The sequence below is a fragment of the Rhea americana genome, unplaced genomic scaffold (genome assembly GCF_003343005.1).
Source record: "Rhea americana isolate MKP2758 unplaced genomic scaffold, rheAme1 scaffold_38, whole genome shotgun sequence".
Classification (NCBI taxonomy): Eukaryota; Metazoa; Chordata; class Aves; order Rheiformes; family Rheidae; genus Rhea; species Rhea americana.
The window spans coordinates 1,868,833-1,940,921 of record NW_028186512.1 but is presented as its reverse complement, the minus strand read 5'-3'; the positions used below and the strand labels follow the sequence as shown (position 1 = coordinate 1,940,921).

General features: G+C 36.6%; 1 protein-coding gene across 1 annotated transcript; it reads left to right on the top strand.

Moving 5' to 3' along the window:
* Window positions 1-20,950: 20,950 nt before the first annotated feature.
* EDNRA (endothelin receptor type A) lies at window positions 20,951-59,114 on the top strand. The gene is made up of 8 exons (XM_085313175.1): window positions 20,951-21,243; window positions 23,919-24,399; window positions 36,300-36,427; window positions 43,496-43,694; window positions 49,946-50,098; window positions 52,266-52,399; window positions 52,809-52,917; window positions 54,852-59,114. The coding sequence occupies exons 2-8, from the start codon at window positions 23,998-24,000 to the stop codon at window positions 54,987-54,989; spliced, it is 1,263 nt and encodes a 420-aa protein (XP_085169301.1). The 5' UTR covers window positions 20,951-21,243; window positions 23,919-23,997; the 3' UTR covers window positions 54,990-59,114.
* The last annotated feature ends 12,975 nt before the right edge of the window (window positions 59,115-72,089 follow it).

The window sequence follows — 72,089 nt, the reverse complement described above, 5'->3', positions numbered from 1 at the left end:
GCATTGGATTATTGAGTAATATCATACTTTCAAACGTTAAGGAAACTGAGAAAATAAGGAACATTTTTGGGTAGCACACAAGCTGCCTTATAAAAACAGCGGAAGTCCAAAGACTGCTGAAGGTACAAAAAAATATGTTTTCATCCAAAGTTTGTTTATGGCAGTGACTAGAATCCATCTAATTAATTTCAGAAGGATTTGGATTAGGCTGTTTGTCTAACTGTCAACTAACTTCTTATATACATGAAAAGTTATAATCACACAATCAGCATGAGTGGAGTTTGCGCACATGCTCACTTTGGTATGCATCAACTGAAGACTCTGGAGTTTTAGCTGCTTAAAGTTACTGTGGGTGAGCTAGAATAACAGAGACTATGCTGGAGAGATATATCTGAAGTGCAGCTGTTTTTAAAACCCACTTAACGGTAGGTAAACCATGAACAAGAATACATGGAGCACGGAGAAAATCGATTCTTTTAATGTGCAACTTCTAGGACAAGCATGCACCGTTTTCTCCTCTGGCTTACACACCAGCTGCATTGTTAAATACATTTAGGTTGCAGAATTTGAACAGTACTGCACAAGTGAGAAAGAATACAACCTTGAGGACAAATGACAATTTGAGTTCATGAAACTGTTTTTTTAATTGCCATTTTTTACTCATATATTTCTCCAGACAGAGAAGCCGCAGTGAGAATCAATACAGAAGTTCACAAAGTCCCCTTTTAACTTTAACATTACTGCTATGCAGAGCATAGCTACACTTTGACTTCTTTGGTGTGTCTCCTTGTCAGAGAATATGCTAAGCATTTCTTAACGGCACTGTGAGTGCCAAAGGATGCCTTGCACTGGAACGTTTCCAAGTGGGAGCCCTGGCAAACTGCAGACTGAATCCTGAAGAAAGTAACTGCAGATGTTTAAACATGAGCTGAGTGCATCCTACAGAAGCTATTACTAATGCTGATAGAAAGATAGAACTGATTATTTAATAAATATTCCTGGTTGCTTTTCTTCCAGTTCTATCAGCTTATACATTCAAAAGCTGACTGTTTACAAAACATATGCTCTAGGCTCAATAAATTAAGATCTAGTGAATAAGTGAGACTGAGATATTGTTAACACTCCCAAGAGTGGTTATATGGTTCTTTCACAGACATTTACAGATTCAAAACAGAGGTTTCGCAATGAGTGCCAGCTATTTAAATCTCCAAGCACTATCCCCAATAAATATACTTTCAAATAGAAATGCTATTTAGTTGCGACTGTATGCACAGAAGTGGATATACAAGCACCTCTTCTGTTTGAGTATTTAATATTTTTTTCGCCAAGTTTCTCCTTGGTGATCCAAATATTAAAGACACAAAGGGATTTGCCAATAAGTTAAGAATACTAAGATGATGGGAAGAATATCAAAGTCATACATTATTCAAATATTGCAAGAGGAACGGGAAAGTAGAAATTACAGGTTTTGTGTAGAGAGACGCAAATTATTGCTAATAAAACTTCTAACATAGTAAATACGTAAGTCTGTTTCTCCAGAAAATGATGACAAAAGACAGGATTATCAGCAGTGTCAGTTGTCATTTCCAATTTCTCGGTGTTCAGACTTCTCTCCCTTCAGAACTCTCTCAGCCTCTGATCAGGATGCAACTTTATCATGACACCTATGCAAAAAGTATGCTTATAAGTTAAGGCCAGCAAACATTCATCTACACACATAATTTTATTAATAGATGCATGTACTTAAATTCATCTACACAATCACAGGAACTTAAAATGTCAGCTCCCTAACCATAGCAAGGCTGAGGCACCCACTTTTAAAACAGCATCAGGCATGTATCACTTTGCATCCCGCCTTCCAACTTCTTAAAGGCTGTAAGTCTTTTGGAGCTAAGATCAGGACTTTTTATGAATTGGTAGACACACCTAGCAAAATGCCTCTTCACTCCAAGCTGGACACTGAACAAATAAATTCCTATACAAAGCAGGAACATGTTAATAAAGATGGCTGAAGGCAGAAAGAAGGGTATTCCAATCATCACATTTAGGTGCCTACGTTAGGAGGCTGATCTGCACAGTTTTGTTCTACAGTAGATAAAAAGACAATTTTTTAGATACAAGACAATTCAGATTTCTCTCCGTAGAGACCACAGAAGATTGCAGATGGATGGCACTTCTGACCAGTTAGGTGAGGTGAATACTCACACCTCTTCTGTGCCTACACCCAAAAGCTGCAAAAACTTTTTCCTCATCCACACAAAACAGGATCTTAGCAATGCCATTATAGAGAACATCACACAAGTAGAACCAATATCCTTTTGATACAGATATTTAAATGTAATATACCCAGCAGGAACATGCATTTTGAAATGGAAGATAGGAGACTTCACTAGTGTTTTGTACAGTGCATTGGAACTTCCCTGTATCTATGGGAAATACCTTACCTGGGGCATATTAACACTGCGTTTGTCTCAAGTTGATGAGTTGTAGTTGGATGTTGACTACCTTTTTTGCAAGGGGAGGGGTCATGTCTGATTGTCCTGGTTTACAGCAGAAACTCCTTTGCACAGTTTCCATTACTCGTATTCAGGAAAGATCCAGTCAGGCAGAAACAGGTAAAGAAGAATGAGAGGTTCACAATCAATCTACTGCAAAAGAAATGTAAGAGAACCTAGTTTGCTGGCCAAACAAAATAAAGTCTGCAAGGAAAATTATTTCTCTTTCTAAACACCACTGAGGAAGAAAAATGACCCAGGTTAAATAAAATGTTGGCATAAGAGCAAATTTGTTCAATGAAGCCCTAAATAAGTTTAGGCCAAAAACTAGAAGAGAATATTTTGGAACATCCTTTCAATAGGAACTAGTAGGGAAAAAAATAATTGGTTTTGAGAAGGACCATTGCTGAATTCTTTTAACTGTGATTAATAATTAAGTGAATTCTTACACTAAATGATATAGTTGTCAGAGATGGCAGAGTCTCCCCAGTGATCTAGGGATCTCCCTGTTTCAAACTGGTATGTGAGACTGCTGTCCTAAGATAAGTAAAAGTTATGTTAATATAAAAATTGTAACTCATATTGAAAAGGATAATAAAGTCAACACAAAATTTAAGATCAGAAATTCTACCTACACCCTAGAATAGCAGAATTGAAGTTAATGCCCAACTAATCCACTGAAAGCGAATGTATTACTCATTCCAGAAGCACAAGAAGAAGTTTTGTTTTTTTAATGATGTTTTGGCAATAAAGAAATAAAAAGCAAAGATTATAGAAAACCATTGTTTTAAGAAGATTTAAAGGACACAATGAGAAAAAAAGAATAAGGAAAATGATGTGTTCAGCTGCATACATCCAAGGAAAGGAGGTGGCACCTCTCCAGAGGAAGGCGGGATTAGTGGGTTTTATGCAGCAACACTCATAAATCTGAATGCAAAAATAATTTGTAACTCAGTACAAGTTGCTTAAATCTACCTGTTCCTTTCTACCCCATCAATTTATTGATGGCATAGGAATGCCATCATTTTTGCATGAGGCTTTCAAGTTCTAGAGAAGGYAAACAGTCCAAAAGACGGGACATGATTACTTTTTGAAATCAATTTAATAGCAATTTATAGTCACTCACTGCTTTTTCATCTTTCCCAGTAACAACCTAGACATGCTCCTGGATACAGGTTGGTGGTAGCTGAAAAAAAAAATTGGATTTTTGCATTCCTTTGCTATGTTATTTGTGGACTTCCCTCAGTCTGTCCAGGTGATTTAGACTTCTCTTTAACCTTAGTTACAACTATTTCTATGTCCAAGTAATCACCTCTGGAAAAAAACTTTAAGGAAAGTATTGTCACTCAAACTGAATTGCATTTGTTATTTATTTTCCATATGACATGCAGTCATGCAATGAGCTATAAAAATAAGTATTAATTTTCACTTTTGTGACCTGAGGTCATCATTACCAATTTTTAATACAAGTTACACGGTACCAGCCTACCTCTGCCTGTAGGGCAATATCATCACATACTGTACTCCTGAGATATGAATCTAGACCATTGAAAACCTTTTATCTATGGGCTCAAACAGACTTTACGTGGTACCATTTTTATGGCATATGGAAAAATGAAGGTAATTTTCCTTTTTAGAAAAAATCCAGTCAGGGAAACTGTGTGCGCAAGGGACATCTGCAGTGGTATGATCATTATACACACTATCAGTAATTCTTTAAAATAATATGTCAAAACACATTGTAGAAAAGTAATCCCCTTCTCAGTTGTAAGATAATAGCAGCAGCCAGGGTATAGAGAAGTTAGACCAAACAGTTTAGGTCAGTCTTAAAACAGGCATCAAAATCAACAATGAAAACGAAACATGTGCCCAGAACATACAGTATACAACATKTTGCACATAATATCTTTCCCAAAGCCAATGGACTAAAATCCAGAAGTGGGCTGAAAACATCCTACAAGTCAAACTCAACTCTAAGCACACTATGCAGAACTGAACTTCRTATGTTTTGTACCAACTGTAGGCTTTGGCTGTGAGCCTACATTGAACATTTTAAGTATTACTATTGAGTTGTAAACAACATGAGGCAAATTCAGTTCTTCCCAGGAGAGAAAGAAAAGCTTGGCTGTCTATGAACTATAGAACTGTTTTATTCAACATCTGCATGATGCTTGCCCATGGCATGCCATCTCACCATTTATTTACATAAAACAACTGTAATACAGCCCATCAAAAATTCCACAATAGCAGCATGAGCCAGTGTAATGGCATATCAGCTGGGAATGGGAATACATGTTCCTAGCTATAGGTTTCTTCATACTCCTTTTCTTAGCTTGTTTCGTTTCCACATATAAAATCACAGTCCAGAACAGATTAATTCATCTTCTACTTTGACTGACTCATCTTTACAAAGACAAGTGGGAGCTGGATCACTTAGTAGTAGTTTGAAGATTATCATTTGTACATTTATCAGAGTTTAGGAAAACTCTGAACAGACCAAAAGTCAAAGTTTCTACTACAGTCTGAAACCATTCTAATCAGAATCAGCCTTTCAGAAAAGTTAGAGCAAGGCTCAGGTACAATCTGTGCATTCTGAGTGCAGAGGTGAAGCACGTATCAGCTGCCATCTCCTTAAGACTCGTATTCTAGGTGTAATGGGAACATGAAAGAGTGAGTAGCAGCAAGAAACAGGCAAGAAACAAGTATGATTTAATTCCTTACTATAGGTTAGCCAGAAAAGCTGTAGAGATATCACAGGAACTAAGGGGGACAGAGAACATGCTAATGAAAATCAGATGACATAGTATCAGCAGAGTTTCACAGCATCATAAAGATGACTCCTTTACAACACACCAAAAGGAACAGATAAATTATGATATATAAAATTCTGAATCACAGTTCCTTTCTAACACCACTTCCAAGATGTTAGAGTTGCACTCTACTTTTTAAAAAAGTCTGAACATGACCTCTCAATGACAATGCTAACACACATGATGCTAGTTACACATGCAAGCACTGCTACAAGCTTTGCCATTCTCCTGTCATCCCTCTGTACATGTTGGGTCATCTTTGTATATATGTTTACAAAGCAGACATCTGCTTTAGGACTGACTGATCATCTTAGTAAAATGAAAATTACATTTTAATACCTACCAGCAATGGAAGAACAAGAACCCCAAACAGCACTATGTAAAACAGAATAGCTATGCAACTGCCTGAAGTTTGGGTTTCATCCTTGTTTGCCAAATTTAATCTGTGGTTACATTTCTTACCCAACTGGATGTTAATAATGACTCAATAACAATCCATTTTTGAAAGAACAAAAATAAAAGGAAACAGCTGAAAATGGTATGATGAGAACTGTAGGATTTTGATACACCTCTGATTAGCAGAGACTCTGGAAAATTTTATATGAAAAACAGTTGCAGTCTCCCTTGTGTGTTGCCTGTTTTAGCCTTTTCTCACTAGCTAAGTGTCTTTAGCACCTGTACCTAGGATGTTTGCTAGTTACCTTTCTGTAAGAACAGGTAAGAACAAAAATACAAAATTTAGAAGAGGCAAGCTACTGATACAAGGGCACTATATAGATCAGACCAGTGACCATTAGTTAATATAAAACGGAAGTGCTTTACTGGAGCCATCTGAACTTACACAGGCATGATGGCACAGCAGTTTGCCAGTGATGATACAGGTTTTTAATAGTAGGGTAGGGTAGGGAGAATTTCAGACAACAGAACTAAGCTATACACCAATACTACTGTTTGTCCATAATGTCAGAGACTGAAAGATTCAGTCTTCACGCTGAGACAAAATGTGAGATCATCAACCATAAAGGGTCAATTTGCCTCCTATGATATATGCGTGTCAGCAACTTATCCTTTTGGAGTTTTTCACTATATATCATACAATATGCATTTGCAATTAAATTACTCACCTGCTTCCTTCCTATAAACAAAAGGCAATATATTCTAATCTGGCTTTTAAATTCTCTTCAAAACATCACCGATAGCCACTAAAATTAAAATTTTGCATGGAAATAATTTTGTAATAGTATTGTCAAAAGTTGTGATTATATATGGTCCCACAGTTTTCCTTTGAACCACATACAAATATCCTTTCCGTCCATAAACAGCAAGGAGAAGTTTTCAAAACTGAAACATTAGGACTGAATGAACTTGAAGTTATCACCTGACATAGGAAATATGCAGAATCTATTGAAGTCTCATAACATGTGCAGATATTATACTACCCTTAGCAGGGTACCTTCTAGATTCTCCTATACCAGGTAGCAAAAGAAAATGTCTATTAGCTGTGAGGCTGGCATCTTTTACTGAAGAAAAGTACCTCATACAATAACCCAGGCACAGGGATAAACAATGCTCACCTCCACAGAGGGCAGCATTTTTATGATGCCAGATAAACATTCAAATATAAACTTGTTCTATTTATTGCAAACCATTACTTATTATCTAACAGTTTTACTTATTTTAGACATACTTATTTAGGCACGATATTATTTGATATGCTCTATAATATGTTCCTTTGTTGAAAGGAATTTGGACTGGATTTAAAATAAAGAACATATTATCCTTCTTGTATATCTGGAAATACAAACTATTTTTCTTGGCAAGATAGGTCTTGTGTTTTCTGCCCTATTTCTGAGGGTGGCTAGTATGTTTTGTCTTATATCTGTATTCAGTCTAGTATTTTATCCTGTGCACTTTCAGAAATCCAGTAATTTACTTCTATAGTAAAAGTCTTCTTGTTGTACCAGTTCTGTACCTGCAGGATATTCTGTGCTGGACAGAGGAAAGGGAAAAGGTAATCTAAAACACACCAAAAAGCTCTATAAAAAAATGCTGATATTTTTGAGTCTTAATGTCAGCAGGTCTCTGAAGTCATCAGTTTGATGGCCCTGACTCAGATCTGCAGGTGATCATCAGCAGAAAGCAAGCACAGGTATTCTCTATATTAAAAGTGGAGTAATTGGTAGTAAACAAAAGTGGAGACAAACTAACCATCACTGAGGAAGTACACCAAGAAGTGCTCTTCTTAACATGCCCCATCCCTGTTCCATAATACGGCAGTAATCAGCAATGAGAAAGCCTCATGCTATCCAATTCAATGTCAGCGAAATAGCCACTGTGACTCTCCAGAAATTTTGCTGTTGGGCTTGCTGTTTCTTGGCTGATGCTGTCAATAATCTTAGTGTTTTTTAACCACAGAAGTCTTTCTGCATATAGTCTTCACTGCAAAGTCACAGGAGCATGGACCCTTATGTGGCCTCCTGTTTTTCACTGTGGAATGCTGCATCTTCTTATCAGTTTTCAGACTGGGCTGAAGGGAATCATCTGTTCTTCAACAAGTTTGAACAAGACGAAGGTTTGAATTTATTTTAAAGCTTATAAGAGGATAATGATGTAAAATGGGAATTTGACTTCCTCACAGAAAAGATTGCTCTCTAAAATGCAATTTAGAATAGTGTGAGATTTCAGTCACTTGGGGTGAAATCCTGGCTCCACTGAGACAAAGGGAATTTTCCGAGCGACTTCAAAGTGGTCAGGATTTCATTCCTTTTATGCTTCAGATATTTTATTCAGAAGAGGAATAAGCTGTTGAAATTTAAAAACATGCTTGATTTAGTTAATTTTCAGATGGACTAAGATGCTGGAAGTATACCAGTTCCTAACTTGTAAATGGGAAAAAAAGTCACTTTAAAGAGAACAAGCAGACTTCTTATTAAAGGGTCTTATTTGGCAACATCAAATTGTAGCATGCCTTCCCATTCCTCATTCTCCTCTTATTATTTATTGCCATTACTGGGATGTGTTCTATAATTGGATTCTGGCACAGATCGATGGAAAGAGACAAATCTTTCCAATCTGATTCAAAYTAGATTTTACTGTGTAAAACACACATGCAAAGAGTAGAAGATGACCTCTTTCCTCTCCAGTAGCTTTTGAACCACTTAGACATTTTAATCAATGCAGACTTTAAACCTGCAATTTTGGAAGCTGTTTTTATAAACTATCACTGTGATACGGGGGTTGGGGTGAATTTTTTCCTATTTGTTGGATTGTTTTCTACTAATGGACTTTGGCCAAGCAAATGGCATGTTTCTATTTGAGAAATACATCTTGAACTGAACTTGCTTCTCAACAAAGAGTAACATATTCTGCAGTCAGAAATAAAATAAATGTATTTAAAAATGCAATAAAAATCAAAGTTAACAGCTGAAAATCAGTTCAAGGTTAATTAGGCATTAATCAGTGATTCTCCCTCAGTGTCTATTCACAAAATACATGAAAACAACTAAGAAAAAGATAAGCAAAAGCATAAGAAAAAAGCATAATAGTATAGCATAATAATGAATATAGACAGCAATACATAAGAAATATCGTAAGAAAAGGCTAAACCTGCCCCCTGTGTTTGGAATATTGGCTTCCCTAGTGGAGGAAYCTTTTCAAGCAATTGATCCCAGTGTAAATGGTTGAACTGAGATCTGTCAGTGCATTCACACGTTCTTCAGCGAAGTACACACTGCTTGGATTTCAAGCTAATCAGAATGTTAGTCAGACAAGGGAATAAGAAAGAAAAATAAGACAAAGAGTCAACCTATGAAGAGCAGGAAGCTGGAAATGGTTAAAGTATCAGTTTCTATTTTGTTTTCTTTCCTTTCTTTATAACTTAAGTTATAGCAGCTGCCAGCACAAGCTAGTTAGTGATATCAACCGTTTAATGAATCAGCACTACTCTATAGTCACTCAGTCACTGAAAACTTTTCAGAGCTTATACTTCTCTTTGAGTTAGATCTTAGGCCACCAACTGACATTTATTTTGCAATAAACTGTGCCTTTGAAGACTACTCTGACCTCAGCTGTTTGTCACTACCAGCTCTTCTCTACAGKAAGGGCCTGCTAAGCATCCCTCTTACTTGCTCCAGGCCAACTCAATTGCCCTAGCTTAAAACATCAGTGCAGGCGGGGGTTAGTATCACGTGGACTTGGACTGAGCTGAATTATAAGCACATACAATATTCCTTCTGCTAACAGAGCTACGGAGCAGGAGGATAGGATATGGGATACAGGCCAGGCCAGGCCAGGCCAGGCCTAGCCTATCTCTTGATGGCTGACAAGCAATGGATGGGTAACACCACCTTAAATTTGGACAACTTAGGTTCAGAAGATGTCTATGGCCTATTCTGAAATAAGAAAGAAGAGATATTTTACTTCAAAGCCATCAGAGAACAAATTCTGTAGGCCAGTCTCTCCTACTGAAAAACCTCAAAAATACAGCAAACTTGCAGAAATGTTCCAGTTTCTGTGTACTGATATTTTTTCTAGTGCCAACAATTTTGAGTCTTATTTTAAAAGCTTCATACCAGCTTGTTTTTATTAAATAGTTGAAAACATTTTTGTGTCAACCATTTTAAAAGCAAAAAATCCTAAATTCTTTTCTTTCTTGAAAAAGCCACAGTATTTCCACTGAAGATTTATACACATCTGCAGTTACAAACAAAAGAGTATATTTTTAAAAAATATACTAGTAGTTTTAATTCCTGTGCATGTTTGTGATCATGTAGARGAGGGAAAGAGATATCAGATATAACAGAAAATGTAAATGTTCACCAAAAGCCCTCTATTTAAACTGACAATACACTCTTTTGAAGTCTTTCTAGGGTAAACACAGCATATGAGTATTTCTCCGAGTATAGTTAATCTAGTACTCAATATACCATGCTGACAGAGTTCTTAATCAGAACCCAAATTATCCACTGAAAAATGGAGACACTGAAAGCTTATCCATATGGTATTAGCAACAAAGCTCAATCATCACTTGGAGGAACCATATCTAGAAGTGAAATGGATATTTAAGTTTTATGCCCATTCAGTATTTTGACAACCTGCTGAATTTGCCATGATGGTTACATTCATTACAACCGTTCAGATTTAAGTCAGTTTGAGCCATCAAAGAGACTATGTTTACATCTGTCGTATGGCAAATTAGCTTTGCATTTTTTTTTATTCTGACTGAAGATGGCCATTTATACTATGTTCCACCTTGAAAAAAGCTTTAGGATTTTACCACCTTTAAAATATTTAAATTAGAATTTTCTGTGAAGYCCTTTATGAAGTTTAATTGACAATCTTCTCATTGTAAGTTTGTACCTCTCTCATCCTTTCCCTTCCATTTACGGCCTCTATACTACTACTGCCCTCTACCCCTACTACTGCCATTTTGTGTACAGTTCTTTCACATGTCAGTGCAGTTGAAGTAATTGATAACTAGCTTGTGGTTTAACCATTTGGTAGATACCACATCTGTTTCCCTCCAGAGAAATGTCAAAGTGGTATAGATCTATTCTTCCTCATTCTCAGGAGTTCTTTCATGAAAAATAACTAATTTGATGTTTTCTCTTATTCATCGTCTGCATGTAGCTAAGCACAATGAATTTGGAAACTGTAATGTTTCAAGCAGTGCAGTAAAAAAAGAAAGATCAAGAATCCTTAGTATAACTACATTGTAGACAAATGGATACCACTTCAGTAAATAAGTGCTTGGAAAAACTAGCTGAAAGATGATCTCTGCCACTACAGATGGCACGCGATCACAGGGATCCAAGGTGTGCTCAGTTCCRCACTGTTCCTACAAGCTTACATGGCTGTAATAACGAAGACATTTTATTTATTACTCCCCTCAGAATGAGTAGGATATGCCCCCTTTAATTCAATAGGCAAGATCTCATCTATGTAATAGAGGTATCAGAAGTTCTCTACCTCTAGGTCTGTAGAGTACTGTTCAGAAGTTACTGTATGAATACATAAGTCAATGCAGCCCAGTTGTGAATTGGTCCATATAACTCCTTCTTCTTCCACTGAATTTTTGAGCTGAATTACGCATGCAAAGGAGTGCTGTGGTGATCACAGTGATTTCAGTGGAGCTAGAGTAGAGTCAAACTAATTTGCTGTGCAACAGCTAGGGAGAACTGTTAGCACAGTTGAAGAGTGGAAGAAGACAAAGAGAGGAAAATGACTAAGAACCCTCAAACCTTCAGATAAATGCGTGCATATCATGATATGTGTTGTCTTCTACACAGTGTTAATCAGAACAGTGTCTGTCATTGAATTTTGGATCTATTTCAGTTCTTCAATATTCAAAATTAATCTTAAGAATTTACTTTTCTGAAATTCTAGCAGGGAACAATGAAACTTAAAACCTAAAGAATCCTCTAAAAACAGATGACCTAAATCAGATACTACAGACAACTAAGTCACAAGGACTGTGTGTAATGTAAGGGATTTTTAAAGAAGTACATAACTGCTAAGAAGTATAGACTTAATCGAAGTAAACAATAGCACACTACAGTATTATGTACTGCAGTAATACCTTAGCACACAGTTAGGGTACAGTGGTAAACACCTAATAGGTAATAGCAAGGTAATAGTGTCTAGCTTGTGGAATACTGTAGCTCATGATGGGGTACACAACCAAGTGAAGCAGGGAAAATACTATAAATGTAAACATGCATAAGCAAATTAGAGTAAAGAAAGCACAAGAGTTGCTTTCTTTGAAGATCTTTCTAAAATGGTGACTGAGTGATATGACAGCCTGTTTAGTAACCAAATGGTGTTACCCTTGTTACAAGCTTGTGTAAATATTAAAACAGATTAATGTTCTATGTCACTCTATTTAACTATGCTTGTAACTGTCCCAAACACGTTTTCCATACAGGAGTGTTGTGATTTCTGTAAGTAGTTTAAGTCTCCCACACTAAGCCCATGGGTCTAGCCTACCTAGTGATTTCATAGAGGTTAAACAAGGCCAAAATTTACTGTATCCTATCAGCAGCAATCAAAAATTGATTAGTTAATATCTTTTCATATCCAAATTCCTAAAAAAAACAAGAGTGTTGCCTGGGGAAGCATTATTTGTTCCCTTCCCTGAGCACTTGTTACGCGCAGTCAAGTGTAGCCAGAGTTGACAGAACCACTAGGTGACACTGGAAGCTGGGGCGCACAATTATAGAACAACCTCATACAAGGAAATAGCCTGAATCTCAAGTCTCATCATTTTGATGTAAGTTGCCAAACATACCTGTTCAAACAAGCATTTCTTAATATACCAAGTCATACCAACMCCTCCAGGGCAGAAGGAATTAAAGTCTCTTTTCCTATTCACCATTAAAAACAAAACGCCCCCTTTGTTTCATGTTGAAACACCTCGTTAGGGGTGGTGTATTTAAATCTGCAAACAATGATACAATAAAGGCAACGATTAATTAAAAATTTTAAAAAACAGAATTGAAAATGTGAAACCTTTAGAAAATTGCAGAGACTAGGCATGACTATCTGGAGACAATAATTATTGTTACTATCTCTAGAGAGTACTTGGCCCAGACATGTCTATTAATACCAGACTTATTAGGTCTTGACAGCTTATAGGACATCTGTTTGTATCATTTCCTTTTAGTCTTGCCAAATGCTAGCAGCTAAAATCATAGAGACTTTTTTCTTACTTATGCATAACTTGAAAGACTTTACATATATGAATTTTGACAGTAAATAAAATCTTCTAGTGTTCTACATCTGATATATACTTACAGACATGTATATTTAAGAAACTGCAAAGGTGGGTACATTTCTTTGATCTGAGGACATTTATCTAGGAATAAAGGTACAGCTGGAGCTAATAAACACTTCTCAGAGGAAGGAGAGTTTTAATAATTTCTTTTTCAATTTGAGCTTATAAAAGGTTGCAGAATAAAACCCAAATATCTCAAATAAAGTTCTTCACAATCAAAACCCCCAGGTATTTCACTGTATTTCAAAATTACAAAAATTGAGAAAAAATAATTGAGTTTTTTGGTRTTGTTTTTCCCATTTTTCCATTTTTTTTAACACAGATTGAAAAGAAAAAGTCATCATACAGATCCTGACCCAGATAAAGTTCAGGCTAAGGTATAAAGCACAGATTCCAAGCTAAACTGGAAGCAGTTCTTTAGTCCATCTTGCCTTAGAATCACAGAATCAGTAAGGTTGGAAGGGACCTCTGGAGATCATCTAGTCCAACCTCCCCACTCAGCAGAGTCACCTAGAGCATGTTAGACAGGGTTGCATCCAGGCAGGCCTTGAAGATCTCCAGAGAAGGAGACTCCACCACCTCTCTGGGCAACCTGGTCCAGTGCTCCGTCACTCTCACAGGGAAGAAATTCCCCCTCACGGTCAGGCAGAACTTCCTGTGCTTCAATTTCTGCCCATTGCCTCTTGTCCTGTCCCATGGGACAACTGAAAAGAGTTTGTCCCCATCCCCTTGACACCCTCCCTTCAGGTACTTGTACACATTGATCAGATCCCCCCTCAGTCTTCTCTTCCCCAGGCTGAAGAGGCCCAGTTCTCGCAGCCGTTCCTCATGGGGCAGGTGCTCCAGCCCTGTCATCATCTTTGTAGCCCTACACTGGACTCCCTCCAGTAGCTCCATGTCTCATACTGGGGAGCCCAGAACTGGAAGCAGTACTTGAGATGAGGCCTCCCCAGGGCTGAGTAGAGGGGCAGGATCACCTCCCTTGACCTGCTGGCAACACTCTTCCCAGTGCACCCCAGGATACCGTTGGCCTTCCTGGCCACAAGGGCACATTGCTGGCTCGTGGTCAACTTGTCATACACCAGCACTCCCAGGTCCTTCTTTGAAGAGATGCTCTCCAGCAGGTCAGCCCCCAGCTTGTACTGGTGCCTAGGGTTATTTCTCCCTAGGTGCAGGACTCTGCACTTGCCCTTGTTGGACCTCAGGAGGTTCCTCTCTGCCCAACTCTCCAGCCTGTCCAGGTCTCTCTGAATGGCAGCACAGACCTCAGGTGTATCAGCCGCTCYTCCCGGCTTGGTCTCATCAGCAAACTTGCTGAGGAGGCACTCTGCCCCCTCATCCAGGTCATTGATGAAGAAGTTGAACAGGACGGGACCCAGTACTGAGCCCTGGGGGACGCCACTAGCCACAGGCTTCCAACTGGACTCCATGCCACTGATGACRACCCTCTGAGCTCTGCCTTTCAGCCAGTTCTCAATCCACCTCACTGTCCACTTGTCTAACCCACACTTCCTGAGCTTATCTAGGAGGATGTTAGACTTTGAGGATGTTTGACTTTTGCCAAACTTGGAGGATGTTAGAGGATGTTTGCCTTTTGCCAAACTGTTACAGGAGATTCTAAATTTAAGTGAAAGGCATCTCTTTCTCATATTGCTCATAATTCCTGTAAGGCTTCTATTAAGGATATTCTATACTTACAATGAATCACTATTTCAAAAGTAATGATACAAACAATATTTGAACAGCACCAGCAGAAAAAAAAGGAGATATCTATGTGGGTATTATAAATCAATCAAAGGAAGTTGGTGAAGCATTGGATCCACATATTTTGATGTGAATATAGGCCAAACAGGGAAACTATTTAATTTATTTTTGTCCACTTATTTGCTTTTCATATGGCTGTACAAATAATTTGTTTAAATTATTTAAATAGTATCATCTTTGTTTATAAAGTTCACATGAAAATTGTATTATGCAAATATTTATATTATTTGTAATTATTAAACATTAAAAAATTGTAAGGAGGCTTTGATTCCTGCTCATTCACAAGGAAGTCTCCACACRTTTATTAATTCAGTATAAAGCTTGTTTGGACACATATTTCCTACCATATTTCAGTTCCCCAGAAACCTAATTTCCAACGAGAATATTTCAGATTACTAAATCAAAATTTGATTTTCAACCATTTCTGTCAATTTGGATTCTATTGAATATACAGTATTTTTATGGTAAATAACCAAAGTATAACTCTGCATGATGTCTCTGAACAATATGCAGGATTTCAAAATAGTTTCTTCACTTCAAATTGCTCTTATTCATCATAGATGTGTATATGACTATTAAGAAGTCCCCAAATAATGGAGTTATACTAGGCACCCATGAAATGCCTGATTTGATGTAATAAAAAAGTCTAGTAGGAAGTTACCCAAGATTGTTTTTCATGAGATTATTGATATTTCCTTATTGAATCAAGTACATAAAAAATCCATATATATAGGTGCCTGCCATGAGGAACTAACCTGAAGTCTTAGCATAAGGACTTTCATTTGACTCTTGACATAAGAGCATTCCTGCTTCATGCTTATTGTTTTCCTATCTACCCAAAAGAGRATTGCATTACAATGGAAGTCCATGTCACAGCAAGGTAACAAATGGAACACGCTTAACAAAAACTATTGCTTTCTCCTTTAATCAGTTATAATTTAGGTTCCCATTTGCCTCATACAAAGGCCATGGTAATGTATGACAGCATCTTATACCAATCATATTACTATGACTGCAATCATCTTAGCCCAACTCCTCTGAGCGCAGGATAAAGCTGGCTGTAATGTTAAAACAAACAGAATACGCCATATGCATGAACATAAAAATAGAAAGGATCTGCTTGAAATGTTGGACAAGTTTTATCACCAAACCTAAAGACCTTCCAATCCAATCCTTCTTTCTCAAATATTACAAGTGTAGATTTTTCTACTTTCACTCTCCTAATTGTGTGCTACCTAAATGTGAGCTTTGATTTCCAATACAGAATAATTTTTTAGCAGAAAGGCATGCTACAACCTTCATTCCAGAAACTTTAGTTCTTTGAAAGGTCTTCACCACAAAATTGAGTTGCAGAGCATTCCTCACATCTATCAATACTTGTAAAAGTTTTTAGAGCTATCATTTAAATATAAGTCTGTAAATAGGCTGGAGTGTAACACTTAGCATATGTGGAATAGTATATGCTAACCATTAGACATTGAATAATGTAAGAGTAGTAGTTTACTGAACCAAAGTAACTGTAAAAGCAGCTATTTCAACTTAGCTTTAGTGAGGATAATAAAAAATTAGATAACTTGGAAACATTCGAAGTATGTGAGATGAGTCAGGGTTTTCCATGAAAACCAGCTTCATTRCAGAGTAGCCAATAGAAATAATTTTAACCTTATTTAGATTAAGATAAATTGGCATTCTAATATCTCACTATCTTATCTAGATAATTTTATTAGTGATTAAGATAATAAAGGAAGGCACTGGCAGCAGAATAGGATTCCTTTATTGCTGAACATGTGTTCTGCACATGCTCCCATCTACAGTGGCTTCCAAACTCTCTTTGAAACTTACTTTTGTGAACTGAAGTAAGTTATGAAAGATTTTGTGATCTTATACATTCCCTTCCTATTCTAAGTCCTTTAAAATAAACTTTAATTTGTCTTTAAATATCTATTTCTTCTTCTTCAATTTATTTTCTTTAGTATGGGTATAATCACTCATTGCATAATTTCATTTTATTACGTAACAGTTATTTTCTGTCATACTTCTATTTTATTGTTCTTTATTCTTTGCATTGCATGTTTAGGTTTTAAGTAAAATTCTTTTGTTATCTATTACCATTAAAGCCTAGTCTCTTCGAAGCAGGTTCCTTGAATTCTCTTAGTTCCTAGCTAATTTCAGGGTCTTGACATGGTGACATCCCTCTCAGTGCTTTTATATTCCTATCACAGGTCCTTTTACTGCAGGATACTACTGCCTATATTTGATAGCATTAACAAAATTTTATCTTTAGTGAACAGTCTCTAAGTGTAAGATAAAAGTGGAGGTATTTAGACCAGTGATCTTTATGTGATTACTATGAAGTATTAGTCTGAAGAGAAATGGATCTGGATGATCAGTGAATTGGATTTTGGTCCAAATAGACAGGATCTAGTAATCCAAAAAGGCACAAATAGACTGCACATGGCTGTGGATCAGTCACTGGGAGGTGAGAGAATAGTACAGGAAAACATCAGTATTCTGCTACACTTCTCCACTTGGTCATCTGACTTGGGTGTCCACTGTCAGAGACTAGATTAGATGAACTTTTTGGTGTGACCTGGTGTGGCCATTTTAATATTTTATGTTTCACAAAAAGGAAGAAAGAGAGCAAAAAAATCAAAGGGGTCTTCCTAAAACTCTTCCGCCCCTGTAGCTGGACCATGGACAAACTCTATTCAGCCAGCATAACTTTCAGTTGAGCAAGTAGGTTTATTAATTTCAAATAATATTTTTTCATATTTAAAATTTGAGTTTCCCACTTATGCATGAAAAATTAAACATGGATTACGGCTAACCAAGGAAAAGATGGAGGAGTAAGATTTAAGGGGTATTGATGTGAGTTAACAGCAGTGAGAAATTATGCCCTTGTCTGAAACAATGGGGATAAATTAAGAGAGCAGCTGAAGACCGACAACTGTTCTCTGCAGTCAATATCTTTGCCGCCTTGGCTTTAGAAGAAAAGGTGAAAAAGAATTTCTTTCTAGAACTATCTTTAAAAAAATATACTATTTGCTTAACATTCCAGTAAAAATCACATTATTCTTTTGGACACTACCCCATTTTCCACAAAATTTTAATTTACAGGTATTCTTATTAGAGTATTTCATGCTTAATTCAATACCATATTATTCACCAACAAAGTGTAATTCAAAGTATTTTGAACACTATTGTAAAACTCAGATCAAAATACTTTTGACACAATGGAAGTTCTATCTAAATCAGAATCACAGAACAATTGAGGTTGGAAGGGACCTTTAAAGATCATCTATTCCAAACCCCCTGCTCAAAGCAGGGTCAGCTAGAGCTGGCAGCACAGCCCTCTGGTGTACTAGCAACACTTCTCAATTTTGTATCATCAGCAAACTTGCTGAGGAGGCACTCTGTCCCATCATCCAGGCCATTAATGAGTTAGTCAAACAGTATCGATCCCTGGGGTACACCGCTAGCTACTGGCCTCCAACTAGACTTTGTGCCACTGATCATAACCCTCTGTGCTCTGCCTTTCAGCCACAAAGTGAAACACAGAGTATTACATTTAAACACAAGGAAAGGTTTTTTACTGCAACGGTGATCAAATACTGGAGCAGGTTGCCCAGAGAGGTTGTGGAGGTAAGTGGCTTACAAGTAATACATTTACTAAATAATACTCATTTTAATCAAATAAAATTAGCTCCTCTAAACATAACTAAAGGTCCTCTTTTATTGCCTCTGAGGTAGCTGTATAAAAGCCACTGCCGTTTTAGTACCATTAGGCTTGTAACTCTTGAAATAAAGAATTTCTTTCTGATAGCTGAATTCTTCAGGAAAACTAACAGCTTCAAAAATATTGAGAGTCTTCCTAAGGCATTAGTCTAATGCCAAAACCCAAGTATATTCCTAGCAGCCTTGAAACTTTAATGTGCTGTTATCTGAAAGAACAGTAACATGTTATCTTATGCTTAATCTTTGAAGCTTAAACCAAAAGCTAAGCGGTTTATTGAAGAGACAAAATGGAAGAGGTTGGAGGAAATACTTTCACTAAACTGACTCTGAGAGTCCTCAATCAAGAACTCTCTACTAAAAGAATGCATGCAAAGGACAGCAGTCCTACAATTACGGTGAAAGCTTCTCTAGTACCTAAAAATAYAGTGGTGTAAAGAACTGTATTTGATCAATTTTCCTAGCAGCCGCGGTCAACTGCACTTGCTTAATATCAGTTTTCAGAGAATTCATATATAGTAAATTCCTTTCTCATGTTACTTTCCTGAACACAGTCAAAGAACTTAGCAGGAATAATTAAATATAACTTCTGAATTTAACTTAGTTTCAGAGAAGAATTCAACTCAATTTTAGGTACTTGACAAGATTAAAGACAAAACAAAAGTCCAATTACTAAATAAGCAACAATAATAACAACAAAGGTCACAGAACCACTATGAGCAATTCAGTAATTTTTAATAAAACAATTTATGCAGCTTGGCAATGATAGAGGAATTCACAATGGTAATAAATAATACTCCCTTTTCATATTTTAAAATAGATTTCAGCAGCATTAATAAATCTGATTATTCCATTTAATAGTAAATGTAAGTACAAATGTCAGTGTCTATATGATGTAAATTTTAAATTAATAGAATTATGAATGGGAAGGAAAAATGTAGGTTTGAATGAGATCAGAATTCTAAACTTAATTTTCAAGTTGTTCAGCTATAAAGGTCAAATGACCTTAGGAAACAAATAAGATGTTAGGAATGTTTGGAGAACATATAAGAGATTTAAGAATCGTATTTGATAAAGCACTCCTAAAGTGTACATGATCTTCAGATACATCCTTTCTATGTCTTCAATAGTTTTGTCAATAAATTATTATACAGATGATTCTTGACAAAGCATATGAGTAATAGCAAGCATCTACGACAATACTGTAAGGCACTTTTAAATAACTTTCAATAAGATCACACAGCCAATTTAGTGGCTTATTGCATTTATTCAACTTCAGGACAACTTGAGATTTTGAATTAAATATTTCTACCTGATTTGCAAACAGAAGACTTCTTAAGGTTGTCAGCCCAAACACCTTTGTGCCTTCACAGGTCTTGTGTTCTGACTTATCATGTAACTGAGATGGTTCTCTGGAAGAAACAAAGTATTGCTGTTCTGGTTCATCCAGATGTTGCTTTCTTCTGTACAAGGTTTGTCAGTGATTTAAGAGAGCATCTATAGAAACTTTTTTGTACTATCCAATACTCATWTAAAGTTCAAAACAATTTCTAATGTGATTTTAACTCTGCAGACCATTAGGCATCACAGCTTCTATTGTTCATTTCAATCTGTTCTTATTCTTTTAGGACTATGTATTTTTTTACATCACATTTTATGCCTTTTTATATTCAAAGAAGCTCATATATGCTTAAGAAATTATTTTTGAGATATAGCCAGCTGGAAAATTAACACAAAATGAGGATCTGAAAATGTTTCAAAAAGGGACACAAAATTTCTTAAACTTGCTAGTTTAAGGGGATTCAAGAATGGATCTTGAAAGTGTTTCCACTATGGCTGCTCCCTATGAGATACTGATATTTTTTCATAATGAGAAAAGATTGATCAACTGTAAGAGAACTTCCCGCTTTTTCAGCTGAGGTTTTTCTTTGTACAGCTACCTTGACAGAAGAACAGTATTAGGAAATATGGGAATGCTAGTATATGCTACACTTTTATTATTATTTTAAATGAATTTTCATTCTGAAAACAGGTAAGAGGTACTAGCAAGGTGTGTCCTGGATGGATGGCAGAAAATCCCATCCAGGAACAGTCATTCTTTAAGGATCCAGGGCTTCTGAAACTCTTACACATCCAGTTATACCAACTGTCTTGGAGAATATTATAATCCTAACCAAACCCGGTGGAAAACACAAACCAGAAGCTGTATCATAAGAGTTTTCCCCTGCTCTGCTTATGGTTCATGTGTCGCTGGATTCAGTTATACCTTCAGTGCTCCTGTGCAACCCCTGCGCTACTTCAGCAGACAGCTACAGTAGTGGATTCCCACTGCTGCTGCTTCCACGAGCCCATCGAAGTAGTTTAGCTCCATTTCAGGGAGGAAACAGTTAAAGAGCTCAGTGTTCCCCTGTGCCCGGGAGGCAGCCTTTGTGTTTAACATTGGCAGGGGCTCAGTTTGGGCTGGAGGTTTGTTTTAATTGGGGGAGGGGGCAGAAAAGAGGGGACGCTCTCCTTCAGTCTGCCTCTCAGATCTAGCGGAGGTGGAGATTTGCAATCCCACCCAGTCAGACGCCGGCAGGAGGATTTGCTAAGACTACCCCAGGAAAAGCCTCTCGGAGGAAACGGGCGGCGGCGGCATGCGGCGGAGCCCGCGGGAGGACGCGCGCCGGGGGTGAGTGCCGGGCGCCCCGCCGCCGCCGGGCCGCGGGCCGCGCTGCTGGGGAAGGCTCGGGGGCGGCGGCGGCGGGGAGCAGGAGAGCGAGAGGCACAAGGCAGCTTAGGATACTATTAGATAAACGTGAACAGATAGAGGTCTGGTCAGATCTTCTGTACAGCCTGGAGAAGAGGTAGCGCTGAGAATGAGGAAGAACTGCGAGGCAGTTACCCACGAGCAAAGCACGCTGTCGGGCTGCAGCGGGAGCCAACCCAGAGAAAGTCATTTTGTCGGCCGTATCTCTTTCAGAGCTTTCTTGCCCCCCTTAAGTTTGTTGGATCCTGTTTACATTTTAGCTGCCTTTTGGGCAGATTAATCAGTGTTAATGCTTTTAGCTTGCCTTTAATGCCTTGAGCAATTTCATTTCCAATAGTCTTGTTTCGTTCTGCGAGCGTGGGCACGGGAGTTTTTTGGCGTGTCACCCTGGGAAAGAGATGTTCCCGGCGGTGCCGGGCTGCACGCCCCGGCGGCCTGCACGGCCGCCTCACGTACCCTCGGCCACAGGAGAAGAACTCCACTGCGCTACACTGTAATGACCAGTTAGTATAGATACTAGTATGTTCTTAATATGTACACATTGAAAGTATGCAAAGAGGAATGAAAGGATTTGTCAGGAATCCATAGGAAAACATTCCTAGAAATTACTAGTTCTGTAAGCTAAGGGAAAGTTTCGTCTGGGAGAGGGAAGAGCTGGTAACTTGCAATTTGGTCCCGAGCTTCACACACTGGCTGCGTGATTACCACTATATTCATAATACCTGTACACATTAAATTTGCAGAAGAAAATGTCTTTAAATAAGGTGGAGACTAATACAGCAATTAAAGCATACAGCTGTGGGCTCTGTTCATAGCAGTGCCACAGATTTACTTGGGCAAGTATGAACCTGGGAAAGTCACTTATCCATCAGTGATTCAGTTTTTCCCATTTGTAAATTGGGGRACTGTAGTCATAACAAATACTAGAAGTATTAATACCCGCCTGAAAGGATTTACAGGAAAAGTGAGCGTGTTGTTTCTGACATGATTTGGAATCGTAAAGGGAAGGCACTTACATCCTGCAAAGCACCACTAACTGCCCCCAGACCCAACATAAGAGTCATTTAAAAAGATCAGCTATCTAGTATCAGACTTCCAAATCAAGTGTACAGGTACTCACAGTTGGCCAGGCCCTCAGCTCAGATACACCACTGTAACACATTGTAAATTTGTATCACTGGTCTGCGAGGGACAGCACTTGAATACCAGAGAGGAATATTCAGATTAACACTGCATATGCTGCTGTATATAGATACACACACACTTTTACAAATCACATGCAACAGAAGAGGATAATAGTAGTAGTAAATATTTATACTCTGATTGTGTCCAGAAGTCCCATCAGTAAATTGCCTCCCACGTTCTTTCTCTTGTAAATTTTTCACTATAAACCCTGAATTAATAGTCCCATAGGGAAAGCAATTATGATTTATTTTTTAAAAAGTATCCTTCCAAATCCTTCACGTGAGTTCCTGGAAATCAGAAAATTGTAAATACTTGATTTTCTACTCTTCTTCTGGCATCAGTGCAGCAGTTTATCCTATAGACATAGGCAAGTCATGTTAAAAATTTTAACCTTGGATCAGACTAAGACTTAAGGAAAATGGACATCCATGGTTAGTACACTGGAGAGGTTCCCCTGGAGGTGGTGTCTACCCCCTGCTGCGAGGAGCTGGCTCTGGCCTTCAGGCATACATGCTCACACTTACTGTGGCAGAATGCTCTGATGCTCCCTTTCCCATCCGCAAATGTCATGAGATATTGCTTAGAATACTGAATCAAAAATTGTAAATGTTTAAATGAGCCGAAATTTCTGTGTATTTATACTTAACTTAGCTGTTGTTAGGGATTGAACATGAGTTGCAATGACTTTATGTAGGACCCAAACAGATACCTGTATTATAATAAATCAGTATGTATGGCTAACTCTGCCCTGAGACTGTAAAGTCTTCTTGTCAAATCTGTGGAATTTGGATCTGGTCAAAAATTTGATTTGAAGTTCATTTCTTTTCAGCCTTTTTAAAAAAATCCAAGCAATTGTGAAGACAGAGAAAAATGATTTAAAGCCTCAGTGTTGTGATACAGCAAAAACACTCAAAAAATTAACAAATTTAGTAGCTCTAATTGTTAATGAAGGGTTGTTGCCTTTCTTTCTAGCAGAAAGTTAAAATAATAACTTTGAATTTTGGCTAACATATTACGCAGTAGGAGTCCTCAAAGCCTCCCTTTACTGAGGGACTCCTCTGAGGGACACTTCTTGCAAGATTATATTTTATAACAGAACTTCATCTACCATATATTTTTCYTTTCATATACGAATTCTGCCTCAAACTGAAAGGACTCTACAGGATCTCATCTGTATAAGCTTCAATTACGGCTGGGATTTTTTGTGTTTGAATTTTGCTGGCCATTTAATGAATGTGGATAATGTAGATTTCAGAGTAGCACAGTGATTAATTACAAACATGTGTTTGTACGTGTGTTGTAAAAACCCTTCTTCCTAAATGAGAAACAGGATGCATTGTGCCKGTTGTATTGATTCTGTTTCTCTCTCCTTTTTTTTGTTTTTGTTTATTGGTTATTGTTTCTCTGTGCAGGTGAAGAAGTGAGAAATACCACACTGAGATACACTGAGAAAACCCTATTTCATTCAATTTGCTCATTTGGGACTTCAAGATGGAAGCCTTGTGTTTAAGAGTTTCCTTGCTCCTGCTGGTTCCAGGATTTGCCCTCAGCGACAGCTCTGACAGATACAGCGCCAATCGGAGCGATGTGGGGAACTATCTTCCCACCTTCTCAGGGATGGAATCCAGTGTACTCCTCACTACCAGGCAGCCCCTGGTGTCCAACCAAACTGTCAAGTGCTCCCAGCAGACTAAAATTGCTGAAACTTTTAAATACATTAACACAGTGGTGTCTTGTGCTATTTTCATCGTTGGAATGGTTGGGAATGCAACTCTACTGAGGATCATTTACCAGAACAAGTGTATGAGGAATGGCCCGAATGCACTGATAGCCAGTCTGGCACTAGGAGACCTTATCTATATTGTGATTGATATTCCTATCATTGTGTACAAGGTAGGACGCAACAATGAATACATTTTAATTGCAGTTTACTTACGAGTTTGCTGTTCTTTTCTGTGGCTAATTCTATGTCTAAGTTGTGATTTTTTATTAAGGGATAGTCAACCTGAGAAAAAATACAACTTATTTTTATTCTACAACAAAAACTTTGCTCTCAGGTCTCACGTTCATAAAGAAAAAGTGTATATTCTTTTAAAGGTTATTTAGCACTTCACCAAAGTGCTGGGCTTAGGTATTTCATAGGAACTGTTCATTTATGATAGCTATTATAGCTCACAAAAATATCTAATAGAGTAGACTTCTTTTTAAACTGTTCTCATTAATGGAAAAAAGCATTGCAGCAGTTGCTATTTTTAGTATATCCTATCCTTACTTTATGTTTATACAGAAAATATTCTCTGTGATTTGCAAGCTTCATGTTATGAATTTGCAGAGAGATTATGTTGGTTGAGTGTTAAGGTTAACTTAACATTCATTAATAGTAGATTTTCAAAAAATAGTCTAATATGGTTAGCTTTATCACAGAACATTTTTGAAATACTAAATTTCATCTGGATTTGTCAAAGTATAAAAAGGAGTCTCAGGAACTCTTTTAACTGGAATAAAGTTATCCTGTACTTTTTTTTTTTTTTTTTTTGGTTTGTTTGTTTTGTTTTGCATTTTAATTAAACAAAGCCATAAGATAGTGCTTTTTCTAATGGAACATATGCTTACTGGCTTATATACAAGATTAACCTATATGATTCCTAGACAGACTTGAGTGAATGGAATTGACTTTTAAACATATGTGGCAGCTCTTAACTCATCTCAGAAAATCTTGAAAGAATTTTACAAACTTCCACCTATATTCTGTGGATTGTAATCAAGTATGTTAGCTGATAGGATATTATGATGTTACGATGTTTCTTTCTTTCTTTCTTTCTTTTCTTCTAAAATCTTAAGGCATTTAAGTTAGTAAATAAAACAAAACAGTATAATGAAAAGAAACATTCCTTACAATTTGGGCCTTAAAGATTCTTGAGATACAGATTTTACATGGAACATTTTAATGCATAACTTTATAATGAACAGTGTCCTGTGGTTTGAAATTGGATTTTAAAATCAAAGAAAGAAAATAGTAAATTTACCAKAAAACAGTATTTTATATGTAAATAGTTACTGACATCACTGTAATGGAGGTATTGTTTGGATAAGCTCATAATAAATTTAAACTCAATAATGGTTTAAAATATGTATTGTACACATATTACATTTGTATATAGGCACATAATCTAATGTATCATGAGGTGGCTGATTCTGATCTTATGGTAGTATAAATTACAGATAAATCTTTTAACTTTATCTATTTTTAACATAATGTGAATTTGAAACTAGGGGAAAGGTGTATGTGATTTAATGGAAGTTCTAATTTCCATTTTTCAACTTTCCATTCAGAAAATTAAATATTCAGTTTGAAGCCAACAGAAGTAAAATACGTTGTATTATCAGGCTAACTCAAACAATCAGCCACTGCCTGATTTGARTTTCAGCAGTGTCCTCCATAGCTGTGTGATGCCTAATAGACTTGGGATACGCTGGACTACATCTCCCACAATACATTACAGTTTCCTCTCTGAGTAATTATGCTGATACCTCTACAGATTTTTTCTGAGATAGGGTTTTTACTTCTAGTGGAATTAATGACTAGAAACGTCAAGAAAAAATGGCATGTGCTTTTTCTGAGCTCAGTTCAGTAGAGAACTGGTATTTTTATTACGCAATTTTTTCTAACCTTTGAAGAGCTCTGATGCCTCTTTGCATTCAAACGCAATTGGAAATCTGGAATTAATTTTGCCTTTCAGAAGTGCCTTTTTGGTGGTCTTCTGAAAATTCTTTTAAGGTTAGGTAAAAGTAACAAAAATATTTTTTACATCCACTTTATTACTTTGTAATACACTTTTTTTCCGTTAATTTTCTGACACTCTTTTAGCACTTCATAGGGTCACTGGCCTTCCTCTATCTTACATGTTGATCTGAACTGTGGTTCTGAATATCCTTATATAAATAAAATGATCTTAACCCATATCAAAATATTATGCTGGACCACAGAGAAGTATTTGATAATTAAAGGCCATGGATGAAATGGCAGCCCCTTGACATCAATATATCTCAACCCCCATATGCAAGAAGGCAGAATTAAAACCACATTGAGAAGCCTAATTCTAACCTATAGTAATTTTTGAGTGCTTGAACTTTCAGAATGAATTACTTAAAAATTATAATATCATATACAATCACCTCATTGTGTAAGATTAGCTGCATATATTCTGACACAGGGAAGCATTTCTAGCATTTAGTGGAGCCCTAGTAGTTCTGCTAAGAAATTCTGTTATTATCTATAGCACGTTTCATACAAACTATTCAAAGATATCTCTGTTTACACTGGGAGCTGATTTTAAACTTTGTTAAATGGCATTCATATTTGGACCTCTAGGGATCCTAAAATCTGTGGCAGCATTTATCCCTCCCTGACAAGTGACAACAATCTATGAAAGATGGTCACTGAAAATATTACTAGAATTTGAAAGTGCAAGTGACRGTCTTTTAAGCAACATTTAAAAAAAATGGCATTAAAACTTCATTTTTAAAGTTTTTCATACACTCCATTCTGAACTTTATTTTAAATAAAGTTTAAATAATTTCTTAATTTCAGAGCCAGCTTTATGTTGACSTATGTAATCTTTAGTATATATATAGTATCCTATTGTATATTTATTGAGTGAATGGAATTGACTTTTAAACGTATGTGGCAGCTCTTAACTCATCTCAGAAAATCTTGAAAGAATTTTACAAACTTCCACCTATATTCTGTGGATTGTAATCAAGTATGTTAGCTGATAGGATATTATGATGTTATGATGTTTCTTTCTTTCTTTCTTTCTTTTCTTCTAAAATCTTAAGGCATTTAAGTTAGTAAATAAAACAAAACAGTATAATGAAAAGAAACATTCCTTACAATTTGGGCCTTAAAGATTCTTGAGATATAGATTTTACATGGAACATTTTAATGCATAACTTTATAATGAACAGTGTCTATATATACTATATATACAGTGTCTATAGTATACTATATATACAATATTGTATATATAGTATCTTATATATATAAACGGTTTGAAACACTTAATACCTTATAGTCCTGATAGAAGGACAAAATTACTGTGAAAGCAGAGTAAACAAGCATTTATCTATATATTAAAATAAACAATAGTATACAAACAGTATTACGAGCGACACATCCTATAATGCACAGTGTGTAGTAATATTTAATGACAATGTGATACTGCGAACAGTTATATTCACTTTCCTGAATAAGGAAGGTTTGCCTATATTGAAAATATTTTCAAAAGGCAATAGGTAATATTACTGATATTCAAATCCATTTTATGTATCTTTAAAAAGAAGCAGTTACAAAATTATACTAATTGAAAACATAAAGCCTTAGGAGAATTTCGAGTCCATCAGTGTTATGCATGTACATAATTAACAGTGATGTGATGCTGCTGGAAAAAATAAAATTAAATTACATATTTTATGTCAGCTAAAGATATAGTCAGAGTATTTGACCTTCTTATCCTTGTTCACTGTACAAATAGACTCACAATTCTCCCTTACCTTCTCCAATTACTATAATTATATAGCTGATTCCCCTTAGGAATTTGTAAAATGGATTGAAATCACTAATATTCTCTAGCCTCCTTTGAAGATACTCCAAATCTATTTGAGCCTTATTATGCTTAATTATCTCCAGTATGTCCGCTTTTAATTTTGAATCGGTTAAAACAAATTGAGTATTACGGGGAGGGTGCCAATTATAATCCACCCTTAGTGGGCTGAAACATTAGTTCTAAGACAATTCTATTTTCAATCACATCTTTATAGCACCTGGGCCCATATATTTTCCTCTTTCCTCAAAATATACACATCTTACACGTCTGCAGTGTCAAATCCTGAAGCCTCCAAATTGGTGAGAATTACTGCTTTTCATTGAAAAGAAGACTGAGAAATGTGACATTCATATCTTATGGTGCTGTAGAGATTGGGTTTAGCTATTGTAGAAGAGAGAGATTCATATGTCCTCTTCCAGTTTCAGGTAGCCTAACACTCAGCTGAAAGCTGCTGCAGCACCTGCATTATTCACCACTGCCACATGCAGATGTAGCAAATTAAGTTTGGACCCAATGCAAGGCAACTTCTCTAGAGGACTGCTTTCCATCAGGAAWCTAGCCAGTTTTCTACAGCTTCTGATAGGCAGGAACAGCAGAATATCCATAGCACCACCATCCCTTTGACTTTCCCTTCCTGGAAAGCCCTTTTGGCTGCAGCTGCATCACTGGCAAGAAGTTAGCAGTAGCAACAGTAAGAGCAACAGCTGCTCTCCGTAGAAGAACACTCTCCATAGCTCTTTCCTGGTCCTATGGAGCTAGAAACACTCTAGGCTCTCACCTTTGGAATGGGAAAATTCAATTTTAACAACATTTTTGAGAAGTCTTGAGCTGTCTCTCAGGTAAAGCTCTCTCTTTTTATATGATTCACAGAAAAATGTTTAAGTGAGTTTGGTTTACTGAAAACTGGCCTACATACAATTGATATATATATATATTGCCTTAAATCTTAATATTCTTAACACCACTAGATTACATAAAAGCAGATGATGCAAAATAGCCACTTTCTAGCCTTTTCCTTTAAATGTGATTTACAAACCTTTTCCTAATTATTTCACTGATACAAAGTCAAAGACATCAACACAAATAATATGTGTGTGTCCAGTGCTCAAACAACTTTACAAGATGGTATTTTCTTTTATAGACTATGTTTTTGTTAGTAAGTCGGTATTCATGCTGACATCAGTTAGAATGGTATCTAAATCTGAGTGACCCGCCTAAAACACCATGAGGCTAAATGCTGTAAAAGGTAGCTGGCAGTAAGCAAACATCTTCAGCCATTTTCTCTTCAGTGAAGGAAGTCTCACCTGGGGCATTTCTAGTTATGCACATTTTCAACATCAGAGAAAACATATAATAGGTGAGGAGTTAGACCGATCTCTTCTCATCCACTGCACAGATTTTTGATCAAAAGCTATTTGGCATAGCTAACAGATTGCCTTTTCTGAGATAATTAATATTACTTATAAACAAGGATGATAATAAAAMACATTGGGATTGATCCTGTAGTCTAATCAAGCAAGTGGTGTCCACAGTAGTTATGGAGTTTTGTGCCAAAGGAAAATAAGGCCAAGCCCACAGTGCACATAAAATTAACTCTACTTAGAAAAGAAAACACTTTTTGAAAGCAAAATTTTTCACATGTGCAGTGTATTCTTTTCAATTAAGCACAAACATCAGCAGGAAATTCTATGGTCATCAACTTAACAGCTGCATTCCAACTCTCACTGAATTCCCATCCGAGAGTCCAAGAAAGAGCGCATTGGGAGCCCCCTGTGAAGCAGGAAACAGTGTAACTTGCTCAGAGTATGATTTCCTATGATTTGGGTGTACGTCTCCAGGTAGTGATCACACATAAAAGAAATCTAGAGATAGCAGAGCAATTGCTGTGTCCTGAAGTAATTCCTGACAGAACTAACGGCTCTCCTGTAAGTAAATGGGCAATCCTGAGACTTCATGGGGGAATATGTCTTCCCTTCAGTGGACAGGGAGCTCCTCCCTCTTCTTCAATTTTGCATCTCATGCTTGCCTTGCTGCCCTGTAAAACTGCACAGTGTCTACAGACTCTAGGTTTAACATAATATTTTAGTATGTTCACTGTGTTCATTTTTCAATCAGCTGAACTCCATAGATAACAAGAAGCTGTTTTGATTGTGTATATCCAGGGTATACCAGTCCTGCAGTAATTTTGAGCAATACTGTCAGCACACAAAAGACAGAACAGCTGGAAGAATAACARAAGTGGTATTTTTCCCAGGGATTGAAAAAATTTGTTCAACAAATCACCATGCACATAAGCACACCTTGAGCTCATTTYCCTGAAGAAGAGCAGCACAGCTTAAGAAACACTCCGCCTAAAAGGATGGGATATTAGCCAACACAATAGAACAACAAAAAAAAAGAAACCAATCCTACTGTGTAAAGAATAAAAATACCACAAGAGAGATGTCTAGAATTGTCAGGACTGTTTTACCACTACGTAGATTTTTGTAATAAACAGAAAAAAAATAAAGAGACCATAAAATTTAGGATTTTTTTACCTGTTAATCAAGAAAGAATATTCTACTTCAAAAATCAGGCATTTGCTTTCTGACCTTTCAGAATCTGTTGAAGTATAATCCACTTTCTCTTGTGTACAAACTATACATTCTCTTTCATTCCCTTCAATAGCTGCCTAAATGAAAAAAAAAATGACTGCAGGAATCCATGAAATGGCATGGTACCCTCTACTACCTCCCACCTTTGCTCAGCTGGGCAAAGGTGAACAGAAATGCAGAAAAAGTTTTCATAGGACAATTCAGAAGGAAAAAATGTCTTTCACGGTATTCCTGCATCCCCACATAACCTTTCTTTCCTCCAGAAAAAACACATCAGTCTTTTCTCCACTAAGAAAGTGGAAAGAAAACTTCTCTTGGCTGTAGCAAAATTAGGAATTTATTTCCTGCAAAGAACAGCTGAAGAGATGCAGTGTGTCTTCTGTACCATGGCAGTATCATGATTTCAAGTATACGCAAAATATCAAGAGATACTAAAGTTGGCAGAAGCCCAAACTACCATATTACCATGATATACTCGGTATTAGTCTTGTATCTTGTATCGCAAAAAGGAAGGGAAGGGAAGGGAAGGGAAGGGCAATGGCAAGGGCAAGGGGAAGGCCCCTTAAAGCTCTTTCTCTTTACAGCAAAATACTGCTGCACAGCTGGGTCATGTAAATGGGATGAGCAACAGTCTGTGGTTCCCAAGACAGAAATGGATGAGGAAGGGGGTTGTCCTGCAGTGTAATCCTCTATTGGATATAGGGGTTATAGGAAGAGAGCATGCAGTGATTTCTTGTGCTGTGAAGTTTCCTGGCAACAGAAGGGTGGGTTGAGTCATGGAATCAAAATACCACAGGCAGGAGACTCAGCCTACCCTTCTTCCTAACCAACCAGTCTCACAGATCAGAGACAGAAGGAAAGCATTAGTCAGAACCATCATCTTTTGTCACTTGATGCAGTCAACACAGGGGTAAAGGCCTTGGTCACCACTATGTTCAATCAGATTTCATCTGAATTCCAACTAAACACCAGAAATCTTATGTGGTTTATGCCTTGAAATTTAACAGACATGCTTTATAAGAGCTTACATTATTGCAGATCACAGTTCAAGATAGAGTTGTGCCAAGAAAGCTCAAGGTCTCTTAGAAGAACTTAGCCTTAAAAAGACCTCTGCCAATGTGACAAAAGCAGAGGATTTTTTTTTCTGACCTTCATTCTGTATTATGTTGCAGGGAAAGGAAATCACTGAGAAATACACTGATATTGTAAATCCTACCCCACAGTTAAAGGATGCCATTTATTTATATAATCAGGAGCCATCTTTATAACCAGAATTCTGCTGCCTTGGTCCCCATCTCCCTCACTGCAGAAGCTGAACAGCAGTCAGGGAATAAGGGAGGTGTTTCTAGTTGCCTTGCTGAAAACAGAGCAGAAACCCTGACTGCTGAGAGGCAGATGACATGGGCTGTGTCATCAACACTTTTACTGTAGATATTGTTGCATACCTAAAGGCCAYGAAACTCAGGATGTTCTCCTCCATGAGGGCTGCTACACAAGGGACAAGCACTGTCTCTATGAAAACCAATTCAGTCTCTGGGAAAAATATTTTGTGTGTAAGCACATGAACAACAGTCCTAAGAGGAAACAGGAAGAAGAGAAAGGCTCTAGAGCACTATGATAAGATTAGAGTGGGAAAGGGCAGTTATAAATCTTTGAAAACTGTTTTCATCCTCAACAGCCATGAGGCAGAAAAAAAGGACCTCCTAACATGTAGCTGTTGAATCAAAGCAATTTTTATAGAGCAGCCCTCAGGCATTTCACATCCAGCACCCAACCCAACCTCATCTATTTTGGGCTGAGCTCCAGGGTCATCATCTGCCTGTAAACACACAGTATCAGCCTAGAATTAGATAAACATTGTGGATGCATATGAGCATGTGCTGGTGAATGCTCATGCCATTGGATTATAACATCCTCTCTTTTAGACTATAAATTGCTTGAGATGCAAAGTGGGACTTTATCTGTGTTTTGTACATCAGCTAGCAGACTAATGGAGGTTAGAAAATAGCAACAGCAGAATAAAACCAACTGACTGACATTTAAAAATCACTGCAAAGGAATGTTCTCAGCGCTGCTGTCTTGTTTGCTTCAAGTTGCAGCGTCAGGGCAGAGAAGCCGTATAAAGGAGCAGAGAAGGAGGAATGCTCAAGGAAGCTRTAGCTGGTCACTTTTCTGAGTTTTTTTTAAGATTGACAGTAAAACCTTGAAATCTCTGTTTGTGATTTCAGTGTAAAAATATGCTTTTGACTATATTCTTCTCTCTCAGGAATTGCACCACATTTGAAACACCCAGAAGTTGCAAAATACACAAGGGGAAAAGACTATTTCCTTTGCCATATATCTTATTTTGAAACCTCAGAGATTTTATGAGTGAGGTTGCAGGAGCAGAATYCATTTGACCAAGTCATGGAGAACTGGGATACAAGATGGGATTACCAGCCTGCTTCTTCCTGTCCTTGTGCTTTGAGAGAAAATGATGTAATCTGCTAGAATTTTATGCCCATTTTGTTTCGATATTAGTGGTCCAGTCCTTACCTTCTGTCTAACTAAATGAGGACTAATTCAATTAAACTTCTGGGCCCAATTCTTCATACAAAATAAATGTGCTATTCTCTCTGATGTCTCTGTATCCTGCTAGGGTAGAACTTGTTTTGATGTAAAATTAGTATAACCACAGACAGGATCAGATTTCCTGACTAGAAGTCCCTATGTAGGAAAAACCTGGCACCTGATCCAAAAGTAAGTAATGAACGCATAGCTGATGCGGAATGATGATGGGGTATATTCCCAGAAATGATAGCAAAGTTAATCTTAAAAATCAAATAATTTAGTCCTGACACCAGTCATTTTGATTAAAATCAACTTGAAAAGAATGTCTAATCATTTGATACTGATGTTACTTCAATTAGTGGAAAAGTGTAAGAAACAAAAGGAATAAAATACTTTTCATCTTAAAAAAGGAGAGCTTCCTGGGGTGTGAAGAAGATGTGCACATGCTGGAACCATGAGAAAGCTTCCCTATGAAGAGTAATGACTAAGTGAACCTTTTAAAGTATAACACTTTTCTTTTTGAAGCCAATATTTGCTTTTCAGTAACAGAGTTTCACAGTCACTATAAAGTGCTTGTTCATTTCTATTGCTCAATATACACTAGAGCCGTTTTCAGTGCACATAAATGTCTCTTGCCTCTTCAAGTGTGACCTCTAAAGATAAACGAGTTGTTGGGCTCTGGTTGGCACTGGGGACTGATAAACGTCTGCTAGGGCCTCTTTCTCTTGGCAGTGCCCATTCTAATTTAGCCTTCATCAGCGGTACCTGAAAACTCATCTGATCTGGCCCAAACGCAAATGCCATATAAATACAGACTATCAARAGTCTGGCTTAAAACCTACATCTGAATTTCAGAGCTGAAATTCCACATGTCTACAATTGATTGGAGAATTACCTTTCAGATCAGTCCTTTTCTCTCCAACAGCTGTTCAGCAGTCCCTGATATAAACTAAAGCTTCATGCAAGAGTTAATGGCAAAAAGCAAAAATATGCCCTGAAAATATTTCTTGTAATATTATCAATCTATCTAGATATAAACCATTTGAAGCTTTCAATGTCAGTCTGTAAATAAAGATAAATTAGAAGAAATACTTGAGAACTTGCAAGTAAAATCATATTACATTCATTATTACTTATAATACTTAAATTACCAGTCCTAATGATACTACTGTTCTGGTACAAAAGCTTTTAGTGTAATAATTAAAATATATATATATATATATATATATATATGGTTATTACTTTAAGAACAAAACTAATTTTTGTATGTGAATTTATACTAAATTTTCTATGCAGAAAGAAATGGCACCCTGTACATTTGTGCAGGTGAGAGGGAGGTTCTGTGCTCCCTCTTTTCCATTTTGTGCTCTTGTCTAGGGACAGCTAGAATACATACTGTATTTACTGGAAATGCTAGCTGTGCCACATCAGTTTATCTCCATTCCACGCTGACATTGGCAATAAAACTGTTGTGAAATTTAATCTATTTTAGCTATATGAAATTGAGTCCCTGGTCTAGGGGACTAATTTCAAAATTTCAGCAGAATTAGATTTCAGAAGCTTTCACAAGCTTAAGTTTGGCATATAAATGTTTCTCCATAATGTATCATTTGCTAACTTTCTCTGAAGTAAATAAAAACATCTAGAATCACCTCTTAAAAGGTACCATCAAAATATTCTATGTTTTAGCCTTTGTTCAGTAAGGCTAACAGAAATCAGAAAATGAATGCATAGTAGCAATAATAAGTTAATCATCCAATGAGATAATGATTATTACTAAGTATTGCCTTGAAAAGTAAGCCGCCTGTTTATAGGGGATACAGCATCCTACAAGATGTTGACAAAGTTTTGTGTCARGTTTAAGTGCCTTACATTTTCATTTTAAATCTAATGCTTTGTATTATACAACCATTCRAATAAAAGTTGGTGAGAGCATAAGAACAGCTATGCTATGTCAGCCAAAGAATTTGTTTTACCTCTCTTAGTGTTCTACCTCTGACGAAGGCTCAGTAGCAAAGGCTTAGGGAGGAGGATTAGAAAACCATAGAGCTTTCTCTAGTGAGAAAGTTAAGTGACTTCATTTTTCAAAAGAACTGGTTATGATGACTCCAAGATCCCTTTCCTGAGTGGTATTAGCTAAGTTAGAGCTCAATATTCTGTACGGACTTAATAAATTTTCACTTACTACATTTATTGACATTGAATGTAATCTGCCGTTTTATTGCCCAGACACTCAACAGAGTGAGATCATCTGTAACTCTTTGCAGTCAGTTGTAGATTTGACTATCCGGAATAAATTTGTATCATGCATTTGGTATGTTTACTTGTTCGAAGTATTAACAGTTACAGCCAAAAAGATTAGTGTTTACTTACTAATTACTGATAAGAATGAATGCACTCAGATTTGTTACGTTAACGCCTCCTAGGAAATACTAATCTAAACACCAGCTACTCAGTGACATCTTTTCAAATAGGTGCCTTTTCATTGCCTTGTAGTAAGCTCAAATGTATGATGCTAGTCCTTTAAAGCACAATATGGAACAGATTATGTATGTACAATATTTTCTCCACACTCTTAATAATCTGGCAGTGAATACAGCCATGCGTTACACAGTGGTACATTTACAATGACAAGAATCTACTTGCGTGCAACACGGGAATTTGGCTATGAGGTATCTCATTATGAAGTGCAAGTTGTTTTGAATGCTTGGTTCTGGGAAGAGACATGGTAATTGCAACCAGTCAGGACAGGGCTGAACTAGATTTTCAGTATTTAGCACCAGTGGCTGAAGTACATTTAAAAAAGATTTTTAACAATGTAAGTTACTATTACAATAGTACAAGATCAATACTTATATTTTCACTTTCCATGTTTCTATATCATCAATTACTATCTAGATTCACTCAGAAACAAAGGATATGCTTGAGATATGGAAAATTCAAGGTTAGGATGGTTGGTCTAAAAACAAGAAATAATTACAATAAATACATATTTGCTAAGTTATTATTTAAATATTCTGATTATTTTATATCTTTTCTTTAGCTCCTTGCTCAGAAGTGGCCTTTTGGGAATTCTGAATTTGGACAGTTTCTTTGCAAATTCCTTCCCTTTATACAGAAGGCATCAGTGGGAATCACAGTCCTTAATCTCTGTGCCCTTAGTGTGGACAGGTACAGTATATTCTACTCTTTTGGCAGACACTGTTTTTTCCTTTGCAATTTTTTCCCAAATTAGGAGCATTCAGTATGGTCTCCTCAGCAGTTACAGGCATGTACATTTATCACCATTGTTGTGATCATTATTGTTCATGCTCTCAAAAGCAGATGGGWTTTAGTGTAACTATTGTGATTTATTTCATGCTAATTTTTGAAACTTTACCTATTAAAGACTTTTTTTCATGTACCAGAAGGCAGGCAACAGCTTCAAGTTGCCTGAATACAAGAATCTCTGTATTCTAATCCTAGGTTACTGTTCAAATCTGTCTTACAAATAATTGTGACCTTTATCAACTCACTGCCTATGGAACATAGTCTTTATTTTGATAACATATGCCACTAATTGAATTTTATTGAAAACCATGCCGGAAACTTTGATAGTTTGAAAATTAATGCCCCTGCTAAAAGTGCTCAGGAAGATATATAAACAGTATGATATGACAACAGCTAAGAAGCTTTAAAATATTATTCCCTTATGCCTTTTTTCTTCATATATATAGGCAATCACAGATGAAGTTTTCACTTCTGTTTTTCTTGGTCTTGAGTTTACTTGATAAYGTTTTACTAGAAAACATAAGGAATTTGATACACAAATGGTTGATAAATAGAATTATATGTATTAATACARCGATGCAAACACTTTAAAAATAAGCTTTGCTTGGTTTTAAGCAGAGCTGATATACAAGATTTACAATGGATAATTGACTTAGTAGTATCCATACCCGAAACATCATTCGTTATTGTTTTAGTAACTCGTATGTTAAATCATTAGCTGAACCCAGAAACAAAAAGCCATAATACATGTAGTGCTCTATTTCCTTTATGAGTCTGGGCACTAYAAAAAGAATTCTATTTCCCAAATGGTATTTGCCTCGCATAAAATACAATCCTGAGGATTACTCTAAGGAACAACTCCTAGAACAAGCACATATGAAGTTTAGAATTTGTTAGTTAAGTTCTAACCCATGCAATTCTACTAGGGTTGATTCTACTGTTACATGTATTTTCATAATTTGGCAGTAATTCAACTGAAGCTCTTGCTTCAGATATGCATACATATATTTTTATAAGCACTAACTAATCCCCACAACATTTGAGTATATATAATCCCCATTTGCATTTGAGTATAAAACCTTGTATGGGACCAGACTGAGTCTATTTAATTTGCTCTTACAGTTTACATGGTTTGCCAAGTACATACTCTTTATCACCTGGTGCTACTCTAATAAATAGTTGCAGATAATTTGTGTTAGAAAACAGACGTATATGGCCAGATTCTGACAGTAACTAACACGAGGTGTATCTACGTCAAATTATAGTGAAATCAGGATCTGACAGCACTTTCAACAAGCTAGGAATAGACACTGTAAGTAGCATATTCCCATTAATACAGAATTGCACATCAGCTAATGTAGTCTTCTAATAAGGAAAATCAGCCAGTATGGAGCTCTGTGCTGTCACAGCAAGACTGTTTCTAGTCTTCAGCTTTGTTCATTTCTATTTTCAAAAAGCTCATGAAAGGTAGTTCATTTATAGTTAGTTAGGTATCTATACATAGGGTGGCATCCTGCCAGGTAAAAATAGATGGAGACAATTGGTATAATCAATTCAGAGCTCCACAGCTTCAGTTATTGACTCTCTGATCCTCCTTTGAAGACTGCAGCCCTGCTTTAGCACAAAGTGTTTGTACTTTTCTACAAGGACTGGTCTCTGTGTCAACTATATCCTCCTCCTACTGTGAAAATCCACTCATGACTTGGGCTCCTTCTACAAAGTGGCTTGTACTGACAGCGCATTAAGGTTAGCTGTGCGTGGCCAAAGGGAACAAAGCTCACTCGCATTTGGAGACGGGTTTCCGAGGCTGATACACAACAGCAAACCAGCCATTTACCCTTCAGAGGAAGCACACAGTTGCCTCTCAGGCATTTTTAAACTCTAGGTCATGATGATGACTATAATCTGACTCTTTCTAAACAGTGCCTGACTGTAACTAAGTAGAAGTGTATTTTTCCTCCTGAGATTTTACTCTTGCTTAGGTCTCCAGTAAAGAGAGGATTTTAAGATGAAGAGGGAAGAGAGGGATCTCATTTCACATGTATACAGCTTACTGCCCCTTCTTCATACGGCATGGCTTAGAACTGTAATGTTAGGTTAGGCGCTTTCATCTGATAGACCAACTTCCAGTAAGTGTATTAGATAATCAAATCTACATTAAAACAAAGCAAAAAGAGCTTTATTACATTAAGAACTTTCCAGTCAACACACTACTGGCTATCTTTAAAACAAAGAACTGCTGTGATCTCTCATGATGAACAGGAACAGATCAATATAAGCAACAGCTGTGTTATCTAGGAATTGTTCTAACTCCAGACTTGACAGTGATTGCTTYTAATGTTCTTGATCAAGTCTCTTGCCTTTTCTGTATTGTTTTTACCTATTATGGTAAAGGTAATGCATAGGGGATGATGGCATTTGCAGAATAGAAATATATCACACCAATGGGTCATTTAAACAATTAATTTTTTAATTCTTGTTTATGTCTTTACATATATGTTATTAGTCAAAAGGAATGGAAGAGGAAAGTACCCACTCTAAGACAGTAGGAGTGAGGGACTGACAGTTCACAGACAAGTTATGGGCCAAGATTTCATTTTCATATGCTCCTTGATTTCATTTCATATAGCGCATACTATATATTATTTTTTAATTATAACTAGATACCAGCATGGTAAAATTCATCCAAATTGTTCCAAGAAGTAATCCAGGTCACAGCAAAAATCACAAGCATATAGCACTAATGAGACCAATACTGTAACGCTCATTAGTGTTCTTTCAGAGTTATAATTGACAAAACATTGACAAAAATAAGGAGAAGCTATAGAAAAGCATCAAAAATCATTCAATGGCCTTACATATCTCAGTTGGTTGCTGTAAAAATCAATACTGAAGAACCTGCTTAACTATAGTGGCCAAGTACTAAAACAAAGAAAATGTATTGGGTATGGGGTCTTTAACCTAATGAAAAAAGATATAATGAGAACTCATTTATCAAAGTTTTAGCCAGACAAATGCCAAATGAAAATAATTACACATTTTTAACAATGAAAATAATTAACTACAGGAAGAAACCACAAGGGAGAGGAGCAGGGGTCCCACTCTTAACRTCCTCAGATCAAGACAGGATGTCCTTCTGGAAGACAGGCTTTAAGCAATTCCTAACTAGATCAGAATGCAAAATATTTAATGTATATAGGTATACTTTTTAATATAATGGTCACATGTCCTTAAATACTGTGCATATCTGTGCAGGAGGATCCACGAAAAACAAATCGGTTTTTCTAAGCTAAGAATGGTTGAAGAAAGGGAAGCAGAGAAAACAGAGTAGTGTGAGTGAGAGATGAAGGGTACAATATACTAAAGTTGACAGCACATGGGTAAGCAGTAGAAAATGAAAGGAAGAGAGAGAAGAGGAGCCACAACAGTAAATAAAAAAATGACCTGGAAAAGAACTGAATGTTTTAGAAAAGGTTCATGAGAAAAAGTGAATAAAATAGTAAAAGAAATGTAAAATAAAACATAAACACACAGATCTTAGATTTGGGAATTAAATGTAATGTACAATGTGCCCATTTTATTTCAGTTTCCTCACAGATGTCCTATATTCTCTAGGTTTGAAGGAAATTAACGCTGCAGTATTTTCCCATTCCTAATTATAGGAAGTTTGTGGCTAGACAAAGATCCTATATATTACATAATTCACAGAACATCCACTGGAAAAATTATCCTACCATTACTTTTCAAGTCACTCTTAAAGCAATAAGTAAAGAGACCAAGTAATTGCAGATTAATATGCATTCAACATATTCTGATCTAATTACTGAGCTTTGTGTACTTTAGCTGAAATCATTCATGAAATTCTTCAGCTAATTCCTCATCTGATGSGTTATTCTAATTTTGAACTGAAAAAATTACCAGTAAAATATATATAGGACTCCCTATATATATTTCCCTACTGCTGTATATACTGATCTTTTCATGTACAAAGCAGATGTAATACAAAGAGAAAAAGTACAAAAAAATGCAAGAAAGGAAAGTCAAATTCACAATTTATAACTCATTTGTTGTTACTAAATTTATACAGGTAACACAACACAAACTTTACTCTTCTTATCTGAAAAATATTTACAGTCCATAGTTTAAAAACTGTTTAAGAATATCATTCAGTCAAGAATGATGAGATAGTACAATGTAGCTTGTGCAGCTGATAGAACTAATTGTAAAACTGCCAGTCAGTAGAAAGTAAAATTTGTACTGATTGTAAAATTGCCACAAAGTCCACTTTGTACCAATCTTTGCATATCTGTGCAAAAGAGTATGTTCCTAAGTATATTCCATCCAGTAATTAAAGGCAAAATTTGATATTTGGCAAAAGACAATATGAAAGGATCACAAACATGATTCAAAAGTAAATTCTAATATCAATTAAAATGTGTGCGAAGATATTATGATGAGGGTAACTTTCTCAGTCATTTCATCATAGTTTATTCATTCATATGCTCTCAGAATTACAACTTCAATGGCCTCCTCCCCATTAGTAAAACTTTGCCTCCCTCCTTCACAACATTCTTTAAAGATAAGGATGCCTTTAGATGTTTTCATTTTTTAATCTGCAAGTCTAAAATATAATAGTTCGCTTTAGTATGTTCAAAACCTTCAGTTTATACGTATATTGATGTTAAAATGGTGTACTAAGAACCTGCCCCAGTATACCTGTGACTATGCTGTGTATGTTACTGCTATCAATATCAAAACAAAAGATTCTAGTGTTTACTACAAGAATGATGTTATACAAGGCTCTGACACCTTCCAGTGATGTTCTGTAATAATACTTTCTGCAGTTTTCCTGATGGGCTGAAGGCCTAATTTTGCATTCATTCGCCTGCTTCCCTCTGTTTCGTTCAGAGAAGTTKGTAAGGGGAGGATGCCTTTTAATATCCCCACATTTACTGACCTCTGTAGCCCAGGTTCCTACTTCTCTTAACTAACTTTTCTCCTAATCAACAGCTCTTCATCCCTTCCATCTCAGATATCCAAAGTCCATCCTTTCCCAGTATACTCAAACCATCCCACCCCAGAGCTCTCAACTGCTCTTTTCTTTAAACCCTTGCTGGGTGAGCCCTCAAGCCCCCAGTACTTTCCTCGTCAAGTTCCTCCTCAAAACTATCTCATGCCAAAGTTCCGTATTCCTTCCAGTCCTCTAACTCCTACCCTAATTCTCCAGCCTAAAGTTTCCCAATCTGAACTTCAGTTTCTCCCAGTTTCAACTTTCCTGTGCCAAAGCTCACCCAGCACTGCAACTCAGAGCCTACATATCTGCAGATCATACATTCCTGGTCTGCTGAGGGTACCTCCTTTTCCTACACCCTTCACCCTTCTCGTGCCTGCTGGTATTCCCTGTTGTACTCTAATTAGCCACTGTCGTCAGCTAGAATTACTACCTGGCTCCTTCCTTGACAAAGTTTTAAAAATAGAGATGGCAGCTGCATACATCCAAATGTATCTGCCAGTATCCAGAGGGGCAGAAAATGAGGGCATGTCTGAAGAAGAAAAGAATACTTAACACAGCAAGGACAATGAAATGACAGCTCCTTGTAAATTCTTAATCTGTTTCAATGACCTCTTGTTCTGACATTTTTAAGGTAGGGGAACAWTTTTTTTTGACTTTTTTTTCCCTCTCAGTTAAGAAGAATATTTCATCAGTGGATGCCATGATAAAGCCATGCTGCACTATAATTTCAAATGGGAAGCTGTAACCATTTTATGGAAATGAAATAAACAGTTTAGGAAATGCTGTGTCATAGATGAAAGAAATCTGTCCAGCATGTACTTCAGATTATTATAAGAACAAAAACATTGTTTATTCTTGCTCTAATTTTGAGATAGCACTGTCTTTGCTAAATTGTTGCAAATGCTAAATAACTAATTTACTGCAGTTATTCCTAGAACAGTTTACAGTCTGCTCCTGAAAATTTTATTTATGGACCAGTTTGTACTGTGTATTGCACTGCCTATCATAATTGCCTATCAGTCTCCTCCCAATAATTTTTGAACCTTTTGACCAGAAGTGGCAAAGAGGTTGAGTCTCAAGGATAAAAAATCCCTACAAGTTCCTTGAAAATTGACAGACAAGTACAGGAGAAATGCTGTCTAAGTTCCTGTACTGGGAGAAAGGCTGCAGCCTGATAACAAAAATCCTCCACCATGGAAGGGATGGAGAAGGTTAAGGGAAAAAGAAGAAAACTGAGGAATGCTATAAATGCATGACTATGTATAAAGTTTCTTTTAGAATTCTCATCTTTTACCAGAGATTCCAGCTATGAGACACAAGAAATCAGGTTTCAATAATTTCACTTTTCACAGAGAAACTTGCTATCTAAGGGACAAAGTCATGGGGAAAATGTGTTGCTTCTGGCATGTACAGACTTAGCTGTGCACTTCAGTTTCTTATTGGAAAGGTGATGCAGAGGCTAAGACTTGAATTGGCAGCCAGACCATCCTAATTAGCACTCAGGTGTGGTCTCAAGTCAATATAAAAATGCCTTACAAACCTATTATTTTTTAACATTTAAGCAGAATAAGTAAAACAAGTGCATTTTCACATTATGAAGAGTATTTTCAGAGTATTTTGTCATATGCAAGCTGACGACTTCACTTTGGATAGCGCTGCTGTTAATACTGATGTGGCTGAAGGAGATAAGCTGTTTTAGATCTGTAGAATGGCTTCTGGGCCTGAAAGTTTTTTTCTTCTGATACATAAGTTGATCTAGTAAAGAATATTGCCTGTCCTCACAAACCTTGCCTACTTTCATCAGAAACAATTAGTGTGTGCAAAAACAAGCAATACAAGTTGAAAACAAGCTGGGATATCAGCTTTAGGATTTTATTTAATATTTTAAACTAGAYGAAGAGGTCTGGATTTAAGGAAGATACTGGAGATTGGAATCTAAAGCCTGTCTCTTTCAGGTACAGAGCAGTTGCCTCCTGGAGCCGTGTTCAGGGAATTGGAATCCCTATGATCACTGCTATTGAAATTTTCTCCATTTGGCTTCTGTCCTTTATATTGGCTATTCCAGAAGCAATTGGTTTTGCTGTGGTACCTTTCAGATACAAGGATGAAGGTTATGTTACCTGCATGCTCAATCCTACAAATAAATTTATGTTGGTAAGTAACATCCTTTCATCCCTTCTTGGGCTTGGCAGTACGTATCTTAGACACTTAAAATACTGGATTATAGTGTTAACATATGCTTTATTCATCCATTAAAATATAAAATGTATTCTAATGTACACTGCTGCAAGGAGGATCCTTCATTTACATTAGTCAATCCCTATTTTAATCCAGAGATAGCAAACGTGACTTTACAACATTTTCATTCCTTCACTASTGAGGATTCTTAATCCAGTAGTTTACAACATAGACCTGATCAAAGTACAGTCAAGAACAGTGCCAGCGTAGCCAGAGCTTGAGGAGGTATTGTGCTTCTAGGTATAACACCTTGGAGCTTGTAACTGTCGGAAAACATGTTTTACCATGATGAGTCATCGTTGTGTATGCAGTAGCCAGCTCCTTTGGCAGAAAAAGAAAAGGGTGGGGCCATGCTCTAACATAACCTTTCCTCTTCCGAATGCCATTTACAAAGTCAAGCAGAATAATTCATTTATAAGAATTCATGGCCACAAATTTGACAGACTCATATCTCTAACCTAGGAAGCTTGGTACTGCTCGACAGTGTTAATTGTCATCTAGACACAGCAATACAAAATTCAGAGCAAGAGAAGTGCCTGAGCACATGCAGTACATACATACTGGCTTCTTTGGCAGGTTTCGTAGCCCTCATCCAACACTACTGCAGCCTAACAGTTGCCAATACTCACATTAGGTTGTTCAAAGCAATCAGATAGAAGTCACTACAGAGTTAATATATCTTTAGTATATAAAGGGATAGTGGTTCTGCCTGACCCTCCACTGAYAAAATGGGAAAAGGTATCTTATATTTTCCTTTGTGGACTCAAATAAGGGCCAGCTACAGTTCACTCAGTAATAAAAAATGATTATTGTTCTGTTCTGTCTGACAGAAGGCAGATAATGCAAGGTCTTAACTATTGAGGGAAACTCCACATTTTTTCCTGAGCCAGAATTTTTCATGATAAAATACAAGTTTCTCTGTTTATTTTCACATGTCTGACACTTTTCCTTTTATGGGATCATAGCATAGTTCAGGCTAGAAATGGTGATGGAAAGGCCCAAACACAGCTAGAAAATTTAGAAAATAAAAGCGGGCACAACTAAGAGAGGCAGTGAAGAGATGCAGGAGTTTGTGTAGCAGTATGCGCAGAAGGGCACAAGAAGGCACCTTCATTTCCCATCTGAGTAGTGCACACTTCCTCAGACATGGTCATGACAYGACACAGAGCACATTGGCCTGCAGCTATTGGAGTCGCTGCATCAGCAGTGTCAGAGGCATCAACTGAGAAAGACCTTCTGCCAGCAGACGCAGCTCTACAGGTCTTACAAAGACAGGGTAGTCAGCAAGATGTGGCTCAAGTCAGGATGCCTCCAGTGGGTGCACGCAGCCGGGGAAGTGCATACAGAACATGACTAGGGAAGATCCTCTTGCACCACTCCTGGGAAACCTGCTCAATTACCTCTCTGAAATGCCTTTATACCAATGCATGCAGCATGGGGAATGAAGAGGAAGGATTAAGAGATCTGTGTGTGGTCACAGGGCCATGATCTCACTGCAATTACAGAGACATGGTGGGATAGCTCATGTGACTGGAATGCTGTCATGGATGGCTACGTGTTTTTTAGGAAGAGAAGCCACGAAGGTGAAGTGGTGGAGTTGCTCTTTATGTGAGAGRCCAACTGGAATGTATTGAGCTTTGCCTAGGGGTAGATGAAGAGTGAGTTGAGAGCTTTTGGGTAAGGATTAAAGGGCAGGCTAACATAAGTGACACTGTTGTGGGTGTTTACTACATGACCTGATCAGGAAGAGGAAATCAATGAGGCCTTCTACAGACAGCTAGTAGTAGTCTCACAATCACAGTCCCTGGTTCTCATGGGGGACTTCAAGCAGCCTGTTATCTGCTGGAAAGACAACACAGCTAGGCACAAACAGTCCAGGAGGCTCCTGCAGAGCATTGATGATAACTTTTTGACACAGATGGTTGAGGAGCCAACAAGCAGACCTTGCTGGACCTTGTACTAACAAAGAAAAAAGGACTGGTTGGAGATGTGAAGGTTGGAGGCAGTCTTGGCTGCAGTGACCATGAGAGATTGTGGAGTTCAGGATCCTGGAAGGTGGAAGTAAGGAATAAGTAGGATCACAACCCTGGACATCAAGAGAGCAAACTTTGGTTTCTTCAGGGAACTACTTGAAGGAATCCCATGGATTATGGCTCTAGAAGGAAGGTGGGTCCAAGAGAGCTGGTTAATATTCAAGGATCACTTCCTCCAAGCTCAAGATTGGTGCATTCCTGTGAGTAAGCAGTCAAGCAAAGTGGGCAGGAGGCCTGCACGGATGAGCAAGGAGTTCCTGGCAAAACTCAAACTGAAGAGGGAAGTATACAGTATGTGGAAAAAGGGACAGGTGATGTGGGAGGAATATAGAAACACTGTCAGAGTATGCAGGGATGTGATGAGGAAGGGTAAGGCCCATTTGGAATTAAATCTGGCAATGGATGTCAAGGACAACAAGAAGGGATTCTTCAGATACATCAGCAGTAAAAGGGAAACTAGGGAAAATGTTGGCSCTCTGCTGAATGGGGTGGGTGCCCTGGTAACAAAGGATACAGAGAAGGCAGAGTTCAGTCTTTACTGTTAAGGGCAGCCCTCAGGAATCCCAGAAACCTGGAGACAAGAGAAAAAAGTCCAGAGAAAGCAAGACTTTTCCTTGGTTGAGGAGGATCAGGTTAGAGATCATTCAGGCAAACCTGACACCCATAAATCCATGGGCTCCTATGGGAGGCACCCACGAGTGCTGAGGGAGTTGGCAGATGTTATTGCTAGGCCACTCTCCCTCATCTTTGAAAGGTCATGGAGAAGTGGAGAGGTGCCTGAGGGCTGGAAGAAAGCCAATGTGATCCTCCCCTTCTGCTCAGCTCTGGTGAGGCCACATCTGGAGTACTGCRTCCAGTTCTGGGCTCCCTCGTACAACAGAGACATGGAGCTACTGGAGAAAGTTCAGCCTAGGGCTACAAACATGATTAGAGGACTGCAGCAACTCTCCTATGAGGAAAGGCAGCAAGAGCTGGGCTTGTTTAACCTGGAGAAGAGAAGACTGAGAGGAGATCTTATCAACGTCTACAACCCTTAAGGGAGGGTGTCAAGAGGAGGGGGCCAGACTCTTTTCAGTGGTGTCCAGCAACAGGACAAGAAGCAACAAGCACAAACTGAAACACAGGAAGTTTCACCTGAATATAAGGAAAAACTTCTTTACTGYAAGAGTGACAGAGCACTGGAACAGTTTGCCCAAAGAGGCTGTGGAGTCTCCTTTTCTGGAAATATTCAAAACTCACAATCCTGTGCAACATGCTCTAGGTGACCCTGCTTGAGCAGGGGGGTTGGACTGGATGATCTTCRGAGGTTCCTTCCAACCTCAACCATCCTGTGATTCTGTATGTTTCATGGTTTTCAGTGAAAGATCCCCATCTTCCATGCAGTTACACAGGCTGCAGGGATGGCAGAGACAGCAAGAGACAAAAGCAAGAGAAAACAAGCCATTCCCTGATGGAAATAAATCATGTAGGTGAAGAGGGAGTAGAGTTGCACAGGACTTACAATATCTTTTTKTCTAAAGTCTACAGATTCTATGGCTGTAGATATTTTAGTTACAAGAATGTAATTTATGAAGTGGATACTGCAGCAAATCTAGGCTTTTCACCTTTGTAATGGCTGTTTATTTCCACAAATGTGCCTGGACAATCTTCACTTCTTCTCTACCTAAGAAAAAGTATGTTTTTGTCCTCACTATTCTCAAAAACATTACAGTTCAAGTCTTTTGTGGGCATGTTAACTTTAATGATTATTGTTCTGTTCTTAACTCAGTAAGTAGACTAGCTTGTTTTTTTTGTTGTTGTTGTTGTTTCTTAACAGTAATTAGTATCTTTTGAATGCTTAGCACAATTCAAAAGCTCCAAATCCCACCAAACCCAAGTTGATTTTCCAGAAAACAAATCAATATTTACTTTCAAGCTAAGAATTAAGTGTTGGAAGCCTCAGTCAAAATAGATAGTGTTTCAATGAGTTGTAAGCAAGTAAAAACATGATATTGAAATTGAAATACTGTTTTAACTTAAGTATAGTATTTACTACCACAACCACCACAATAAACAATCATTAAACTTTGRGAAAGAATTAAGATTAATTTTTGTTTTTAATAGGAGCCTGATTCATGTTTAAAGCAATCCTTGAAAGACTTGAAAAATTCATGCTTGACCACGATTCCCAAGAGGCTGAGTGCACAAGGAAACTTGTTTAAAATGCACRTTTCCTGTAGAAAACTAGTTCCATGTGGACTTTCAAGACAAACAAAAGAATGTCTATTTCTCTTAAATCAACCGAATTTTGTGCTTTGATGTAGACTTTGTGAAGCTCAGATTTCATAATTAATCATTTGCAGATATTTTCATGTAGGTTTTATTACTTCACAAAACCAGGTCTTTGTACRGAATTAAAGCGTTGCTCGGGGTTGGTACACAGGACTGGGTGTGTGTGTTCTTTGTGACTGACGTGCAACGCTCACAAAAGCTGTTAGTCTATCAGGACAGAAAGTTTGCCTTGTAAATACGGCATGGATTCACACAGTACACATTTTGCTATGCTGCCCGGCCAATGTGCTTCTAGTCTGACCTGAAGAAATTTGTCACCAAGAAAAATAATTGTCTTCATGTATTTGCAGTCCTTTTCTCTGCAGAAGGAGTGCTAATTAGATTTCCCCTCAATACAGACTCTTAAAATATGAAGCATGCTGTTTTCTGGTTTTCTGCTGGCAGAAGCTGAATTCCCAGGGGGGAAATTCTGCCCCCAAGGGGAGTGCAACTATGCAGTGGCTCGCAGCCCCTCCTTTCCCAGGGATGAGGCTAATGAGGAGGATAAAACAGCCTAATCAACGTAGTTCAAAATGTCCTGTGAGGTGGGGTTGTGGCCTAGATACCAGTAGTATACACTAAATTAGCAAACTCTAAGCAACTTACTCTGTCTGTTGGAGTGAGACGATAAAAATTGAAGCATTTCCCTTCTCTCAATAACTCAACTTTCTGATGTAACTAAAGCAAATTAAAAAATACTAGATACTAGTCTATTACATTATGTCCATTTTCATCTTTCAAAGTTTAGCACTATTCAGTTTTAAATGTAAACAAGATGTCAGATGTTTGACTTTTTCAAATGGGATTCATATAATCCTCAGTTATTAACATTTTGACATTTAGTGTGGGAACTGTGATGTTACAAGAGCACATCCACTAGGAATAAACAAGCTAAGGGAAAGATTATGAGAAAGAAGATTCCCTTTTGCACACATCCATCTCAGTGACTAATAATGTAGAGACAGGAAGTATTTAAAATGTTATACTTCAATGCAGATTCGGCTGAGCATAAAAGTTAAATACAGTATTTTCTCAAGTCTGCAAATATAATTATCTGCAGAAAATTACAATTTTAAATGTTTTGTCAAATGTAGTATTCCCATAATCCAGAAAACCTCAAGCCACAGTTAAGAGTTAAAATTACACAGCCAAGTAATGCTACACCACTATCACTTCCCTCTGTGCCTGGTCACAAAAGTCAAATGGTATAAATGACAGGCAAAGAGTTAAAAGTAACGATACCACTGGAAGCCACCAGTCCTAAGTTTTGCATATAATAGACAAATACTTATGAAGTGGCCTCTATCTGGCCAGTACATAAGCAAACCAACTAGCAATCTTTTCACTGATAACAAAAGATGATTAAGCTTACAAGACATTTTGAACCTTCCTTTTATGGAATCAGGACAGGAGCCATAGAGGTAAAAGGCATTTCCTGAGGCTTTTAGCGAGATTTGTTATCACAAACTGACACTTGCTACATTTTGGCATGTCATTTTTTGTGAAAACTGAGCTCCAGTTTTCATGAATGGGAGTACATGTCCAGAAAACAAGAAATTAATTCTAATTCAAAACAGATTGTAGCAAAGGTACAGATGGGCTATCAGTAAGGTAAACTGAATGTTTACACTGCCACAATTCCCATTTTGATGTTGGTCCAAAATAGATCAGGACAATAAGAAAGCTGACGTAGTTCAGTAYGGTTTACCAGCAGACTTGGACTTATAAGAACTGTAGCAACTGTCACACTTCCTATTACATTTCTGTGGTACTTTCTGTTGCATTTTACGAAAATATCTTCTCTTTTCTTTCCCTTCTCTGCAGTTTTACAAAGATGCAAAGGATTGGTGGCTGTTTGGTTTCTATTTCTGCATGCCGCTGGCATGTACTGCTATCTTTTACACACTAATGACTTGTGAAATGTTAAACAGAAGGAACAGTAATTTGAGAATCGCTCTCAGTGAACATCTTAAGCAGGTAAATATTAAGAATGCCAGTCTTTGAAAATACTGTTCTTCTATCTTTGGGTTAGCTCAGAAATGTTTCAAAGTGCATCTGAATACAGTAAGTTATAGAAAGTGATGATGTGGGTTATTTACAACCTTAAGATACTCAGTCAAACCYAGAACATAAGAGATCATAATATAAGGAGATATTGAAGAGAACATGCTCTGGAAGCTCACCAGAGTTTTTTTCTTTTCTTAAGTGTGATAGTTCTGCTCTCCTGCTCTTTAACCTTAAATCATTCAGTTACAAAGATTTTCCAAAAAATTGTATCTTGATTTTTTATTCATAAAGATACAGCTCCATGAGCCCTCCCTATTTTTGGCATACTTTAATGCACAATTTTGTGTCCTATAAAAAGCAATTGTAAAGTAACCTGGTTTTAGATTAGGCTGGATTTTTCAGGCTTGTTTCACAGTACCACTACTGTAGCAGTACTGGCTATTGAACAGAACAATAGGAGACTTGGACAAACAAGTAATCGTAAAGTCACTCACAAAACTGTCAAATCTCACTTTCGTGTTTTTGCAGTGCTTTCTGATGCTCCATTCCTAGCTGAAATTTTAAAACTAATCTGTAGTTTTTTTCCTGCAATCAGTCAGACAATAGGATGCAATATTAACTTCAGCCCATCAAATCCTATTCTTCGATTTAGAAATGGCAATCCCTAARACAGTCCCCTCTGCATCTCAGTGAGTTCTCCAAGGGGTTCTCCCTCTGCTGATTCATTCCAGATTGGGCAGACCAGAAGATCCTCCCGTGGTACCGATCCTYCACTTCCTTCCCTCAACAGGCCCCAGGGCCTGCAACACAGTCTCTCCTAGGGCCCCACATAATCTGCTCTACCCGTTAGGACTAGAATGGTATGTACAGGGCAACCTTCCCTCCCTCTTTCCCCATCATGAAGTGCAGGGCCCAGCATGTTACTTGGACTGGTTACTGGAGGATGGATTTATGCCACAATTTACAAATGTAAAGTGTCTTTTCAACTATCAGTCTTTGCTCTTCATCCCTTTCTCCTTCCTCCCTACAGCCTTGTCCACATTAATGTCTAGCTATGACCGTTTCATATTTTGATGAAAACTGCTATTATAAGAAAGAAGAAAAAATAATAATCTTATTCAAAGATAAACAAGACTTAATCTAATCAAACATTTGACTTTAAAATTGTTAACAATAGAGCCTTGCAATGCTTATTATTGTTACATTACAGTGGCAGTTCAAGAAGTGGTATTCTCATCCCTACATATGGCTCTCTTCATCAAATACATGCCGACCAAACACCACCTATATGCATTGCCAAAAATCCAATAAAACATCTGTAAATCTCTAGAGCCACATAAAATATCTGTCAAATTTAAATTATTTCCTAACAAAGTGTTATGTGACTAAGCTGTAATACAGAGGTTTCTAAAATTTTGTTTGTAGAGGGAATATTTGTTCAGGAACATTAAGATCACATATCAAGCACACATAGCAAAATTAATACACTGTGCAACTCTTTCCTGTTCAGTATTCCTTTACATGACATGGTGCATACATACTAAATATAAAATAGTACATCACAGAGAATTTGATATCCTGACTAGGTACACAGTTGAATGAAATTTTATTGCCAATTCATTTAGGTGCCTTGGGCTCACATATTGCCCCAGATCAAGGGTTAGGTGAAAGTGGTTTATCAGTTCAATGTGATACCTGTTTCCCTAATACATGAAAAAGTCTTTTGCAGGATATGTACGCTCCTGAAGATAAAAGTTTATCCAAAGGATTGCCAGAATAGTAATCAAGTTCAGAGTAATAAGAATAGCTGAGCAAGTAGCCAGGTTCAGGGAAGTCCAGCAATGGATTTTCTTTGGGTGACAGCTCCAGTATCCTGACAATCASCCATGTGCTCTAGTTGCTATAGTCTAAGTGATCAGTAGGCTCTGTTGAGGATGGCCAGATTTCAAGAACTAGCTCGATGTATTGGTTCCATAAAAAAAGGTTTCACAGGCAGCAGGTAGCCTGGAAGCTGGGCTTYGGGAATCCCTGCATGCTTATCAAGATTACTTACTTTGCTGACAACATCACTCTGCTATAGACACCTACCTATATGAATTAGGCCATCAGTAATAATTTTCTTTACTTCTTTTTCTAGCGTCGAGAAGTTGCAAAAACAGTTTTCTGTTTAGTAGTGATTTTTGCTCTTTGCTGGTTTCCTCTCCATCTGAGCCGAATTTTGAAGAAAATGGTATACAATGAAAGAGACCCTGGCAGATGTGAACTGCTTAGGTATCCTATTTTCTTATATCAATCAAGTATTCTTATTGAAAAAATATAGTGCAGCACACTTGGAGATTATGTAAGAAATGTCATTGTGCATGCAACTGTGATGGTAGAAGAACTGACTCTTATTTTATGATTTTTCTATTACATCCTTCTATTTTTAGGTGTTTCAGCTGTAATGGTGTACAAAAGTTAAAATAAATGTTGTCTATTGCCATTGCAATCATTTCCATCCTGCTTTTGTGAACTTCTGTGACACAGGTTATTCCAGATATGGTGTGGTAAAAGATTAGATTGAGGAAGCTAGTTGACAGAGAATTACTTTCTATGACAGAAGAGATTGCAACCACAAATAGCAGTTGCTTTCACAGTATATGAAGAGTTTAAATGTTTTATTTTTTCTTTTGTTGCTTAGTTTCTTGCTGCCACTGGATTATATCAGCATCAACCTGGCAACCATGAACTCTTGTATAAACCCAATAGCTCTCTATTTTGTGAGCAAGAAGTTTAAAAACTGTTTTCAGGTAAGATATTGTTGATGAGATTTTATGTCCAGTTGATGAACTGCATTAAATCATTCAGTTGCTATCTATTTTCCTCAGTTGTGAGGAGAGGCATGCAAAGGAATGAAGGATTATAAATCATCTACTTTACCAGCTAGCAGGTCACATAGCACACATACCAAACTGAGAGCTGAAACTATCCTCATTATCTGAAACGCTAAGCCAGTAAATAAGTTTGACCTAGTCCTCATATGCAAATAATCACTGAGATACTCATGCTCTTGTTAAGTACTATTTATCTGCATGCGGCATGTACATGAAGCAGAATTTGGCTGATAAGGTATTTCCCACTCAGGGTGAGGACAAAGAACATGCACAGAAGATACCAAACCTGCCTGCAGTTAAACAATCACATTCTAACTAAAATTTTCAGGCTTGGACACCTAAGTTAGGCACCTGAGTTGACTCTGACAATTAAATAAGCATTCTGTCTTTTACTTACATTCTTCTAGTTCCAGCACACGAAAATATATTTTAAAGCTAAAATAATTTCCTTATCAGACTGTCTTTGCAAGTCCTCATTCACCTAATAAAGACAATACAGAAAGAAAGAAAATGAGAGCAAAGAGTGGAAAAGAAAGTGGTGAAATGGAAGACTGAAGTAGCTTTATCTGCAAAGAAAAAAAAATGTACTAATAAACTTTCAGGCTATGAATAGGTGACGTGAGCTATTGAAAAAAATATAATAAATGATTAAAATAGAGAATGCTTGTTTTTCTGTAGCCCACTCAGACTTACAAACTATTTTAAGGGATTATTTCTACATGAGAAACAAGAAGTCAATTTTGCCATCTGTTAGACATTGATTTTGACAGTCCCGTACTTCAGTGGGAAACTGTGAAGATACTATGCCTGGACTTGTCCTCAAGGGAGAAGTAACAGCGGGTACTACAAGACTGCTCCTCATATCAGTAAYTCTTTCTTTCCATTTGCCCTTTCAAATGAAATTGCCATCCAACAACTCTAAATAATTTTCAGCTATTATTTAATCCTTCCTCAATTTGCACTATAACTACTCCTTTTCCTTCTAGTATCAATGTGATCAATTCAGGCAATCTTCCCAWTTCATAATTGAGTTTCTCACCCTACCTCTGTATTAACCTAATTATTTTATATTTCCACCTACAGATATGCAGTACATATAATTTAAGTCTGCCATACCTCTYTGCAACATTCCCTTCTCATTGAGTTCAGAGAAATCATTGGTCAACTGCTGTTACTGTCTTTYCTCCTCCGAGACAGTAACTCTCTTTCCACTAAATAAGGTGGGGAGATCTCACTTACATAGAGTAGAGCATTGGTTTCTGTAAAGGGAGGGGAGGATAGGCAAAGAATTCTTTCTGAAAAGAGGTGATGATTGAACATCCCTGGATGGGATCCCAGGACCTGAAAGCATGATCCTAACTGCCTTTCTAGTCTTAGCTATGAAAAAAAGGATGCACCTCAATATATTCATCATCTCTTTTCCTAAATAATCTTGTCTTCCTCCAAAATGTTGGAAGGGACCTAAATCACTTGCTGGGAAATTTTCATTTCCCCGCCTACTTGCTAAGAAGCTACTACTGATCTCTAGGTCCTCAGCACAGTGAGAGAGAGGACCTTCCCCYGTTCTTACAATCTATGTGGAGTTCTGTTAGTTCCCAACCTGTTTACCTTAGTCACACAAATTTCCCTTTTGATGCTGCAAAAGTTCTTAAATAAAAACAGGCCTAATTTGCTGCTTTTGTGATTGTTAATCATATGACTTGTTTACATTTTATGATAAAATATTTCCTTGTATGTGTGTCTCTCTCTATTCACCTAATCTGTTCACTCCTGAACAAAGGATACAGTTGGCAAGCTACATAGAGTTGGTAGATTCATGTTAACTAAATTTTTCTTTCATTAATTTCCAGTCATGTCTTTGCTGTTGCTGCTCTCAATCTAAAAGTCTAGTGACCTCAGTGCCCATGAATGGAACAAGCATTCAGTGGAAAAATCAAGAACTAAATCACAACACAGATCGCAGCAGCCATAAAGACAGCATAAACTGAAAATTAAGGACTCTGGCACCACTTCAGAATCAAACAAGAAAAAAAAAGTCACAACAAAGCTATTTCAACAGGAAGCCCAGTGAGTGCTCCATGCAACATAATCAATTCAGAAGTGTGCACCCTTGTATATAATTCCAGAGATACTAAGTAGGTTGACTATAATGTCTGTGTTCTGTGAACTGAGATCCTCTGGATGGTAATTCTGTCTCTGAAAAATATATTGATGTGTTTATAAAACCAAAAAACTGACTTGAACCACACATGTGGTTTGCTCTTCTGAACCAAGCAGGAAYTGTCTTGTATCTCTGACTGGCACACTTCATCCTTTTTACCTATTGTCACCTAGAATTAATCACCATGGAATTTTTCAGAAGATAACAAAATGGAATCTGTGACTGTATACTTTATCTCTGCCCATTTGTCTTTTAACTTTTATTTGTGGTGGATATATTGCATAACCAGTATGTTTTGCATGTTGTTGGTGGGTTTTCTTTCAAGTTTAGGTTTGAAAATGTGTCGGTTCACATCAGTATTTTATTTACTTATGTTAGGAGTCAGGACATTAGCTGGGCAGTTCAYATCTGTAGCACTTAAATACTCAAAAATAGGAAAAGATCATTTAAAATAGCACCAACATTTGGCACTTAAACACAGATTAATACAAAAAACCAAGGTATTAATAACAGTACTATACTGTGTTATTTATTTGAATGCTCTCTACAAAGTAAACATATTCTGTACCAGCAAAGAGAATGAAAAATGTCCATAGAGGAGCATCCCATGTGTTTCTAATGAACTGCCATGTTAATTCTTAAACTACACGAATCTATTAATCTATCTAGACTAYAGCTGCTTTAAATATAAAATGAAATGAGGATCAATGGAATATAGTGAAACATTATTAAAGCAGTCCAAAGAGTTTTAAGAATATGATTACTATCATAGTAACTATGCACAACACTATTTAAAAGGACAGAAGGTTATACTGAATATGAAACTATGGAAGTCCATAACACTTATACGTGCATAAGGACATTTTGTACCTTATGTTTGCAGAGTTTTTTGCCTTACTCTCACAAAATTTAATTATTTTAATAGGGTTTTTATAGTTTACTAGAATTATTAACCATACAAATGCTATTAATAATATATAGAAATATTGCTTTCATACATGTAAACAGGTGATCTATTTTTCATTTCCATTCATTATGGTTACATGGCAAGAGATTCAGTTTTTGGCTACAAAAAATTGTAATAGGTAGCCTTTTATTAAATAATGGAATTAAATAGTGTGGTATCATGTATAAAGTGCCTCCTACATAAACCTGCTAGGAGATTTATAGCATCTGTTGTGCAAGGTTGAGAAGCTGTAACTAAAACTCCATGAGTTTTTAAACATCCAGTTACATTTCAAGTGAAAGACATAATTCTGAATTTTTTTTTACAAAGTCAAAATATTAGTGCCTACAGTGACTTCTGCTGCACAAGTTTTCCAAATGTTTACATACACACAAATATTCTAACATACATTAAAAAAAAGTTCTTTAGTTTATGTATTTTTGTGTGCTTTTGTCTCTATGGTATATATGCATGTATAAATACATACATATTTATGATAACATGYTATAAGCCTAAATACAGTCTTTTGATAGTGCTCTGTAGTAGTGCCCAAGAGCAAGCTGTTGAATGAGACTTGGCTAAATTTTATTCAAAGCTTTTCATCCTCAACTTGTATCAAAAATTACAGCAAATGAGTAACAATGCTTTCCTCTGAAAAGGCTGGTTTAATGGGTCTCTTTATAGTCTGACACYCTTACTGCCACTGTGACAGAATGTGTTGAGTGGATGATAAAGGTAAACAGAAAAAACATATGAGGAATGAATTTAAGTGGTAAATTGACAGTTCATTATTTCAATGCAAGAAAAAAAAAGAAAAAAAGAAAGAAAGAAAGAAAAAAAAAAAAAACTTTGTGGTCTTTCCCCACCTCTGGCTATCTAGCTATCTGACAGTTAGATGGACCAAAAATTCATCTCATGCCAACATATCAAGTATGTAGTGGTTCAAAGACAATCTTTTCTACCTGTCTGTATAGGGCAGTGAGCAGTAGAGGCAATCCAGGCCACAGATAACCTTAGGCTTCTTTACTGCTACAAAAAGAGGACCTGCCTCCAAAAGTTCAGCTCTTACCTACTTCTGAAATAGGCCATCTTTAGGCTCTACTAGCACTGACAATAACCACAAGTCATAAAAAGCTAACAGCTTTCCTTCCAACATTAAGACTTTGAACATCTGTTGTTTTTAACCCAGTAGTTGGCTCTGTTGGATGGCAAGGGAAGTACACATACACATGCACACACAAAGCAGACTTTAAGCCAGTTCAGCTGGCTTAAATATGGAAAAAATATGTTCTTTCTCCCTACAGGCTGACTGACCTCAGTGACAGCATTATAAAATACACAATTGGTATCCTTTGACTAAAGAAAAAAAAAGGGGGGGGAGCAAAGCATCTAATAGATGCAAGAGTTTGTTTTTTTTTTATTTTAGAAAACTTTAAAAAGTTCTTTTAGAAGCTTGGTTCTAAGAATTGAAGCATACAAAAGCTAATTAGTGATCCTCATCCCATCCCCTCCAGCCAGTGGAAGGACAGAGCAAGCCTAATCAGCAATGAGGAGGAGGTCTCAAACTTTGTTTTGCATTGTCATGGGGGCTGCTGCTCCCACAAGCTAATCATAAAGAGAAAGGCTGTTACACAGTGAAAGCTCTGGTGAGCAGGAACTGATGTTTCAGTAAAACTTATTAAAGTACATACTTATTTAATTCTCCTCTACTATTGCCTCTTGCATTGGCTATGGTAAATATTGCTCCTAGTATTGTAATTCTTCTCAATTTTGAAAGACTTACCTTTCCAAAAGAACCAACAAAACCCTTCCATGACTCTGAAATTCAACTACCATATTTAATTTTAGCCTTTTCTTTTTCTGCCAATTTCTACAAAAGGTGCTCTGACATTTATTTTTGTGCATCAGAAGCAATGTAGGTTTACTTGGGATTTTGCTCTGCTGCTTTCTCAACAGAAACCCAGAGAAGCACAGAAGCTGCTTTCTCTTTCACATCAGAATAGCTTTCCACAATAAGTATCCTTCCTTATGCCTCCCTTTTTATAGATGCTTTAATGTCTCCTGTTTGTTTTCCCCTCAGCTGAGAGGGAAAAGTCTAGCCTTTTCTTCAGTTGACAGGATCTCTGTTACTCCTAAGTTTCTTCAGTATGGAATCTTAGAAGATTCATCTCTCAGTCCCCAATCAGTAACCTTGACTTCATGCCTGTATTTACATTTAACACCTTTAATGCCTCTTTCATATTAATACTTTTTTTCCTACTCCTGCTTAATATTGTGTCCTTTGCATTTAAAAGCTTCTGGCTCAGAATTATTTTGCTGGGCAAGAGAAGTATTTACCAAGTTTTCAGTATGCTTCTTCATTTTAATGTTCTTTCCTTATTCTTCACTTGTTCAGATTCATTTGTTAGACTTCGTTAACATCTGTTTGTCATAATTAAAATGCATTTAGCTATCACAATCCTCTCTTCTGTGGCCTTCACAATTCTCAACTTTTTTCAGGCCAGTCAAGTAAAATGTCATTGACTGTTTTGTATAGTCATACATCTCGACTGCAAACACTTTCCAGTCATTGCTTCCATTTTAAATCCAGTTACTATCCTTGTTTTTAATTTGTACTTATTCAAACCATCTCACTAAACATTTCCTCTTTTGTTTATTTTATCTTGATTTGATCCAGTATACATAGGCTCTTATTATATTTATGTTTATATGTCTTTATTTACATATGGAACTCTTCATGCTTCAGATTTGACCTAACTAGCTCCTTCGCTTTGGGAAATAAAAAAGTGCCTGCCTATGCTGTAATCCGTCATAAATCTTACCTGTAAACTCTTAGCTTGGTTCCTTGAAATGAGGCTTATGCAACCCTCAAGTCTGCATATGTTTATATTTGCTTTTAAGACAGCCAGTTTCAGGTGTGTGCCTGCCTGTTCCTCAATCTCTCAAAAATAACTGTTGAACTCCTAATCAATTTCCAATAAATTTTATAGACTAGAGTTCTCATCATTATGAAGTGGCAGTGAGTTTCATGAAAATTGRTGGATGGATAGAAGAGCAAGATCCTACTGGTGCTCCACAAAGAAATTTGCTGAAATTGATTTTATATGTAGTCAACAAACTCACATGATAGAGAAAAGTTATGAACTTCATAGGCGTAGGAAAGCCTTTGATCAGAGGCTGTTACTTTTAAGACGTCTGAGAATCAAACCACAATACACAAATTCTTGGAAACCAGTATTCATAAGTTCCATTGCTTGTGGAATTACTTGCTTTTTTACTGCTTCTCTCTCATCATTTACATACTTACCACATCTTGCTACTGTATCATTTCATTCTGTGAAGCATTATGAGATACAGTCTCCAAGAAGGTATGGTACAAATTCAAATTCTGCTGTATTTGTATAAACAGATTTCTGCTCATCAATAGTGCAAGTGTGGGAAAGGAAGATGAGAACTAAATCAAAAAATGCAGGTCATCTCTAGTTTCTCTAAAGGAAGATGAAATGAAATGACTTCCAGTATTCTATCTCAAATCAGCTTTTTCCCTATACAGACACAACTGCTTCTGAAATGAACTGTTGCCATACTTCTGCGGTCACAGAGGTTATAGTAGCTTGTTATTCTCGATCTGTTAAAAAAAACTGCTTCTATACTTCCAGGTCTGTTGGGACCTTAAAAATATTGAACTGTAGCTCTGCTTTTTCTTGTCCATCATTCACCTGCAACCAGTGAAGCAAAGACAGAGTCATGATGGAGTGCAGGAGTTTGGAGGGAGGGCTGTTTTGGGGTTTTCTAAGCCTCCCTCAGTGTCTGCTTGACTTGATCACATTTATTGCATACAGAGCAGTTTCTGTAAAGCTATCCAAAGAGGTTTTAACTTTTTCAGGTATTAAAGGCTACATCTGAAGTTCTTCTGCCTTCTTCCTGCTAAATAAGCATACCATTAAAAAAAAACTCCCACAAGACAAAGACTGCCAAATCCAGTATTACTATAAACTGGAAAGTGTTGCAAATGCTAATACATAGAAGAGAACCATAAGCACAGGGAGCACATCTCCAGTACTGCTTCGTCATCACATCATCTTTTAAAGCAGAAATTGTATGTATCAATGTTCACGTACAGACTGCTGGGGAATCAGTTGCTCCAATTTTTAAAAGGTGCATTTTGTTGCAGTGCTAAGCCTAAGGATTTCAAAGTAAAGACAATTGTTGTTGCCTTTGCTGTTAATTATAGCTTTTCACGTTATGATTATTTCTGAACAATGTCACTTAAGGAAGAGAAAATGCAGTAGAAAATGTGTCATTGCTTTATTCAATGTATCAGTTTGTACTAGAAGCCACTGCACAGCACGTGCTTCCTATGCACCATCATTCTTTTTCTTTCATGAGACATTTAAGCATTATCAGGAGCTACAAGTGTCATTCTTCTCGTCCCTTACGCTCAGGCAAAATCACTATGTTTGTGATTACCAATCACCACTTACCAATGTACACTTCAGCAAAACATGCCTGAAACTTGCCTCACTTTGCTCTAGTAATTTTTACACTGCATTAATCAAAAGATTTTCTGTAAACAGATTGTTTTATGACAATTCAATGCATTTGCATTATAAAAGCCAAAATCTATGCTCAGAGTTCAGAAGGAAAGAACAAGGAGAAAAACTAGGAGAGGCAGTTGCAAGCAAATAACTACCACCAAACACTAAAGCCAGCAGAAAACCAATGTATGTTCCACAGCTGCCTAATACACCTGTTGTCTATCTATAAAAATAAAACTATATATACACAGAAATCTATATATAAGATTTCAGGAAGTGAAATAGGTAGTTTAATAGTAACAGATATTCCTTCAGCCTATCACCTCACATGATATTTATTGCCTTTACAACAATAGTAGTCTTCAATTTTTTTTTTACAATATACACTCAGATAAATAAATTAGTAGATGATAAAATCTCATTTGCTATTGGATGAACACATTTCTGATATTTTAAAATATTACTCTTTTCCTCTTTACTCACTACAGTAATGTTCAACACAGTAAATGCTACAACTGATATGAAAAAACACATTCTACCATTTATTACTGAACAATCAAAGAACTCTAGCAGAAAATAGGAACATTTTCCCTAGTAGTCCTGAACAAAAGTTTACACTAGTTCTTTTTTAATGTGTTCCTGGAAGGCTGTTTATTCTTTTAGCTCCCACAGTATTTTCAAAGCACTTGCTGCAGGTAGAGGGCTAAACTGGGTCTCACTGGCATAAGTCAACTCAGTTGTGCAGAACTACAGTGCTCTAGATTTAGCTCCTGGAGAAATCAGGACTTAGGCAGCAATGACTGTGCTTTTACAGTGAGAACGTGCATTCTGCTATAAATCTGAAATGTAGGGAGAAGATTAGAAATACATAATTASTAGACACCAACTTGTCATTCCATAACTACACTTCATTTTTATTGAAATCTCCTTCTCTGAAGTTTTTGTGTCTTTTCTGCCTCAAAATCTGTTGTCTTCCCTAAAGGGCAACCCTGAAGTTTTATGATTACAAGAGAAGCTGAACTTCTATTAAAGAGGATGAGAGGAAAGAACATCTTTCATAACTTCAAGACTATGAAGTAAACTAGAACATACTAATTCTAAAACTCAGTATTTAGAAATACAAAAAAAGTCACAATGTATACTTTTTAAAAGCTCATGATATTAATCCAATTCCATGTAGCTTTCTGAATGTTTTAGGCTGACATGAAACCACGGGAAAATAATAGGAACTGCTGTGTTTTTAATATGGTATTGCTCTAATGGCAAGTTTAATGGCAAGTTTAGAAAAATGGTGAGAATATTGTCTTAATGACCAAGAGATTCAAAAAAAATTTAAATGGATGACCTAAAGCTAATTAGACAATCACATAATTTTAAAGAGAGATTTCCATTAAGAGAAGTATTGATTGCTAAAAAAATTGAAATACAGAATTGAATATTTGAAGGCAATGTAAGTGATACAGCTGGAAGTAAAGAGAAAAGAAAAATAAGGAATTATATTTCTAAATTGCATCATTTTAAAAACACAGCTAATGTAAAATCAGCTAATGTGAATTGGGAGACAAGCGAAAATATTTTACTTTTAGCAGAACACTCTTTAGATTCAGATTTTGTTGCTTTTTTTATTTATTTGGATTTTATGCTTTCTTTAGGATTTTCTCAAGAATTTGGAAACTGGCTTTCAGTTTGGCATGTTATAAGGTTACACATTGCAGCATGTTATAAACATCCTGTTGGACTTCCATCATTTAGAAGCAATGAAATGCATATTTCAGTTGGGAATTTCACCAAATAATTAAAACTTGCAAGTATGTGGTCAAATTAAAGACAGGGTTCTCTGAACTGAACAACTATAGGAAAAAACATAGGAAAAAAAMCCACTAACATTCTATCACTTTCACGTGGACATCATCTAACAAATGTTTTTCTAATATAGAGTAATTTAGAATTACCAAAATTAATTATGCTAATCCAGTATTTAATCAAAGTGTATCAAATAACAGAGTAGGATTTAGGAGATTTTGCCCTTTTTTCCCCCTAATTTTTGTTGTCCATACTATGCTCATGCAGATGGCCTAGAGAATCAACTTCTTTTTGGCTCTGTCATTTACTGTTGTAACTGATAATACGCAGCACTCCAAGTTTTGGAAACATTACCTGGCAGTGTCATTTATGCTCACAGTCTACGATTTCCAAATCCTGGAAATTCAGAATGCTTGTTAAAGAAGTACAGCTGTGGAAACCTCTACCTCCAAATAAAATTGATCATGTAATTTTTTTTTTTTTTTTTTTTTACCAATCCTACCAGCTACTCCCCCAGTTCTTAAAACTAAAGGTATCAAAACTGAAACCACATAATTATCCCAGAAAAATAAGTCCAAGGCACAGTTATCAAAGGAGCAGCTTGCAACTATATGTGTAAGTCAAAGAGGAGGGTTTGCATCATTACAGGAATGTACAACTTTATCTCAGAGAGAGGTACTCAGCATCTCCTTAAGCATAAAATAACTGTAAAATGAAGAAAAAATCCCAAGGCCCCTTTAACTCAAACATACTTCATTATAAAACAAATATCCTTCTTTTAAAGGGAAAACTTCTGCTTATTTACAATATAAACAATTCAAATTTAATAAAGCAAACATTTCTTTTAGAGAAGTAACAAATTTAACAATTAGTAGCAAACCTTTTATATATATATATATATATATATATAGAGAGAGAGAGAGAGAGAGAGAGAGAGAGAGAGAGATACATAGTAGAATATATAAAAGGCAACTTCCTCTGAATTGCCTCTGAATAAAGTCCACTTTTTGTTTAGCTTTGTTTGAAATAGTTACACAATATCAATAAGCTTCCATCTCCAGATCTGTGGTATATTCCAATACAGAAGTACAGCTGAACTATACTACCAGAAAAGGCACAAATTTTTAGGGTCAGTTTTTAAATAGAAAACCAATCTAGTACTCTTGGGACAAATGAATACTACCATTTAGTGCTGGTGGAGGAAAATATATTGATTTTCTACAGGGAAAAATCTGAGGCTTTATCACTTTTGCTAATTCAACCAGAATTAAAATAATAAATAAAAGATTACATGGCTGTGTATTACAWGTGAATAACACAGCCAGAATAAGAGAACATAAGGTATATGCCCTTTTCTTTATGCTCCAGTGTATAAAATGGYTCTAAATTCTGAGGATCAGAAAGACTTAACTATCTAATGCAAGATTCTTTGAGTTCCCTGTTGTCTTTTTCTAAAGTATTAGTTTAGAGAGAGACATTTCAGCCTCAGAGATAATTGCGAAAAAGGGGAGATGACTTACTGAGWGTTAACTAATATTGCCTTCTTGCACCTACAAAAGGTCTGTGGTCAATATTTTTTGTAATAGGCAGCATCTTCCAGGTTTCCTGCATCAGTAAGGAACTGCAGTGATTCCAGCGCCAAGGACTTCTCCACAATTAAAAAAAAAAAAAAAAAAGTTGGATTATTTCCTTTTTATGATCATTTGTACAAGTGAGAACTTGCTTGCACAAAACTTTAAACAGTGGCTGTTCTTCCATATAAAATACCTGCATTTGTATAAAAAATAAGGCTCTTTTTTGAATTTCTCTTGTATTTACTTTAAAAGTGTCAGTCATTTAGACAGATAGCAGAGAAAAATACTTCGTAATTTAAGTATGAACACTTCCATATCACATATAACTGACTATATACTATGATGAGTAGCGATGCGAATAGTGCATTGGGCAATCAAATAGCTCAATGTTTTAAGTAAATTGCTTTTTGAGCAATAGAAAAGATCAAATACATGCATAAAAATCAAAGTATGTTTAAATATTCTATATTCTAGAAAATAGGACTAAATAGTAGCACAGCAGTGGTAAATTTAAAAACTGAGTAAACTCATTTGATGGTGAATGTGAGAACTGGGCTGAGCTGCCCAAATTTGGCTAGACATATCTTTGAAATACTACTGGGTTAAAGTCATAAGGCTAATCTACAAACAAAATTATCAGCTACAACTTTATTATAAAGTATATATTCAAGCTAGAAGTGGCCTTACATATAAACTGTATCCTGGTTCTGTGTTTTCTATCTAATTTATTTTTCCAAATAAGAGCTTTTATAAATTTTATCAATAAATTTATTTTATAAATTTTATCAATTCTTTTTATACACACGTGCATATGTATGCATAAATACATACATGTATTTATGTATGAATACATATATAAATACATATGTGTATACATACACACAAACACATACATATATATATATAAAATCTTTTTTCTCCGATAAACTTTTCCTCCCATAGAAGCAGCTGAGAAAAAAGTGAGAGGTAACACGGCTCTACTTTCACACCACTCAAGCAAGCAGCAGAGATGGGTGGCCAGAACAGGAAGACAAGTCTATCTACTTATAGGGAGCAATTCGCAGTATAGTATATTGAYATTCTTAAAATTCAGAATATTGCCCTGATCCTGCAAACCTTACTCCAAAGTGTAACTCTCACTTATACAAGTCAYCCCACAGACACCAATAGGATGAGCCATGTCAATGCACTTACTGTTTTCCTTGGATGTGTCCTTTCTTACTTTTCAGGCAGAAACTGGAGATGTATATGGTTAGTTAGGACATCCTAAAATTAGGTATCCTTGACATGTCTACTGCAATCATGCAGCTCAGTTTTATTGAAATTATTCTGAGCTACACTGAAATCAATGTGGGTATATTATACCCACACTGTTGTTAAGACGGAGARAATAAAGAGTAAGAACTGCATGACTCATCTCTTTGAATGTCAGTGCATTTCTGCAAACTAGTTCTACCAGAAATGTTTCAGGGTCATCATATTTCAGCCTGAGATGTACATGCTAGCTGTCCATCCATATCAAGGCTCCTTCCACCATAACAGCATTGCCCTTCCATAGTTTTCTACACAGGCTGGCCAAGGCCCAGTAGAGGGAAGCTACAAAACTACYCAAGCTCTGCCTTCAATCTCAAAACACACACGCAAATGTCTAAAGCATTCACCTGAGATATGGTTAACAATGTCATAGGTGGGGCTGCTTTGCCTGCTTGTTATTTATGTTGTCTACTAGCTTATTCCAAGACTTGGGTTTACATTGATCGTAACTTTCACAGCAACTGTCTGGGTTGAAATTTTTCATGCTGGTTGTCTTCCTTACTCTGAAGATGTGTTTTCTTAAAAGAATATAGCCATGATCATGCATTCCTTTTCCAAAACAAATTTACAAATCCTATCAGGATTTGTTTTTGCCCAGATACTTAGAAGCAGACACTTAAAAGCAGCATGGCGTTTCTGGGGCGCATCTTTCATTCCTTGTGAAACTCCAAAGCAGGTCAAGCTACAGTGATGTGAAAATCATCAGTATAAGCTAGTAAGAAAGTCTGTAACAGAAGTTTACTAAGTTTTCCTTTCAGCTTTCCAAAAGAAATCAGCTTGGAGAGGACAAAGCACAGGAAATTTTGACTATATAATGTATTTTTGCAGAATCATATGAATAAATTAAAATTGGGGTTTGCAAGGGAAGTATGTAATTCTGAAGATAGTTATGCACTATTCACTCTGGCAAAATGCACACTGAAGTGGACTCCACTGCTTTCTTGTATGCTAAACTGGATTCTTGGAAGTCAGTGGAAGCTTTGCCTGAGTAAGCAGGGCAGGACCAGATACTTAGGAGAYGAGCCAACTTCTTCATTCTGGTACTGTCAGAGTGTCTCTCAGAATTAAATTAACCATTTGACTCAAAATTCTATTTTCTTTTATGTGAAAGCAACTCTTAGCCAAATCTCCTGGAGCTGCAGGCATGCACCTGGGAGTGTTGGCTCAGCCAATAGGACCAAGCTTGTTATGATAATAGTCCCCTGGCTTCTTGATGTATGAATGATCTACAAACAAATTAAAACATTAAAGCTCAGTATTCCTGTTCCAGGACTATGGAATACCAGATGTGGCACAAGGACTGAGTTTAGGATGGCTAAATTGAATCTTTTTGTTAAAGTTCTGTCCTGGTCACCTCTAACCGACTTCCTTCAAAAGAAATCAGAAGAAATTTCCATTCTCTGTTACTCTAGCTTTGAACTAGCACTCACAGAAAAAAGAAAAAAAAAACAAACAAACAAACAAACAAAAAATAGTCCTTCCTGGAACATGAAATGAGCTTATGGCAAGCTCCTAGCACAAGAGTTAGAGGTCAGTGTCAGTGTAGGAAAGCAAAACAAATTATATACAAAAGTTCCATTTTTAATGGCATATATTACTTCTTGTTTTTAATGGAAATTACAGAACGTTAAAATTTGACAAGGTCTAAGAGTCTGGATAACAGTCCAAGGAAATGCTACAAACTTGCTTGCACTCACTTCATCTAGCCTAGTAACTAAGCCAAATTTGGCCCATGGCTTCTTTAGCATATTTCTTCCCCCGGATTATTTGAGCTGAAATATTTTGTAGTTAAAAATATTTTGATATGGTTATAATTAAATGGCACTATGGTTTAGTGCACAGTAAAATCAAAGTATACTTACATAAAAAAGGCATATCTAATTTACAAAAAGATATTAGGAATCATAATACTGGTAAAACAAAACCATTGCTTCAACAGAAATAAAGTGCTAAATCAGTGTAAGATACAGAATTTAATTTTTGTGTTTGTAAGAAAACTGAGGAAAAATACTGTTGGGTTCATTCAGAGGCTAATTCCTACAGTGTAGGTATTTTGAAATACTGTATTTCTCTTTGGGAAAAGCACTACTCCAGTGTTTAGCACTCAAAGTTTACTGAAGTTTTGTGGGAAAAGAGCTTTTTGGCAGCAACCCAGTCCATAAGGGTCTGAGAATGATGTGCCAGAAAGACTCAGGAGGCCTAAAAAGCCACTTTAAAATATGGAAGAGCTTTTCTTTTCAGAGGCCCAGTTCAGGGGGTTTCAATCTGTTTCATGGATTTCTCTACACTGCAGCACAAAAGCAAGCAATTTGTTACAGTGTCCATAAAGCCACTAATAGTACCAAGCTTAAGCAGCAGTGCTGACTTAAAATAGGTTTTGTTTTAATGTTTTTTCATGGTTACTGAAAAACTTTTACCTAATCATAGCTAATAGTTATCTATATGAAATGTAGTTAGTATGATTATTATCTTCAAGTCACATTACTATTTACATGTTGGTAGTGATCACCACAGTCTATTTGCATCCTTACAACTCATGCTTCCCTATATCAGTGTTCATAAAAAAGTGAATATTTTCTCTTTATGATTTTGTTCCATGATGACTGAATCATGGAATAATCATATCTAATCATATGCATAAGCTGCTATGAATTCATGAAAAGATAAAATCAAAATCATGCACATATTGTGGAAAGAAAAGCCCATTTACTTATTTTGTTCTCATTTTAGCAGTTCTTTCAGCCACTTAACAGGTCTCAGAGGATTTGAATTTAAAATCATTATAAAATTCCTTGTGATTCATTTCTTTTAAAGTATTGAGATAGGTATTGACTTGGCAGGAAGAACGGGTTTGGCAAACCACARCAGAAATGCTTGAGTATTAGATAGGACAGGTACTACATGGGAAACTCCTCACAAAGTTCCTTTTCCATTAACTCTCAGAGCCCAAATCTGTTTTCAGGAATATCACAAGGATTTTTGCCTTTGACTTCTGAAGAAAAAGAACAGGCTCAGAATATATTTCTTAAATGGTCATTTTAAGAATTGACTACAAACACGGAGAAAAAGAAAGASAGCTAGGAAGAGAGAGTACGGGAAGAAGGGAGAAGGAAAGAAACCATATCACTATTTGTTCTATTGTATCTTACAAAACTTTACTGCTGAGACTAGGACAGATGGAGAAAAAGACAAAGCACTCCACTACTGAGTATTGCAACATCCGATTTTTAGCTTCCTGGCCCACATAATTGAATCCAGAACTGTGCAGTTGAGCTTCTGTACAGTGCAAGAAGTATGTGCATTTGGTACATCCACAAAAAAACTTCATGTTGTGTACGAGCACACTAATGTAAGCAGGCACTCACAGAAGCACATTATCCTGGGTTCCAGTCTCAACTCCTACAACTATTTCTGTACTTATTCAGTACTGGATATTTCTGTATTTTCTGTAAAATTGGAAAACAGTTACACTTTCTCACCAATGCATCATAACTGCATGGTTTAAAAGCTGACAGTGATTAGTGAATAGCTTCTTTGCAAAGTGAAATGAATACTGGAGAACCCTCCCTACATTCTGAAAAGTTTGCTGCTGCTGACTAAGRCATATTTAGGAGATTTGAGTCCTTTTTGACAGACAAGGGAACTGAACTTGGATCTCATTCACATTTCTGTCTGTTCTAACCTCTAAGCTATATTGTCTGAAGGGAAAAAGTTTTCTACTGTGGGGCCAGCTGTGGCTGTGGGATCCTGGCCTACCTTCAGGAGTTAGACATTTTCAGAGCACACCTACTGGGCTGAGCTCTCCAGAGAAACATGTCTTGTTTCTGGACACCTGTTGGGCATTAGTCTGAGTTAAATACAYGGCCGCTCAGTCCTAATAAGACTTAAGCACCTCTGAGAACACATAAAAGCACTGCTGGAGTATTTTACGCACACCATAATAAAAAAATACCTAAGCTTCCAATCATGCTTAGGTACCTCCAGGGTTGTGTGGCAGCTGTGTGAACATTTTTAGCATTGTAGTTGTAAACCTGGGCACCTAAATTCTACCTAAGTCCGGTATCAGGGGTTTATGTCCTCTTCTGGGTCTCATCCCAAGTGATTTAGCATCAACAGTTCAGAAATAATCATTGTATCTGCATAATTCAGATTTTCAGAATGATTTATAAAGTAATTAATCTTCATATCACCCTGGTCATATTATTTCCATTTTACATACAAAAAAAAATGTGATAAATTGCCACAGGCTACCACTGAGTCAGTATATCAAAATTAGAATTGCAATGGAGGAATTCCTGACTCTCAGACATATACCTAGTTTATGCCTCTCAGGAGAGAAGAATAAAGAGAGAAAAAATACCTTTCAAAAGAAATAGTGCTGTTATATTGGCATGTTTCAATTGACTGGGACTTTCTTTTTAAGGGTTGTTTTTGTTTTTCCAAAGAACATATGATAAGAATTTTGTGGGTGTTACCCTTCAGTTCTAGTAGGATACTAACACAGATAGGCAAATAACTAAGAAAGCATGACTAAAACTTATCTTCATTAAACTTCATCTTTTGGGTGGAGTTAGGAGAAATGATTAAGAATACCATACTTAATATTATAGAAGTTTGATGCAAGTAGTAGCAGACATTAAGAAATTAAAAAAAAAGACTTATTACATCAGTTCTTCATTACTAGTAACAAAATTGTGCTATAAAATCATTCAAGTATTTTCAGAATCTATTACATTTTATACTCCTGATATATTTTTTTGCACTGAAAATCCTGGAAAAAGAAGTAGCATATTTTATCACTTTTCTACTGAAGGAACTCTCTAATTATAGATGCCTGTAAGGATTGTTCCTAGTTTAAAACGAGTACAACCTCTAACCCCTTCACATCATATTTATGGCTTGAACAGCTAAAATAGATCCTCCTGTAACTTGCGTGTGATTTTCAATCTACTTTCTCCACCTACACTACTTATCACTTTGTAATTGTTAACATACTGTTCAGTGGAATCCTAATATATGAAACAGTTTCTAGGTTAAAGCGCCAAAAATATCTGACACAACAAGGGCAAACTTTAACAACCATGCTTCAAATGTTTCCATTATCACAGTTTTGGGGATACTACAGATTGATAAACATACATTGTTTCACAATCAGTAATTCAACATATCAATTTAAATCCACAAATACTAAAGTTGAACATTGTTTGATACATGTTTATATTCAGCACAAGCAATAGTAGATCAAGCAAGGATTTTGCTACAGAACAATTTTTTTCATGTAAAAATGTTGCATGTGTTTGTACATGATATGAATATGAGGTTTTAACACAGAGACTACAGTCTGCAAAAATACATGTACTAAAATACAAACATTAAAATGGAGTGTTAGGTATTTACCAAATTGAAATAATGTCACGGCTGTTACACTCCTTTAGTAAACTCTCATTTTATGTTTGACTGCTAAAGGTATTTGCCTGATAGCAAAATTTTCCTATCATTCAAATTCCCCATTCCTTTCCTTATGAAAATCTGTATTTTGTACTTATTTTATAAGATCTCCAAATGAGAATACTATGGTTTTATGTTTATATCACATTTGAGAATTTTGCAGCTTTAATTGCTTAAAATATCAGGGCTTCAATTTTAGATCGACAGCACATCCTAGTGGATACTACTATTATTCTATGACATTTGGTTGGCACAATACTTCAGTCGTATCAGCATAAACACCCTTTGAGTATCCTTCTGTGCACATACTTTTCTTCTTTTTGCTTTATGGAACAACTAAGAATGAAGTTGGGATTTTGGGAGGAACTGTCAATTAATAAAACTGAGATTATTCAGGAACGTGGAAGATTTAAAAATTGTTTCTGCACATCTCTTAAGCTAAAACATATCTGAAAATTTATCATTTCAGTAATTTTTTTTTTAGCCAAAAACAGATAATGAAGAGCAGTGTGGCTTGTCCTGTTGTTTTCATTTTTCTATAGAAAAAAATCTCTGTTTTTTTTCCATTTACGTCTGAGCAGCTTTACTTGGGTAATATGGTTAAAGGGCTATACAAATTAATAACTACTTACCCAGCCAATAAAACTATTAGTCATAAAAATGTATCTACTGCAGTGTTTTGTTGTGTTTCTGCCGGTCAAATAAACAGCACAATCAGATAGCTATCTGCTGAAGCAGGAAGTAATCAAGGGAAAATGTAAATAAAATTTTGCTTATTTTTATTAAAACAATATAACAACTCCATTTAGGGGCTTTCAACTCACTCCTGAAGTGGAGAGCTGTGAAAGATTACTATTTTTCTATAGGGTTCCTACTGCAAATCTTGAAGATATTCTTCCCTAGGTGAATTTACAGTTTTGCATAGCTGCAAAATCTCTCAGCACAGTATTTCTCACTCTCTGCTGATTGGGATACTGTGATATTCATAAYGTATCCCTTCCCAGAAAGTCTCTTAAAGGAATGGAACTGTAAACAGAGTACTATATCCCTGTAGAGGCTTCAGCCATAGATTCACATGTATAGGCTGAATTACCATTTGCCTGCTGAGCCATTTGCTTCTTGCTGTAGCAGTTCTTAAGCTGATAGTAATCGGAAGGAAGTATACTTTTGCAGCAGAAGCTGATACTGTGAAAGAAGGAAGAAAGCGGTCATGGAGTTGACCCTTCCCTGTTCCCTCATATTTGGCTTCACAGCTGTCATTTCTTTCCCCTTCTTGAATTAGGACCAGCTACTCTAGAGTAATT

What these genes read in the sequence shown, in the direction of transcription:
- EDNRA (XM_085313175.1), top strand. Translation starts at nt 23,998, where the DNA reads ATGGAAGCCTTGTGTTTAAGAGTTTCCTTGCTCCTGCTGGTTCCAGGA. An exon ending in CTACAAATAAATTTATGTTG is followed by an intron (nt 43,695 to 49,945) that starts GTAAGTAACATC and finishes CCTTCTCTGCAG; the next exon opens with TTTTACAAAGATGCAAAGGA. An exon ending in TCAGTGAACATCTTAAGCAG is followed by an intron (nt 50,099 to 52,265) that starts GTAAATATTAAG and finishes TTCTTTTTCTAG; the next exon opens with CGTCGAGAAGTTGCAAAAAC.